Source organism: Momordica charantia, assembly GCF_013281855.1.
Source record: "Momordica charantia cultivar OHB3-1 chromosome 7 unlocalized genomic scaffold, Mcharantia_2.0 BLBB01000007.1, whole genome shotgun sequence".
Lineage (NCBI taxonomy): Eukaryota > Viridiplantae > Streptophyta > Magnoliopsida > Cucurbitales > Cucurbitaceae > Momordica > Momordica charantia.
In genome coordinates this window covers 16726890-16795926 of record NW_028275165.1, presented here as the reverse complement: position 1 = coordinate 16795926, position 69037 = coordinate 16726890, and the positions used below count along the sequence as shown (strand labels likewise).

The window sequence follows — 69037 nt, the reverse complement described above, 5'->3', positions numbered from 1 at the left end:
GGTAACCGTTGATCCCGAGATTACCGGGTATAACCGTCAGGAGATTAGCGGGACTACCACCCATAAGTAGAGGACTTCACTCCACGATCAGGTACGATGATTTCTGACCTCGAACTAAATTGGGAATCCGACCTATACTGACTTGATCGTGGGAGTGCACACCTTTTTGTGCAGGTCCGCCCAAGTATTCAGATCGGTCCGGAGGCCGAGTTCGAGCTGCAATCTGAAATACACTGTTGTGCATATCCTTGCATAAACACTGTTTTTGAAAAACTAAAAACAACACACGAAATGGTTATCGAGCCCTTAAATTTTAAAATAAACTACAATTTTAAAAATAATTAGATCCGATGGAACCTTGGTACTAAAAACAAATGTCTCCCTTTTCCATGTTTGTAGCATTCTCTGTAACTTAATAGTGTTGAGTCATTGATCTCCAACTTGTCAATCACTCACAATTTATTTTTTTCTTTGCCAACCTCTCATTCCTTGGTCACTTTTGATAGGCAGAATGACAATTTGGATGAAAATTCACTTTTTTGCTTATGACATTTAGACTTAGTTCTAAGTCTCCACATAACAATTTCTCATCAAGTCATTGTTCTCTAATTTTGTATTAAATTTATGGGGAAGGTATCATTATATTTAAATTTTTTGACGATAAATTTAATATAAATTTTTAATGCTTAATTAGTTAAATTAATTTATTTTAAAAACAGATTTTTGTTTTGTTTTGTTTTAAGATTTTGTTAGATTTTTTAGTTGAATTTTGTTTATAATAAAATATTAAGTTGCAGATGGCGAGGCCAAGAAGTAGCCAGCTGACTGTCTTCTTCTATTCGGCCTTTCTTTGTTGTGTGAATAAGGTATTAGGTATGACCATTATGGGCGGGTCGTAATATGTCGTTGGTCAAAAATTTGGACCAATTGCAAATCATCACCATCTTGCCCCCTTCCATCTGATGATGGGCTATTAAATAAGTGTTACCTAGGTTCCGGGCGTAGGTCGCGACCACATATTTTTTCCTAGCAAAAAAAATCAAAAGGGTCCTGATCGTCGACATGTAGCTAACATCTCGTTTAAAAGATATCTTGAAAATACAAATACTAAAATGAATAAAAGCTGCGAACATATAAACTAAAATAAACGACCAAAATAATTGGAAGCTAATATTTAAATTAGAGTATAAAAAAACCTCTTTTTCTTTCTTGTTTGTATTTGTAAAAAATATAAAAGGACTCGAAAGGATCTAGATTGATAATAAAATCATTTTAATAGTGATCGTTTACATGAAGGATATTACAAAATATAAAAAATATCACTTGTCATATATATATATAGAAGATATTAATATTAATTATTTTTTACGATATTAATATTAATTATTTTTAATTTATTTAAAAAATGCGAAAAACTTGATTGTTAATTTAAATACTTTTTTACGAATTTTTTTTTTATTTTTATAACACATCTATTCGACATTTTTGTAAAACTGAGAGAGCGTTTTTTTTTTTCATGAGAACAAAAATGAAAAGTAATTAAAGGAAAGATTTCGAAAGAAACAAAGAAAAAGAGTCTCTCTCTCTCTCTTCGAATCCACTCCTCAGGTCGTTGCTCCCGACATCCATCGCCACGCACCGTTGCCCTCTCTCCCACCCTTCACTCGCACCTCCCATTCCTCAGATCCACACTCTCCAATCGTCTCCACTCGCAGGTTTTCGTCTCCTCTCTCCCAACGCATCACTCGCGCCATGCTTGATTCCCTATTCAGAGAGATTCACAACGCTGTTTCTCGCTCAATTTCTCGTTCTTATTCGGCTTTTTTTGTTTGTTCTGTCATCTGAGCCGAATTTCTGCCGCTGATTCTCTCCTCTGTTTGTTTGATGCCTCTATTTCACTTTTCAGGTGCCAATTTGCTGATTTCGGAACCGTTTTGTTTCGATCTCTGTCGGGTGCCCTTCGTTTAATCCCCCAGGACTCTTTCTCGAGGTTCGTGTTGTGATTTTTTTTTGGCTTGATTTTGATCTGTCTGGATGATTTCTGCTGGATTGCGTCGTTGGGGTTTTTCTTCCGATTTTTTTCTCGAGATTTTTTTTTTGTTTTTTTCTTGTCCAGATAATTTGTGCTGAATTTGGGAATTTTTGGTGTTTGGAGTGTGTTAAAATAGCAGAAAGCTACGTGTGCTGGATTTGGGAATTTGTAATGTTATGCTTATTTGCTTCTATAGTTCTATCCGTTTCGATGACCTAGTCTGAAATTTGAAGGGTAATTGACTATATCTTTTTTGTGTTTGTGGCAAGTGGAGTTATGGGAAGTAGCGGAAGTGGGTGCAATGATTTTTATTTGTTTGTTTTTTGGATAGGAAATCTGAAAATATACGGTTACTCAACTAAACGAGTGACTACAATAGATTACGAAACAGTCTTTCCTTATGGCCGCAGAGAATAGACTACATGCTTCGCCCTGATTATCAAAGGTACGGAAGAAGTATGAAAATATTTAGAGAGAGAACACCAAAGAGAAGCTAAGAAACTAACCTGCCCAAAAAAGTTCTTATATTCCTTTCTATCTATAATATCCACAATAAAGCTATAATTGTTTTTATCCAAAGAATTCTGGCTTTTCTTTTTGAAGTTGGAATTCGAGATTCCACCCTTGAAAGGGATTCTTTATGGCATGCGGTGGTCTATAGTAAATATGGTTTGGATGAGTTTTGGTGGTTTACCTTAACTCGTAACATAAATAGAAGGATTGCCCTTGGAATTTTGTGGTCAAATGAAAGAGAACATATCCGGATTCCCTAACCATAAAATTGGGTATGGGAGAAATATTGGTTTCTAGTTAACCATTGCGCAGCTTATAAACCTCTGAAAATTGTCTTCCCTTGACTATACTCAATTTCATACTCTAAAACATGGCTATGAGTAATCTATAGGATGAAGGAGAAGGGAAGTGGAAGCTTTTCTTTTGGAGGCCTTTGAAAGAAAGGAAAATCGAGGAGTTTACCAACCTCGGCATCCTTCTGGGGAAGCAGAAAATAAATAACCTCTCCTATCGCCTACTTTGGACACTACACAAATCTGGAATGTACACTTGCAGTTTGGCCTTCTATTTTCTTACTGATAGAACGCATTTATGGATTAGAATCTCTATAAATGCATCTGAATTTCTGGGGTTCCAAAGAAGATTAGGTTGTTCTGTTGGAATTTGTTTCTGGGAGGCCTCAACATGGCAGGAATCATAGGGGACATCCTTGCATCAGTTCATTGGTTTGTTTCTGCATATGTCAGAGAAGAAGGGAGAATCCCGATAATCTTTTCCTACATTTTATTTTTGCATAAGCCCTTGAGTTTTCTCTTTTACTAAATTTCAATTTGGTCGGGTCATCGGGTGCTTCCCTCAAAAGGCCTCCACGGCTTGGAGCAACTTCTTGGCCATCTGTTTTTTAAGAGAAAGAAGAGTTATGTGCTATCGAAGGGAGTTGCTTGGGAAGAAACTTTAGAACCTTTAAAGAGATTTTTTGAGAGATCAAATAAGTTTAGGATAACATACATTTTGAAGTTTCATCATGGAGATTTCTTCTTTTAATAAATGATGTTATTTTCCTTTCCTATAGAAGTTGTTAATTTTAGTGGTTTTGGAATATATGTTCATACTTCATACCATACCCTTAATTTGTACCAAGTTTAGAGTGTTTCTTAACTCCCTTGGATTGGGAGATGCCTGTGTCCTCTTTTGTATGTTTCATCATGATGTTAGTGGAATATCCCCGTTTCCTACCATGAAGAAAAAATGATAGTGATTCCATTCCATTTCTGTCTCATTTGCAAATAACTCGATGCTATTGTATTCTCATCACCTATGGAGGAGAGTTTCTTATTTCTTCATTGTTGATCTCACTTTCTAATTTTTAACCATTATTGTAGATTAGTCAAATGGATGGACCAACTGGCCGTGGCGGCGGCGGCGGCATGGATATGAATTTACCGAACTATAAGCTTGGGAAAACCCTCGGCATTGGTTCATTTGGGAAAGTAAAAATTGCAGAGCATGCTTTAACTGGTCATAAAGTTGCTATTAAGATCCTTAACCGCAAGAAGATTAAAAACTTGGACATGGAAGAAAAAGGTTTGACTCTTTCTTGAATTGTGGGAACTCTTCATCTTTAAACAATATCATCAAATTCAAGTCTTGTCATCATGATTTTTATCATTTAGATCCCAAAACAGGTGTTAATGGGATTTTTTGGATTTCCAAAATTAGTTTCCATTTACCCGTTTTACATGATGAATGCGTTATCTTTTTGATGAAGTTGGTTTTGGGTCTGGGAAGAGGCTTACACATTTTTTCTTGCAAAAATATTGGTGCAGTGAGAAGAGAGATTAAAATATTGAGATTGTTTATGCATCCCCACATCATACGGCTCTATGAGGTTATAGAAACTCCATTGGACATTTATGTCGTGATGGAGTATGTAAAATCTGGAGAACTATTCGACTATATTGTAGAAAAGGGAAGGTTGCAGGAAGATGAAGCTCGTAATTTTTTCCAACAGGTATGTTGCAATTGTAATTTTAAAACATTGTTTGCAACTTGCAATTCGTATTATCTTCCATCTGAGTTATGTCTGGGAACCCACTTTCATGAAACAGATAATCTCTGGTGTGGAGTACTGCCATAGGAATATGGTTGTTCACAGAGATCTTAAGCCTGAAAATTTGCTTTTAGACTCCAAATGTAATGTGAAGATTGCTGATTTTGGTTTAAGCAATATAATGCGCGACGGTCACTTTCTGAAGACAAGTTGTGGAAGTCCCAATTATGCTGCCCCGGAGGTATGTTTCTAGGGCAGTGAACTCCCTAGGAACAGTTGCCATTTTGTTGAGTTTCAATTTAACAATCATATGACTTGTATGTTTTAATATTTAGGTTATCTCCGGGAAATTATATGCTGGACCTGAAGTAGATGTGTGGAGTTGTGGTGTAATTTTGTATGCTCTTCTATGTGGCACTCTTCCTTTTGATGATGAAAACATTCCCAACCTTTTCAAGAAAATAAAGGTATTTCTAGTTTATTTCCATTAGCTTAATTTCTGTTATGGCTGGAATAGATTTTCCTGGAAACCGTTTGAGCTTAAGCTTTTTACCTTTTAATGGGAATATTTGCAGATATGGTCTGATTATTTTCTGCTTTTCAAGTATTACATCTTCCTTCCATAATTTATTAGGATTATTGTTAGTATCCTAGCTGAGGGTCCTCAAGGGGCATTGACTAAATATTGGTTTAGTTGGAGTTTTGCTTCTTCTGATCAAGTTGTCACTATTACACCTATTTAATTTAATGTATATACGTCGCATTTAAGTCGTACTGTCTGGAACTAGTTTTAACTCTTAACTTTTAAGTGATGATGAAGACTCTAAACCTTAACTAAATTTGCTGCTCATTAGGGTGGAATCTATACTCTTCCAAGTCATTTATCATCTGGTGCTAGAGAACTGATTCCTAGTATGCTGGTGGTTGACCCAATGAAGCGCATCACAATCCCTGAGATTCGACAGCACCCATGGTTTCAAGCTCATCTTCCACGCTATCTAGCTGTGCCTCCACCTGATACAATGCAACAAGCAAAAAAGGTTCAGTGATCCCCCAGTGCATGCCCATGTTGTGGCACCTCAAAATTTATTTTTAATAAAAAATTAAGAAATGTTATTAGAAACCCTCATATCTCCAATTAAGCTCTTACAAAGGCTCTCATTTCTTAAAATTTTCATTATCTTGTTCATAATGCTATATTTTGTCATATATATATAATATACATACATATATATATATATATATATATAATAATTTAGAATTGTGTGTCTAGCATATCTTTGTGTTTGACACTTAGGCTCTTCTGCTTTAGTGCACATGCTTTCAAAGACACTGGATTCTACTTCTCATTATACAACTGCCCTTTTTAATGATGTTAGACCATTTATTTGTTCATAGATTATTCTCGTGCCAATTCCTGGTTCATTAGTGTTTAGGTCTGAATGTCTTCCTTTATATAGGCGAAGTTTAAGAATTTGCTTTATTCTTCTTCATTGTTGTTCTCACTTAAAATTGAGTTTGGTTGATAAAATATTTCTCAACCTCAGACGCATTTGATAACTTCTCTTTTTTATGGTAAAATAAGTTTGTCTATTACTAGTTTCTTTTATATGTATTTATGGTTTAAAGACATCTTTGAAATAATAACCAAATTTATAAATTTTTTAAAATTATGGCTTGTTTGGAAGTAATGTTTAAAACTAGTTTACATTATTTAAAATTTAATACAATTTTTATGTAGAAATTGGTTGGATGGTTTTTTGAAACAGTGTCATTCTATTGCTTTCTCATGTTTTCTTTGATTTTTGTAATAATATACTGTTCATATATCATTTAGGATTCAAGCCAATGACCTATGAAAAAGGTTATTGATGTTTTAACAAATGGTTATTACTTGGAAATTATTAGCTGGCTGTTGGATGGTATCGTAAGAATATGACAAACAATAGAACCAAATAATTACCCAATTTACTCGAACCTATTCTACTTCACAGGATAAATGAGTACTTTTCTAGTCTTGCAATATAAATTATAAATTCTTAATTGTTAGTTTTTATTGTCCAAGCAATTAATCTTTTTCCTTGATTTTCTTCCGGCAGATTGACGAGGACATTCTTCAGGAGGTTGTGAAGATGGGATTTGACAGGAATCAACTGGTGGAGTCTCTCCGTAACCGAATTCAAAATGAGGTGCATTATTACTAAGACGTATTTTCTTCAAAAGTTTGAAATTCTTCTTTGCTATCCGCCACTGATGGTCCTTGTGATTGAAAATATATTTCAGGCCACTGTTGCCTATTATTTGTTGCTGGACAACCGGTTTCGTGTTTCTAGTGGTTACCTTGGAGCCGAGTTTCAGGAGACTATGGTATTCTTGTTTTTTGTTTTAGTTCTAGTCTGATAAAACTTCTCATGCGTTTCCTTTTCATACTATTAGAAAGTCTCTTTCACCCTCCAAAATGTATCTTGATTATTCTAATGATTTCCTCGTTGAGTGGTAAAAGAGAAAAAAGTTTGGGAAAATTTTGGGCTCATATCTTGTGATGTATTTTCTTTTTGGTGGTTTGATTGTTGTACAAAGTTGAAAATTTTCTTCCATTTTGTTTTATTAAGTATTATATTTGCTCTATTTTCATTTTGTTAATATTTGTGTAGTCCAACATATGTCGTTTTATTCATTGTTTGGCAGGAAACAGGTTTCAACCGTATGCACCCTAGTGATGCTACCAGTCCTGCTGTAGGACACCGTCTTCCTGGATATATGGATTATCAAGGAATGGGCTTAAGATCGCAGTTTCCTGTTGAGAGGAAGTGGGCTCTGGGGTTACAGGTTGGTTGCTTTGTTTCAAGCCGTACGGAGCATAAACTTCGAATGATGTATTCTTGCTTTTTCTGTATTGTTGGAAATGGATCTACATTTCATGCTTTTGTTTTCTTTTTATGGATGCTTATAAGTTTCCCATTTCTTTCATTGGCTCCATGCGCACTCTTTATTTATTTATTTCTTATGTTGTTAATTTGCCGAGTAACTTAGAAGTTTGTGCCGCTTAATAATTGGATTATGATTGTACTCTTTGCTCTTATTGGGCAGTCTCGAGCTCATCCCCGTGAAATTATGACCGAAGTCCTTAAAGCCCTACGAGAGCTCAATGTGGCTTGGAAGAAGATTGGGCACTACAATATGAAATGCAGGTGGTTACCTGGAATTCCCGGCCATCATGAAGGCATGATTAACAACACTGCTGTGCATAGTAATCATTACTTTGGGGACGAGTCTACGATCATCGAAAATGATGGTGTTGTAAAATCACCAAATGTTATTAAGTTCGAAGTTCAGGTATTTTTCTTTCTGTTGCGTCATTTGAATAATGTACCATTTTTTCATCCCTTTCCCCTCTACCCACAATGCCTGCAGCAGAGACTTGAACCATTTCTTCGAGTTGTTTCATTAAAGAGTCACTGATTGCTATCTTATGTTTAATATAGAACATAATGTTGGGGCTGAATAACGTCACTTTCTCGATAATAATCTCAAGCATCATGCTCATTTATTTTTGCATCGGTTTTGTTGTCAGCTCTACAAAACACGAGAAGAGAAGTATTTGCTTGATCTACAGAGGGTTCAAGGCCCCCAGTTTCTTTTCCTGGACCTTTGTGCCGCCTTCCTTGCCCAGCTCCGAGTCCTCTAAAAAGCACATAATTTTAACTCAATGGGACGACGAGCCTTGTGAATGAAGATTTCACATGCATTACTTATTTATAATGATCTCACAGAATCTTAGTTCTCCCTCCTCTCCCCCTCCCACTTTTAGATGGATAGTTCAGCCTTGTGTAAATCTGATTTTCGGTAGTAGAAGTTGTCGATCTCGGCGTCCAATATTGGTTGGTGATGCCCGTTGCCCTTCCCCTTCATTACCAAGAAAAATCTATTTAACTTCTTACCAAGTGTTGTAATTTAAAGACATTCTCTGTGTTTCACACCTCTCTCTCTTGCAGTTGCTCTCAGCTGTTGTGTTCTCTTCTTCACTATCCCGAAATCCTCTCTTTTTGGTAAGTCTCACTGAAACTCAAACTTGAAGTTCTTTTCATGTTTTCTGGTTGTTGAAATGATGGAATCCTCTGATGGGTTTTTTCTCGAGGAAAACTGGTAGTTGAAAAATGCTACTACGGGTTTACAACGATTGTCTTGGTAAGATACGACGACTTATTTTGATAGAATATTAGGCTCGTATTAATTGATTCTGATGAAGCTCAAAGGTTATTGCTCTCAAGTGGAAAATAGTGAAACATGAAGAAAGTAGAGAGCGTTTTAGAGATGAAAGAGAACTCGAAAAAGGGGTGATACAGAAAGGAGGATCTATAACTCCTTTTTGTAGTTATTTTATAAGGATAAATTGTATTCTTTAGTTTTTTACTTTAAATTTAATATGTATGATTTTAAAATTTTCATAGTTAATAACATAAATTTATGCAATGCCTTTGACACTCAAAAACATATTTACCATGACCTTTTTAAAGTCGATTTTGGGTGATTTAAGAAATTTGGATGATTGATTTAAATGTGATGTGAAACCTCCACAAAGAAAAAACTTCTTGGACTACGATATTGTTTTATGGAAGTGGTCGGGCAGGTAGAAGTTTGGCTCGGTTTTTTTTGGTGTCGTAGGTTTGATTCTTTCCATTTTCATCGAAACCGAAGTGGGATCTACTCCACGAGGAGCGGTATGGACGTAGATCATGTCGAGGCAGACGACTTATGTTTTTCAGCCGGATCATGAGTGAATAGAAAATTGAAAACGTACATAGCAGTTGTTAGAAGTTAAAAACTTTTAAACAAGAGTATAGTAGTTTCATGAACAATCATTTCAACTTTTTAGTCTGTATGGAAGCCCCCTTGACTCTATATAAAAAAAAGCTTTCTGCATCATCAACGCGAAATGGTCGCCTATTACACGGCTCACTAACTCTGCCTGGGGTGGGGTACCTATTATTCGTATCCAGCAGTGCCACGTCGGTTTAGAATTTGATTCTCGAGTTAATACGACTTGAACGCTTAAAATAAACACAAATTGGATCATTTCGAAGTTCAAAAATTGAATTAAAAAGTAAGTTAAAAGTACAATGACAAAAGCACTAACTTAACTTCTAAATAGTTTAGAAATGAAACTCAAAACAAAATAAGTAATATTCTCAATGGTTTAAGCAATTAATTTTTTTTTTAACATTATTGTTTGTCATGGTTCGTATACTTTTAGTTTTGGGTCATTTTGGTCTATATACTTTCAACACGTTTATTTTTATTTATATATTTTTAATTTTTATTCATTTTAGTTCCTATATTTTTAAAATATTTATTTTTGTTTTTATTTTATTTTTTAGAAGTGACTAATAACTTCTTCCCTATTCGTAAAATTTTAACACAAATTTTATGTCAAATGAAAACTCTCTAATATTATTTTGTGTATACATCTCAAGAAATTTAGTGTCATGTTAAAATTGTGATAAAAGAAATGAGATAAAAATGAAAATCGAGAAGGGAAAATGGAGCCTTTGAAAGTAGAGGGCCTATGATGATAAAAGTTGGAACCAAAGTTAAAATTACATGCAACAAAATAAATTCAAATTTTAGTTTTAACTTTTAAATTTTAGAATAGTGTTTAAAGGCAAATGAAAATTTGTTTTCGGCCATCAAAGTGATCGCCCCATGTGAGATAATATATGCTAGAAAATTCAAACAAGTGAGAATTTGAAATATACATTTATCGGTGAAAAACAAATAAATAAAAAGAGAGAAAATTGATAAAGAAAAAAATGTAGATATAGAAAAGTTAGGAAATATGTTTTATATAGAAAAATAGATTAGAAAGAGAAATAAAAGTTATAAAATAATAAAAATTTAAGACAATATTAAATTTTTAGATATAAAAATAAGCATGATATGTTATTTAGGGCTGGATAACCATTTCATTTTTAGTTTTAGTTCTTGTTAGTTTTTTAAGAATAGGATTGTTTGATAACCAATTTAATTTTCTCTTTTTTGTTTTTAAAAAACTATTTTGAAATTCTATATAAATTATTTAAAAAAGAATGGTTTTCAAAAATAGATTTTTATTTTTTAAAATCTGATTTTTTTCCTATCATATTTATCTCTAACATTTCTTCTTCACTCTAAATTTTTTTTCTTTCTAAAAATTTTTCCTACAAAATTTATTTTTCTCTCTCTATAATTTTTTATTTTCAATATTTAGTATTATTTATCTTTCTCTCCAAAATTTTCTTTTCTATATACTTTTCCTTTTTTTTAAATTTTTTTCTAACAGATCAATTTTATTTCTCTTTCTAAAAATTTAATATTTTTTTAACTTTTCCGTCTCTAAAATTTCGTTTTTTATAACGTTTCTTTCTTCTTCTAATATATTTTTTCATTTGAAAATTATATTTTTTTCAATTTTCTTTCGCTATAACTTTTATTTATCTTTATATTTATTTATTTTCTCTAAAAATTAATCTTTGTATTTATTTATTTTCTCTAAAAATTAAATTTTGAATTTTGTTTTTCACTCTAAAATTTTTTATACCAAAATTTTTCTCTTTCTTTCTAATTTTTTTTCTTTGACATATTTTTTTTCTGTCGATTTTACTTTTTTTTCTAAAATTTTTCTCTTTTTGTGTTATTTCACAAACTTTCTTTCTAAATCTTTTTATTTATTTACCTTTCAAAAGTTCATTGGCATATTTTTATGTCTCTACATTAGGTATGAAAAAGATTTCCGCAGGTCCTGACCCCGTCCCTAATTCCATTTTTGAAATTAATATATATTTATTATACTTTTTTATATTTTTTTTATTCTAAAAATAATTAAAAGAAGTTTTTTTAAGACACATGCGCTCTTAGTTATCTTTATTAAAGAAAAGAAAAAAAAGGCAAAACGACGTCGTCTTATTTGGATTCACCCCGTGCTTGCCATTTTACTGAATTGTCTTGCTCAGGAAGAAAATTGGAGAAACCCTCTCTTCTTCTTCTCCTCCTCCTCTCATCGCTTTTCACTGCAAGATCCTGTGCTTTATCTCTAATTGAGGTTAGATCCATTTGAACTATCGATTTCGTTTCTGTATTTTCGTTTCTCCACCAGGAATTTGTGGATTTACTTGCGTAGTTTGTGGGATATCTCATTCAGAAGTTGTAGCGAAGATGACCCAAGACGCTGAGATGAATGAGCTTCCTGCTCCATTGTCTTCTTCTTCTTCTTCAACTTCTCCCTCTACTCTACAGCGTAAGAAAAAATCCCCCCCTTTTCTCAATCTTGCTTTTGTGCCGTTGTTTATTTGAATGCGAATCTCTACTTGTGTTTTTTTTTGGGGTTGGGATGGAATATCTTTCGGTATATTGTTGAATAGTAAGTCTTTGCGGTTTTATTCAATCGTTAGAGAGCTTGATTTTGAAATTTGTTCATGGTTTCTTCCAATCAGATTTGAAAGAGATTGTGTCGCTTCTTGAGACTGGTGCTTATGCCCGAGAAGTTCGGCGCATTGTTCGTGCCATTCGTCTGACTATGGCGTTGAGGCGGAAGTTGAAGGCTTCAGTTCTTTCTCAATTTCTGAATCTTGTTCTCCCGCCAGGATCCGAGGTTCACTCAAGGTTATCGTCATTTCTTCCTAAGGTATCCCGAAATTTCACAGAAGGAATGATTTTCATCCGAAGAATGCAACTTTAAGGCTCTTTGTTTTGTTACTGAGTGGGTATTTTCAATATAAGTTTTGGTTCATGGTGCTAGTGTTCTGAGTTTTTAAATTTTTCTTAGGATGATGGCTACGAAATGGATGTTGACTCGGCAACACAGGCTCCTGCCAAACACCCCTTGCCCGAGATAGAGATATTCTGCTATTTGATTGTGCTAATATTTTTGATTGATCAGAAGAAATATGATGAGGTGAGGTATTATGCTAAGGGACCATTGTTTTTTCACATTTTGCCTTTAACTTTTGGCTTGCTGTCCTGAGTACTTGCTGGACAATTTCAGGCTAAGGCTTGTGCTTCCGCGAGCATTGCCCGGCTGAAGAATCTGAATAGGAGAACGGTTGATGTGCTAGCATCCAGGCTCTACTTCTATTACTCCCTCAGCTATGAACTCACTGGTGATCTTGCTGAAATAAGGGGGTGAGTATCATCTAAGATTGTAATATGGATATGGTAGTTATTTTATGTAGGTATGGTTCTAAAAATTTTATTCAGTATAGGAATGAGGATGAATGTAAAGTTGAATGGATTTGTTAATCGTATATTAGATACTCTTCTTATAACTGGAAAACTTTGGTTGACAGTAACCTCCTAGCCCTGCATCGCATTGCAACCTTGCGCCATGATGAATTGGGTCAGGTAGTTCTTCAGATCTTTTCCGAGCATACCACCATGAGTATATTATGGTACCTTATGCATGGATAACAATGTGATGTAGGAAACTCTTCTCAACCTTCTACTTCGTAATTACCTCCACTACAACCTTTATGATCAAGCAGAGAAGTTGAGATCCAAGGCACCCCGATTTGAAGCTCACTCAAATCAGCAGGCAAGTTTTTTAATTACTATAGCTTTGAGTTTGGTTTTCATTATTTTCTTTATTCTTAGGAAACAAGCATCTGTGGAAATGCTTGTAATAGGTGTCTTTGAGTTTGGTTTCATTATTTTCTTTATTCTTAGGAAACAAGCATCTGTGGAAATGCTTGTAATTGGTGTAACCTGGCTATCATTTAAATAGTTTAGGTAATTTGATGTTGGAATTTCTGATTTGACCTGATTGGCTGTATGCTTCTGAAGTTCTAGAGTATAGCAGTTTTGTAGAACGTTGATGCATAAGAATCCAAGCATCATATGCTGGAATTTTAGTGATGTTTTGCTGATGTAAATTTCCTCATTTTGTTAGAATTGGGAATTAGAATTTTAGTTGTAAGCTATGTATCTTACCGTGATTGGTTAATACAGTTCTGTAGGTACCTGTTTTACCTTGGCAAGATTAGGACCATTCAGCTGGAGTATACAGATGCAAAGGAGTCTCTTCTACAAGCCGCTCGGAAAGCACCCATTGCAGCCCTTGGTTTCCGAGTGCAATGCAACAAATGGGCAATCATTGTTCGCTTGTTGCTGGGAGAAATTCCTGAGAGGACGGTTTTCATGCAGAAAGGCATGGAGACAGCTCTGAGGCCATACTTTGAACTTACTAATGTAAGTTTTATTGGTCAAATTTGAAACGTTCAGGTTATTTCTTCCATTAAGTTTAAACTTTAAGCAGTATCATTTCTCTCTTTAACAAAAATGAATTCGGTAAGTTTTATTTTTCTTACAAAGGTGAGGTTATATTGTAGGAAGAGGACGAGGGTAGTGGGAAATCTTGTGTTAGTGATGTAGGGGATTTCTGTTAGTGGGACCCACATGTTAGTTACTTCTAGTATGGGTAATTATGTGAATGGGTGTATACGAATGGAGGGAGAGCATATCTTTGGAAGGACAGGATCTCGTGTTCTCCCTCGGGCTGTCTCTTTCATATTAGCATAGAAAACAATCATTTTTAAATGCAGAGGTTCTTGCGTTTTTCAAAGAATTATACCAAAGTTTGTCACTGTGCAAATATGAATGGAGGAAGAGGATATCTTTTAGCTCAAATATGGTGTACGTCTTTGGAAGGACAGGATCTCGTGTTCTCCCTCAGCTTGTTTCTTTCGTATTAGCATAAAGAACAATAATTTTTAAATGCAGAGGTCTGGCATTTTTCAAAGAATTATACTGAAGTTTGTCACTGAGTCAAGATGATGTCCGTGCGATTGCAGTTTATTCTACTCTTTAGTAATAATGTTTGCCTTTTCAGGCTGTGAGAATTGGTGACTTGGAGCTTTTCAGAACCGTTGCTGAGAAATTCTCTAGTACTTTCAGCACAGATCGAACCAACAATTTGATTGTGAGGCTGCGACATAACGTTATTAGGACAGGGCTTCGCAACATTAGCATTTCTTATTCACGTATCTCTCTGGCTGATGTTGCTAAAAAGCTGAGACTGGACTGTGCAAATCCTGTTGCTGATGCGGAGAGTATCGTCTCCAAGGCAATCCGAGATGGAGCAATCGATGCCACAGTTGACCATGCGAATGGATGGATGGTATCCAAGGAGACTGGCGACATCTACTTGACCAACGAACCTCAAATAGCCTTCAACTCGAGGATTGCATTTTGCCTGAATATGCATAACGAGGCTGTTCGCGCTCTCCGGTTCCCACCAAATTCACATAAAGAAAAAGAAAGTGCCGAGAAAAGGAGAGAAAGACAACAGCAGGAGCAAGAACTCGCGAAGCATATAGCTGAAGAGGATGACGACGACTTTTAGGTGACTGAATCTGTGGGAGACAGGTACGAGTTTTTGATGCATCAATCAAATAATACAGTTGTATTGAAAATTGCTTAGCAGAAAATTTTTGATGCATTGATTCAGATGGCTCTAGCCCTGATTTTCTTTTATCATGGAATCATTTGTGTTTGTAATTGCCGGCTGAAACTATTTCATGGAATGTTCTTGAGGTGCCCATTTTATATACCCTTCTGAATTGTAGCTTGAGTTGTGGGATTGCATCTCGTCGTTGATTTAGCTTTTATTAGTTTTACTTCTATACTTGCAATGAGGGTGGATGGCCACACTAATTTCTGGCTATGATAATCATTTTGTTTTTTGTTTTTTAAAATTATTCCTGCATTCTCACTCTTTATTTGGTTTTTTTTTTTTAAATCTTTCTTAGCAACCTGTTTAATTTCAGCCAAATTTCAAAAATAAAAACATGCTACAACCATTTTTTAAGTTTTAAAACTTTGGCTTAGATTTTGGAAACCTTTGTAAAAAGTAGACTGGAAGTAGCCTTTTTTTTTTCTTTTTATTCTTTTTTATGAAGATTAGTCTTCAAAAAATTAAAACCAAAATGGTAATTGAAATTGCATTTGGTAAATTCTGCTATATTTAGGATGTAAAACCAATTTGAAAGCAGAAGTCTCTAAAAAGAGTAAAATGATTATTTGTTAATTTAGATAGTATTTAAAATTTTTAAAAAAATGTCTATAAGCAATTAAGAGTGAACTCTATTTTAATATATTTGGAAACAAGGGAAAATAGTGCCATCCATTTTAATATATTTTTAAACTAGGATAATTACAAACTAAATTTTAATTCAATTTAAAATAATATTGATTAATTTAATAACATATATATTATACGTTTTTAAAAATTATTATTTAATTATATTATATAATTTATAACATATTATATTATACATGTTTTAATTTTAATAAAAGTGAAATTAATTTATAATATTAAGTAACTTTTTATATTTAATACCATTCTATCTTCTAAAATTTCAGATTCAAAATGAGATAGAATTTCAAATTCAAAATCTGAAAATATTGAGATCACAGACATTTTCAAAATTTTCATTATTTACATGACAATTAAAAAATAGTTTTAAGAGATAAATCTACCAGATAAGTATTCATCAAATCAAATCCATCAAATCCGAATTGACAAGCATTTAGAAACTCCATGACAAAAAAGATTAATTTAAAAAAATTCGAATAATATTGTTAGATTAACATTATATCGTTATTTATTATTATTATTTTTTTTTTTACAAAAATCATCTCAACTGGAATGTATCTTGATGAATTTTAATAGGTTGAAATCACTTTCCAAGCAAAATAGTAAAATTCAATACATTTCAAGGTCGATCTTTCATTTTCCCTAAATCAAGATGTCAGTTCAATATTATTTTTAAATAAAAAGAAAAGAAAAAGAACCCTACCAATCAAAAGCATAGCAGAAATTAAATTTGCATTAAGAGTTACAAAACTCGAATGACCTCTTAAGTATAAGCACAAGACATATTAACTAACTGCTGATGAGTACTGATGGAAAGTTTAATCGCCAAAATAACTCCATGCTTCTCTCAGTAATCACCAAAAACTTGCTTCTCCTAAGCCACGAGGGTGCTGGCCGTGGTGGATTCACTGTAAAAAAAAGAATGGTTCTCTCCATCAATTTGAGAATTCAGCATTGGAAAGAATACAAAAAACTTGGTGCAATTTCGCAATCAAATATAAAAGCATGCCAAAATCAAATTTTATAAGTCTAAAATCCTCGAAAGTCTCCTAGTTGTAAGGATCAGGGATGTTTGGAGATACACTCGAAGGTAAGGACTTAAGAAATTTGTAGTTGTAAGGATCGGCGACACTCTAAGGTAAGGGATTGACAAGTTTGGAGATACGATCTAAGGTAAGGGATCGACAAGTTTGGAGATGCGCTGTAAGTTAAGGACTTGGATGTTTGGGGATATACTCTAAGTAACAGATGATTCAAAACCCAGACTAAATGTGGGGCTTTCCATGAGCATAATTGCAAGGAGTGTGATCTCCAATGCCCATGCTATATACATGTATATAAATTCTCAAGTCTTGTTAAGGATGAATAATAAATTTTTTTTATAACAAACCAAACTTTTAATTGAGAAAAATGAGAATTCATTTATATGGATGGGTTGGGTAAATTTAATTCATTTATATGGATTCTCAACAAGTCTAATGCAACTCTATAAAGACGAGTCTCGGAATCCACCATGCAACAAAAGTTCACACTAACTATATTTTTTCCTAAGCACAAAAATGAGGGATTCAAACTCATGACTTATTGGTCAGAGACAGATGTCAATTACCACTGAGTTACACACATGTTAGCAGTTCACACTAACAATATTAAAGCATGGCAAAGCAACATTTTAGTTGATGCATTGTAAATTAAATCTAGTTGCTACTTTTAGTACCAATTATGTAGCAGAACAAAGATTTGCTTGTTATCATCCTTTATATTCTTTCCAGGATTAAACTGAATTTAAAGGCTAAAGATCAGAAAGCAGTTGAAAAACTGAATTTAATCTACCCTATGCAATATTTTCATGTAAAAGTTCAGATACTATAATTCATATTCTTATGAGCCTCAAAAGTACTTACTACTTCCAAACAGGGGGAAGCTTCTTTGTCTTCTTGTAATACCGGGCCAGGCGATGGATCCTGCTCTCCACCAGAATCAACCTGAACTTGGAATCTTTGTCCTTCCTGTTCCTCTCCAAATGCTTTCTGATTGAAACAGCTTTCTTGATGAGATGGTAAAGATCCTCCGGAATTTCAGGAGCTAGCCCTGAGCCAACAAACAAAACATGGTAAAAAGATCACATAGTCATCTTGAACTATGTATGAAGCAGAAGAAATTTGTTGGAAGGGAGTAGAAAGGGCTCACCATGAGCCTTCAATATTCGCAAAATCTTGCTCCCAGTTACACTTTTCACCTGAGCAATCCCGTGAGAATCACGAAGAATAACACCAATTTGAGATGGTGTCAAACCCTTCTTGGCAAATTTGCAAATGTTCTCGGCAACCTGAATGGTCAAAGGAAAGCCATCAATTTCTACATATATTACAGAGACTCGACTCCCTTCCTTTAGACTAACAAACAGTTAAATCGACATCGACAATGGAAGAACTTGTTCGGTTATCTTAGATATTCACAAGAACAATCATCAGACCAAGCACTCAGATGACACTAATAAACATATCACCGTATTCCATTAAAATCAACTGCGACGATTTTCATTTTCAATCTGTTAAAACTTAAAACGCAATCTTTCCCAAGAAGAACTAACTTTCTAACCACAGATAAAAGAATCTAAGGAATTCTGATGTTCAAAAAATGCATGGCCACAAGATGAAATCATCATAAAAATATTGAACTGCAAACTGCTTAAATTATCTCAAATGTTCTCGCATCCACGTTTAATCAGCAAGCCTACAGTATTCCCTCATTATTCAGTGGCTCTATAAAAACTCCATGATATTCATATGAATCCACTATCCCAACACATACATTATCCACTCCATAGATTTCTAAACAAATATCTACAAAAGTTTGAGGGATTCCTACATCCTGAGAGGAGATCTTCAGCCAACTCGGCGGCGTCCTCTTGTACGGCAGTGCCGAAGCTGAAATACCCTTACTGCAAATGCAAATAAGCAGAGTAAAAAAAAAAATGATTCGCAATTTCTAAACAGGTTTTTCGATGAATCTTAAACGCGAGGTTTCTTCAGTGAAAGAATAGACGAACCCTCGACTGTGCATACGACCCATGGCGACGGCGCGTGGAGAAGAAGACGGCCTCCGATCCTCTGAAGCTGAACTACACCTTTGCTAGCTCCTCTGCTGCAACACTGCAAAACAATGGCGGCTTTAGGGTTTTTGATTGTGGTTTGGGAAATTGCAGTGCTCTTCGGGCTCGGGCACGGGCACTGGGCCGGCCCAGTCCATAATTATATTTTTCTAAATATTAATTTTAAGTTTAAATAATATTTTTGGTCAATGTACCTTTAGTGTCTAGTTTTAGCTTCCTTAATTTTTTTTCCATATAGTATATACTCTTAAAATGTCCATTTAGACTCCTGTAGAATTCTACGGAATAAACTTTTTTTTTTTTCCAGTACAGCAAGGGTAGGGGATCTGAACTCATGATTTCTTGCTGAGAAACATGTGTCAATTACCGTTGAGCTAAGTTCATGTTGGCATAAATTTATACTTAAAAAAAGGGTTTTCGTTGTTCGTAGAATTTATGTTAAATTTTTGCAAATATTAACTAAAATAGTCATTTTTTAAGAAGTATAAGTTTCAAAATACAGAGATCTTAATGAACAAAAGTTGAAAGTATGATGATCAAAATTAATCAAAGTTGAAAGTATAGAGACTAAAATAATAATTAAACCTTAATTTATGGGAAAAACATCCAAAACCTAACTAGACATCGGTGAAAATTGTTACAATTTTACCCTCAAACATTTACCACTACATTTTACTTTAAGAAAATAATATTTTTTCAATTCATTTTTTCAAATAATATGAGGTAATATTTTTCCAAACATTTGAGTAGTGGCATATATTTGGAATAAGTTGAGTAGCAATAATTTTGTAATTTAACCCAACCACTATGAATGTTATGACAATAAAGTTTAGTAGCAATAATTTTATAATTTATGAGGTCATCGATTAAATTGAAAGTTTTTAGATTACGATTGTATCAATGCTTATAGTTTATAGGTGACTTTCCCAAAATATATTTGTTCGGGGGAAAGAATACCCAGGATACGTGGAGGACAGCCATTGGTGCCCCAAGGTGACCCATGAGTCATGCCCCAGCTCGGACCGCCGAGATCACCACCACTAGCGTTAACAGATGCTAAGTATGAGGGCCGAGGTGAACCTGGCTAAGGTCCGACCTACCGGGAAGCTCGGTGGGGGCCGATGTGAGCTACTGTCAGCGGCGTGATTATCGGGTGTAACCGTCGGTCCCGAGATTATCGGGTGTAACCGACGGTCCCGATATTACCGGGTGTAACCGTCGCGAAATTAGCGGGACTACCACCCATAAGTAGAGGACCTCACTCCGCGATCAGGTACGATGATTTTCTGACCTCGAACTAAACTGGGAATCCAACCTATACTGACTTGATCGTCGGAGTGCTCACCTTTTTGTGCAGGTCCGCCCAAGTATTCAGATCGGTCCGGAGGCCGAGTTCGAGCTGCAATCTGAAATACACTGTTGTGCATATCCTTGCATAAAAATTTGGCGCCGTCTGTGGGGAGGACAATCTAAGTCATCCCAATTCTTTTGAACCAACACGCAAGCGAACATGGTTCAACCAGCAAACTCGACCAATACGGCAGATCGAATGACTCTAGCTGCCAGCGATGCCCACCAGAGGGAGGTCAGAGCAGCAGTGGTAGAGGGGCAAGGTCACGGCGGCCTAGCAACAGAACCCCTCCGCAGGTCGGCACGAATCACCGCGCCTGTCTTACCACCCGCGCACCCAAGGACATCCAAGGCCACCCGTGGCCGAGGTGGGACCTCTAAGAAGGGCGCCCGGGGTCCAGCCCCGGCTCCAACAAGTGGGAACTTTGACGCACTCCAGAGAGAAATGGAGGCAATGCGCACACAAATGCAGTCCATGGAGGAAATGTATAACGAGATGATACTAGCTGCAGGCACAGGGTCCCGATCTGAAAATCGAATGACGCGCATTGACATACGCGAGCAAAGGGGTTCCCACCTCGGCCCAGTCGAGGAGGAACATCCCGAAGAAAACGAAAGCGAGGGACACACTCGCCGAAGGGGAGACCTCCGTGAGCATCTCAACAGAAAGAGAGGCTCATCTCTTCGAAAAGGACAGTTACCATCCCGCTCACACCGGAGCTCCAACCAGCAGGCTGAATCCTCTCACAACCCAGCAACTCCCGCAGGGGTGATCACAAGGGCGGAGTTCGACCAGCTGAGGGGCAAGCTCGACGCTCAGGTGGAGGCCTTAAAGGCCAAATGTGAGCAGAAAGAAGGTCCACTGAACGATGGCGACTTGGGGGAATCGCCCTTCACCTCGGACGTTTTGGAAGCACCGATCCCTCCGAAGTTCAAAGCTCCTACCGTGAAACCTTATGATGGGTCGAAGGACCCCAAGGATTATGTTGAGGTCTTTAAAGGCCTCATGGATTTTCAAGCGGCATCAAACGCAATCAATGTCGCGCCTTTCAGATCGCGCTTACCGGCAGCGCGCGTTTGTGGTATCGGAGACTGCCAGCCAGGTCGATCTCGATTTACGCTCAGCTGAGAAGGGAGTTCCTCGCCCAGTTCTCTTCTCGGCACTATGACAAAAAGACAGCGACCCATCTCGCCACCATCAGGCAAAAGGAAGGTGAGACGCTGCGGGAATATGTCACCAGATTCCAGGAGGAACAATTGAAGGTCGCACACTGCTCTGATGACTCGGCCATGTGCTACTTTCTCAGCGGCCTAGCCGACGAAGCCCTCATGGTGAAGCTTGGAGAGGAGGCCCCGGCCACCTTCGCCGAAGTGCTGCAGAAGGCGAAGAAAGTCATCGATGGGCAGGAGCTCCTCCGAACAAAAACCAGCCGACCAGAGCGAAGGATCGGCCGGGATAGAAGCGGAAAAGATGAAAAGGCGGATCCCAAGTCCAAGGACAAGGGATCTTTCTCCAGTGGCCGAGCTGAGTTTCGAAGGGCGGTGAACGGACCCACCAAGAGCCGACCTTACGAACGCTTCACCCCGACCATGATTCCAATTTATGAGCTCCTAACGAACATCGAGGAGTCTGGAATGGAAAAACTACTCAAGCGTCCTGAGAAGCTTCGAGGAGCCCCGGAGAGGCGCAACAAGTACAAGTATTGCCGCTTCCATCGGGAGCACGGCCATAACACGTCGGACTGCTGGGAGTTGAAGCGCCAAATTGAGGATCTAATTCAAGATGGCTACTTCAAGAAATTTGTGGGAAAGCCCAGGACTAGCTCGGCAGAGAAAAAGGAAGAGCGGAAGTGTTCGAGGACGCCGCCCCGGCGCACTGACCGACCTGCGGTCATCAATTCCATTTTCGGAGGGCCAAGCGGGGGTCAGTCCGGACATAAAAGAAAGGAGTTAGCTCGTGCAGCCAGGCGCGAGGTGTGCATCATCAGTGAGCAGAGGCCAACCTGCCCAATCACCTTCGACAGTACAGACTTAGAGGTGGTGCACCTGCCCCACAATGATGCACTTGTGATCGCTCCTTTGATTGATCATGTGGTGGTCAGGAGGGTGCTGGTAGACGGAGGAGTATCTGCTAACATCCTGTCCTTACCGACCTACCTCGCCCTGGGATGGACGAGGTCGCAATTGAAGAAAAGCCCGACACCGCTGGTTGGGATCTCTGGAGAATCGGTCATCCCGGAGGGTTGCATCGACTTGCCGGTCACGCTTGGGCAGGACCAAACTCAGGTCACCCAAATGGCCGAGTTCGTGGTAATTGACGGTAGATCGGCCTATAACGCCATCTTTGGGAGACCCATCATCCACTCATTTCGGGCCCTTCCCTCGACACTTCATCAAGTTTTGAAGTATTCCACCCCCAATGGCGTGGGCACGGTCCGAGGAGAACAGACCGCTTCGAGGGAGTGCTATGCCTCCGCACTCAAAGGCTCATCGGTCTGCGCCCTTGAAACTCTCTCCAGTAGGGATGGAACGCTCGAGTTCGAGGCCGACCTGCCGAGGAGGGAGTTTGCCGCACCCACTGAGGGGCTCGAGCTTGTTCCTCTGCTTAGTCCCGAGAAGCAAGTAAGCATAGGAACCAAGCTGGGGGCCACCGACAGAGAGGAGCTAATCCATTTCCTCAGATCCAGCTCGGATGTCTTTGCGTGGTCCCATGAGGACATGTCTGGCATTGACCCAAAAATTATGACGCATCGCCTCAGCATAGATCCGTCATTCCGACCTGTAAAGCAAAAAAGAAGACCTATAAACAAGGAGCGGAGTGATGTAATTGTTGAGGAAGTTAGCAAACTTTTGAAAGCTAAATACATAAGAAAAATTTCGTATCCCGAGTGGCTCTCCAATGTTGTATTAGTTAAAAAATCTAACGGAAAGTGGAGAATGTGCGTAGATTTTACGAACTTAAATAAGTCATGCCCGAAGCATTGCTTCCCACTGCCGAGGATTGATCAGCTCGTGGACGCCACAGCCGGGCACGAACTGCTCACCTTCATGGACGCCTACTCTGGGTAGAACCAAATCAAGATGCATGTCCCAGATCATGACCATACCGCATTCATAACAGACCAAGGTCTGTACTGTTACAAGGTCATGCCTTTCGGTTTAAAGAATGCAAGAGCGACCTACCAGAGAATGGTGAACAAAATGTTCGCCAAGCAGATTGGCCGGAATATGGAAGTGTATGTGGACGACATGCTCGTTAAGAGCAAGCAGTCGAAGTCGCATCTCTCCGATCTGACCGAAGCCTTCGAGGTTCTGAGGACATATCAAATGAAGCTCAACCCAGCTAAATGTGCCTTTGGAGTCTCTTCGGGAAAATTGCTTGGCTTCATGGTGAACAACCGGGGAATCGAGGCCAACCCCGAAAAGATTAAAGTCGTGCTCGAGATGGAGGCACCTAAGACGCTGAAGCAGCTTCAGTGCCTCAATGGCAGGATTACGGCCCTGAACCGGTTTGTTTCAAGATCGACAGATAAGTGTCTTCCTTTCTTCAAAGTCCTACGAAAGAAAGGGCCGTTTGAATGGACAGCGGAGTGCGAACAAGCATTTCAGCAATTGAAGAGCTACCTCTGTTCGGCACCTTTGCTCGCCAAGCCCATGCCGGGGGACAAGCTCCAATTGTACTTAGCAGTGTCTGACAGTGCCGTCAGCTCGGCCCTAATCAGGCAAGAGGAAGCTCGGCACAACCCGGTCTACTATACAAGCAAGGCTATGACCGAAGCCGAGACTAGATACCCTTAGATGGAAAAGTTGGCTCTCGCTTTAGTCACCTCGGCCCGACAGCTTAGACCATACTTCCAAGCCCATACTGTGGTGGTGCTCACTAACTTGCCCCTAAAAAAATCTTCCATAAGCCAGAAGCTTCTGGACGCCTGATGAAGTGGGCAATGGAGCTAAGTGAGTACGACATCCAGTTCGAACCTAGAGCTGCGTTGAAAGGGCAAGCAGTGGCAGATTTCATAGCCGAGCTCACACCACCTTCCGAGCTGAGCGAGTCCGACCTACCGTGGACAATCTATGTCGACGGATCCTCCAATGAGAAGGGGTGCGGTTGCGGGGTCCTCTTGCTCGGACCAGGAGGCGAGCAATTTGAGTATGCCTTGCGGTTCGGCTTCCGGACTTCCAATAACGAGGCTGAGTATGAAGCATTTATTGCCGGTCTACGAATCGCCAGAGCATTGGGGACCTCTTGTGTTAAGGTCTTCAGCGACTCCCAGCTTGTTGTGAGCCAGATCAAGGAAGAGTACCAAGCCAAAGACTCCCGAATGGAGAAGTATTTAGGCAAGGTCAGATCGTACCTCGCCCAGTTTCGAACTTACGAAGTAAGCCGGGTTCCCCGAGCAGAAAATTCTAATTTCGACGCCTTGGCCAAGTTAGCATCAGCGTACGAGACCGACCTGGCAAGGTCGGTCCCCGTCGAGATCTTAGATAATCCCTCGATCTCAGAGCCAGATCTGATGGAGATCGACGCTCCAGAGTCCTCATGGATGGACCCGATTGCGGACTTCATTAGGGGCAATTCACCACAAGACCCCAAGGAGCGCAGAAAGTTGGCAAGGCGAGCAGCTCGGTTCGTGGTCCGAGGTGGAGCATTATACCGACGCGGCTTTTCCCTGCCTCTATTGAGATGCCTAACCCCTGAAGAGGGCCTGTACGTCCTCAGAGAAATCCACGAAGAAGTGTGCGGCAATCACTCAGGCGCCCGGTCGCTGTCAGCCAAAGTGATCCGACAAGGATACTATTGGCCGACCCTCAGCCAGGACGCCAAGAAGTTCGTTAGAACTTGCGACAATTGCCAACGCTACGGAAACATAATCCACCAACCTCCCGAGCTGCTCACCCCCATCTCGGCCCCGTGGTCATTCGCGTAGTGGGGGTAGATATCATTGGTCCTTTCCCTTTGGGCAAAGGCCAGACCAAGTTCGCTGTGGTTGCTGTGGATTACTTCACAAAGTGGGCCGAGGCCGAGGCGCTCTCCCACATAACGGAATCCAGAGTCACGTCCTTCGTATGGACAAATATCATATGTCGCTTTGGTATACCGCAGGCCATTGTGACAGACAATGGGAAGCAGTTTGACAACGCCAAGTTCAAAGACTTTTGCAGTAAGCTTCGCATAAGTCACCTTAGCTCGTCCCCCGCACATCCGCAAGCAAATGGGCAGGTGGAGGCAGTGAACAAGATCATCAAGCGAGACATCAAACTTAGACTGGACTCCAAGAAAGGCAGGTGGGCCGAGGAGCTACCAGAGGTTCTATGGTCGTACCGGACCACCCAAAGAGAATCGACGGGTGAGACCCCGTTCTCCCTGGCCTTCGGCTCCGAAGCTGTAGTCCCGGTTGAGATCGACATGTCATCTGACAGAGTAGAACATTACGAGCCTACAGCAAATGAGGAAGAGCTGCTCCTCAACCTCGACTTGTTGGAAGAAAGAAGAGCAATGGCGCAGCTACGCCTGGCGGAATATCAGGGCAGAATGGCCAAACACTACAACGCCCGCGTTCGACCTCAAACCTTCCAAGTCGGACATCTGGTCTTAAGGAAGGTCCAAACCCATGTGGGTGCCTTTGACCCGACCTGGGAGGGGCCGTTTGAAGTCAAGGGAATAGTCCGACCTGGGACGTACGTGCTGCCCGATCTGAAAGGAGACGTCCTCGCGCACCCATGGAACGCGGAGCACCTGAAGCGTTATTATCCTTGAAATGTCGAAATGATTTTCAATGGATCTGTAAAAACTATTTCAAAAGAATTATGATCGGAATAAACGTGATGATTTAATTTCATGATTCCGAGTTCGACCAGAAATTAAATGGGGGCCACGGACTTCCACACGATCACATTCCAGCAGTCGGTTAAAATCCAATCCTCCAAACGAGGTGCGATGCCAAAACCACCGACGAACTTAAAATTCAAACCTTCAAGGTAAAGGGGCGATGTGAAAAGTTCAAAATGATCAAGCCTCCGAACTTGAAGGTACGAGGTGCGATATGAAGAATAGCTACGGACTTAGCATTTTAGCCTTTTTAACGTTTTTAAGTTAAGGGTGCGATGTTAAAAAATCCAGAGTTGGTGCAATGCATTGAACACTAGACAGAGATTCGAATTCAAAATTTCAAGTATTTTTGAAGGCGCGACCTCAAAAGTACGAGGTGCGAGGTGACATTAGCTTTAGCTTAAAGAAAAAGCAAAGAAAGGAAGACAACAAAGTAAAAACAAATGAGAGCCTCTTTATTGAATGGAGAGCAGAGCCAAGGCTTATAGACGTTGTAGCTCTGCCCTGACACTTACAAACAAAGGAGAAGAGAAGAAAGACAGAGAAAGGCCTCATGAAGGATGATCGCCTAAGAGCCTGCCTGAGGAGCGCCCTCTTGAGTGGTGCCGACCTGGTGCTCTTCGAGATCGGAGTAGTCAGAGTCCAGATCTCTGACATACTTATCCACGAACGCTTGGGGGCCAGGGGTGCCGCCAGGCCCAGATGCCTACTGCTCGGCATACCTCTTTTTCAGACCACTGAGATCGATCTGAAGGTCAGGCATGTCAGAAGCAATGCCCTTCATGAGGAACTTGAAGCCCGCGTCAGAGAAGTCTTTGGCAAATCCATCGAAGTCAGGATGTTGCCTAAACGATTCCTCCAATAGGACTCCATTGCTGAGACGCTCCTTCGCCGTCTCCAGCTCGGCAGTCGCATGCTTCAGCTCCTCATCCTTCGCTTCAAGCGCCTGGAGCATGTCGTCCTTCTCCTTCAGGAGTTGGAACTTCTCCTTCTCCAAGCCCCTGGTGATAGCATGGGCAGCTCGGAGCTGGGCCTTGCGTCTGTCCTCTTCCTTCTTCAGCAGCTCGGCCTTGGTCTCCACCTCGGCCTTCAAAATTTCCACCTCAGAGTGAGCCTTCAGCAGCTCATCCTTCATGGTGGAGGAAGCAGCCTCCAAGGCAGCAGAGAACTTCTCTTTCTCCCTCGCTGCCAGAACTTCCCTCCCATCCAACTCGGCCTTTACAGCCAGAGCCGATTGAATGGAAGCAACAAACGCCTGAGAAAAGGTACAAAGAAGAAAATTAGACCGAGCTACCTGTTAGGTAAATTAAGCAAAAATGGAGACACTAGTCTTACCTCAGTGGCGTAGTCGATGGTCCTCTACAGAACGGACCCTGGGTCACTTACAAATTTGGACGCCCTCCTTAGGCAGCGGTCCAAACTTGCGGCCGAGATGCGGGACACCTGGTCCCTCACCCCAGAACTTGACGGCTCAACTCTGAACCGTGTCGTCACATCGGACGTCCCGCCCATCCTGGCCTCAGCATCGTCCACCCGATCTGTGAAGCTCGCAGGCAAGACCCCACGAGCTCCGACCTCCAAGGGGGAGGTCGTCTTCTTCTTCTTCCGCCTTCGCTTCAGAGGGACTTCCTCCCTCACCTCCTCGCCCAAGGGCCAGACGTCCACCGCCTCGGTCTGATCCCTGGGGCGCTTCTCCCTCGAGGGACCCCCAGAAGACTCCAGCTCGATCACTGGGGCTGGATCTTCCGAGGCTGGCCCTACCACAGCAGGAGTGGCAGGTTTCGAACTCTGGGCGGCCTCAAGAGCATGGGCTCGGCCCTTTGACTTGCGTTTCACGTTACTCGCAAACCCGCAAACCATGGCTGAAAAACAAAGAAAAGAAATCAGCACAAAGTTAGAGGAAAAGGAAGGGGTAGCAAGCTCGGCATACCTAATTCGGAGTTCGGCCTTGAGGATTCAATGGGACGAACTGCAGGGTTGTAATCTAGCAGCCCGGACTCAAGCAGCAGCTTGTCGGTCACCAAGGTTCCGACCTTCCTACCCCTCGAAAATGCTCCTTGTAATATTTCAACGTGTCGAAGGAGGCTTGCGTAAGCTCGGGGACTGGTCGGATTGAAACTGCACGAAGACAAAATCCGAGTTAGACCTGGATGACAGGAAAGAAAATCACAAAAAGTAAGAACTACTACGTACCTAGGTTCCCAAACCTAGTGGGAACGTCAAAGAAGGAACGACCTGACTCGTCCTTTGCAAGCCATTCCCCAGAAGCGTAGAACCACTTCCTCACCCATCCCTTGATGGAGGTCGGCCCCTTAACTATACCGCCTGCGCCTTTCCTTGCGCACATATAGAACCGACCAGGCTTCTTAGCTATCCTTTTCGCTTCGAAGCACGCGAGGAGCTGGTCTACGTCCAACAGCTAGGCCTCTTCACTATCCCGAGCTCGTAGCCAAAAAAGGATGGCCAAAGCGAAAATGACACCCCACCCATTGGGGGCCACTTGTGCCGGAGCCAGCCCAGTTCGGAAAAGAAACTCTTGGACGAAAGGGTGAAGGGGAAGTCTGAGGCCGTACTCAAACATTTTGAAGTAGAGAGTGACCCATCCCTCTGGAGGATTGTCAGCTCTCTCCCCCTCCTCCGGAATCCTAAGGAGGATGTTCTCAGGGATAGCGAACCTCCTACGAAGGGATCCGAGGTAGTGCTCCGGTATCCTAGAAGGGTATTCCAAACCCTGACCTGAGGTGGAGGCATCACTATCCTCCCCGTCATCGGAGAACCTAAAGTTTTCTATCTCCTCGAGCTCGGACTCTAACCTACGAACTAAATCCTCATCGGATCCTAAGTTGCTGCTAAAAGAGGACGACATGGCAACTACGTTCGAAAGAGAAAGTGAGGGAAGAGACCGACCTACCAAGGGTTCGAGCTGCCTTCAGATCGAACTCCAAGAATTCAGGGAACGTAAGGTATGACCTGAAGGATTGGGGACATTTATAGCCCGTCGGAAAAATTTCCCCACTGTACATGTGTAATCAACGAGCGGCTAGGATCCTCCTGGAGATCCGAAGCGTCGGAATATTTGAATATTCCGATGATAAATCCACCGCAACGGTTATGTTTTCCCACGAATAGGGAGTCGCCACGTGTCCAAAGCAAATCAAATGAACTTCTCTGCCAGGTCGAGATCGGACCAGACAGAGAGGGGGCCAATGTTTGGGGGAAAGAATACCCAGGACACGTGGAGGACAGCCATTAGTGCCCCAAGGTGACCCATGAGTCATGCCCCAGCTCGGACCGCTGAGATCACCACCACTAGCGTTAACAGATGCTAAGTATGAGGGCCGAGGTGAACCTGGCCGAGGTCCGACCTACCGGGAAGCTCGGTGGGGGCCAAAGTGAGCTACTGTCAGCGGCGTGATTATCGGGTGTAACCGTCGGTCCCGAGATTACCGGGTGTAACCGTCGCGAGATTAGCGGGACTACCACCCATAAGTAGAGGACCTCACTCCGCGATCAGGTACGATGATTTTCTGACCTCGAACTAAACTGGGAATCCGACCTATACTGACTTGATCGTCGGAGTGCTCACCTTTTTGTGCAGGTCCGCCCAAGTATTCAGATCGGTCCGGAGACCGAGTTCGAGCTGCAATCTGAAATACACTGTTGTGCATATCCTTGCATAAACAATATTGAACGATTTTTGCAAGCTTTTTTTTTAATGTATGATACTAATAACATTGATAAATGTTTGGTTGGTTTTTAATGTATTGCAGCTAATAGAAAAGTAACAAAAAAAAAATTAAACACAACTTATTCAAACAATTCAAATATTAAATCTTTGAAGTTAATTTAAGCATAAAAGAGTGGATGAGACATTTATTATCCGATCTTGACTCCGTAATTATTTAACTAAAAAAACATATCTTTTAAAAATTCAAATAACCAAATAGATAGGTAGATTTTTTAAAAATTATAGCATACCCTAAAATTTTAACGGCTCCCAGTTAATATATGACATTTGATTTTCTTGGAGGAACCAGATAATCCAATATTCTAACATAAATACAATCTTAATTTCCACCGTACATATTGTTGTATTAAATAAAAGGTTTTTTGTTATGGTATTCTCTTAAGTCAAAGTGGATTAGAAAATGCAATTACAAACTTGATGGAATCAATTAACAGAGTTCTTTGTGATATTTAAATTTAATATGATGTGATATTAAAAATTAATAATAAGTTGACCATATTAATTTATTTTATAAACAATAACAAGATTAATATCAACATTATTTTAAGTGGGTTTATTATTGACAAGCATATTTAATTAGATTATTGATCCCCAAGTCTTTTTGTTAGGCCTTGTATTGAAGATTAGATCAATTAATTCTGTTTTGATGTGTTTAACTATTTTAAAACAGTGTGTAATGCAAACTAATTATGTTAGTTCACTTTTTTTTTTGTTGTTTTTAATGTTAAAACTATATATTTTTTTAGAAGTATACTTATTAATTTAAAAATATAACACATTTGAATAAGTTATTCTTAATAATAAAAAGAAAACAATCAACAAAATTATAAAGAAGCTGTTAATTTAGAAAACATCAGAAAAACAAATAAAAAGGGAACAATAATGATTGTTTTTTAACTTTTCCTAATTTTAAATTTATCTTCAAAGAAAGTTCACTACACAAATATATAATTGTTTTTAAACATGACTATGAAATTACCACTTTTGAATTGTGTCGTTGAGTGTTGATTTTTCTTTTTCTTTTTTCTTTTCAAATGTTGGCTATGACATATTATTATCCGTTGATGCAAGATTTTAGACGAGAGAACAAAGTCGACGTCAGATTCGAAATTAATACTTAGACAAACCTACAAACAGAACATTTCATCGGTATACTACTCGGTCACGTACACTCTAAAGTTTAAGTTAGTACTTAGTCCAAACTAGTGGCGAGTTGACTTTGATAAAGATCGCATACCATTATAAAGAATGGATCTAACCTTTTACAGAGGATTTTGAAAAGCATTGCCTTGTCATTTCCGAAATTTCGTACTTCATAGTTAGCGAATTTTATACTAATAACTTTCATACATTGTAAATGCATAGTCGTGCTTTCATTTGGTCAATCAACAGTTAACTTTATCTGGTCTCTTTATATTGACCTATTCAAGACGGAGTTTGGACACGTGTTTTTAGATGATCGGATCACATGGCCAACTATACTTTTACTCCTAGCATTATTGTTGGGTGGTTAATTACCATCAATGTTAATTTATGATAAGTTTAGTTTAAAATAATTTATCAAGAAAAAAACAACTAAAATAAAATGAATGATAAGATAAAGTATTAAATATATAACAATAACACTTAGCTTTAGTTAAGCTCGGTACTCAAAAATCAAAATCTAATCCAACTTATTTAAAGAGTTTCATTTATTATTATTGTTTCTTTTTGGTCATACAAGTCTTTGATCTTATCTATTAAATCTTTTAGATGGATTTATGAACGCCCAAATAATAAATATTATAGTTTTTTTTTCCCCGTGGTAGACTGGATATTAATAATAATAATAATAATAATAATAATAATAATAAAAAACTAGTATATTATTTAAATTCGTTTTGAGACCTGACACAGGATTATATATATTTTTCAAACCCTCATCTAGTACATTTATTCATCATTAAATAAATGAATAAAAAGATGCATCTATTTAAAAATTTTGTTAAAACCTACAAAATTATCATTGATCCATAAAACAATTCTATACACAAAGTTTGAGGACTAAATTATAAAATATTTAAACGTTTAGGATCAAAATGAAATAAATATGAAAGTTCAGGACCTATAAAAAATAATATAACCACACGAGATGTTTCACGGAGGGAGAATACATATGTCTGTTTATGAAGAACTCAAACCTACAGTTTTTAATAGACACGTATAAATACTATTTTGGTTCATGTATCATTTTTATTCTCGTACTCTCGGCTTTTGTTTATTTTGATCTTCATATTTTCAGAAACAATAAATTTTGTTCCTACATTTTTTAAAAAGGATCATTTTGGTCGCTTTATTTTCTTTTTTAATCTCATATTTTTAATCATAGTTTCAAGTTTTCAACACAACACTAAACGGAATAAAATAAATTTCTTAAAATGTAATCATAGCTTTATATATATAAGGGTTTTATTGTGTATAGAATTTATTGTACTAATTTTTTTTAAATAGAGACTAAAAATGGTTATTTCTCATATGTACAAGGATTAAAATAGATGTTTTAAAATACATGAACTAAAATGAGCAAAAATTGAAAATATAGAGATGAAAATAGATTTAAATACATAAACCTATTCACGAGAGAACCAGCTAGTTGCTGAAGGTATAAGAACCAAAATAATATTTAAACTTAACCAATTAGCAACAAGTTTTATATTTTTTTATCTTTACACTTCAGCAAAACAATTTTTATTTGGCTGTGGACCCAATAATTTTGATTAATTCTGATTAGTTTTGAAGATTGAAAAAGACTATTTAGGATGTTTAATTTACTGTTGATTCAAAAAAAATAAATAAATAGAAAATATAAAATTTGTCCAACCATGCTTAGGAGATAATTTTAATTTTTTAAAAAAGAGTTTTTATTTATTTATTTTATTCTCAGAGTGCGAGTTGTTTCTTTTTTAATAAATAGTGGAAGTTATAATTTTTTTAATATCACAATATATCACCCATTATCGTTTTAAAAGACGATAGTTGAAATTTTCACTCCTCAAAAGAAACCATTTTATCATAATTCTTCATACAGCAGTTTATAGAAACCATTATAAATTTTCAAGCTAATTCATTTAATTTTAATTATTAATTTTTATCAAATTGAATCTTAAACTGGAATAAGTCCCACGGATTTAATATTTTTCTTAAAGCCAGATTAGAAAAATGTGATTTAACAATAAATACTTCAAACTAAATCAATAAAACACTTTGCATATGAAGCCATAAAAGTATACCCGCCGCCAAGGCGAACATAGCTCAGCGGTAATTGACATATATCTCCAACCAAGAGGTTGTGAATTCGATTCCCACGTATAGGAATCGGCAAAGACCTTCTTGTACACGTCCTCGAAGGCTGCATTCGGATGGTTGGTGGCCTCTTCCTCTTCAAGAATTGCGGTCTTTGCCGCTGCATGAGTGGTAGTTCATGCTCAAAAAACTTGTGTGTTGTACATAAAAAAAATGGAAATATACTCGCAAAAATAATGAGACATACCTATAAAAACAAACAGGTAAAAAACTTCAAAACTCAATACCAAAAAAAACTTGTGTCCAAAACTAGCTAATCAATTAAATAAAATTTTTAAGAGAATTAAAAAAAAGTGTGGCAGAGTTGGAGACCATCCCATTTAGGTAACAAAAAAAACCGTCCTCCATTCCTACCCATAGAAAATCTAAATGAGGATGGATTTCTCGTCCCGGACGAGTCTCCACGAGAAAAATGAACCTTCCTAATTAAGGTAGTTTATTTATTCTTTAGAGCTCGGAGGTTTAATTCATTCACCTTCACATTTACCATACTAAAAGATACTGCATGTTCCGTCGATTGTTTTTTTTTATAATAATTTTTACAACTAAAATATAGTAAATATATGTAAATATTTATTCAAACAAAACATTAAATCCACTCGGTCGTCATTTCCTTTGAAAAAACAATTCAGATTGACTTGCAAAATTTTATCTTGATGTATACTATAATAATTAATTAATTAATAAAATAAGAAAAAAAAAATCTTAAAGTACCGTACCGTACCGGTTTGAACGATTCAACGTACGGATGATGGTGAGGTCATTAAATATATTTAATGACGTAAGGTTGTAATAATTAACAAAATTATAAAACAGCCAACATCTCTCCAAATAGCCATACCTAGGAATATTTATATTTTGTACTAAAAAAAGAACATTAATATTTTAAGATAAAAAAATAATATTTATATTTAGCTATATACCAACTTTAATTTATTAATTATATTTATAAAAAACCTTTAAATTTATTAATATTTCTAGTTTTATTTATATTTATTTTAGTAAAACAAATGTGGGGACAATAGTTTTTTTTTTCTTTTTTTATAACTGTGAGTATCCGTTCTAACCTATGCATACCTCGATTGGTTACTACATTTCGTTGCCAAGAAAACTTTTAAGATATTAAATACTGAGTAAGTGATTATTATAGTTTGAACTTATTCTTCTAAATTCTTTAGAATTTATCTTGGCCCCTTTAGACCAATGGATCAACCCATGATGGTTGTGAGGATGAGAGGTTGAATTTCTAATCTCTCGTAAAAAAACAAGATGTCTTAATCATTGAGCTAATCTTATGTTGGGTAATCTACTTTGTTGGAGGGCAAAATCTAACCAGTCACGTCGACCAACACCAAAATACGTCATATCGTGTAGATAGACTTATTTTCACATTAAATGCATAGGCCGACCTATGTAGTTCAGAAGATCTAAGATGGCTAGACAGATCTCTGAGTTTTTCCTGTGTCTCTAACCTACCGAGAACTAACTCAGGTTGAACTCTTTATTGACTTAAGTGTTGGAGTATTTGTTCATTCTATGCAGGCATCTCCTCGTATAGCTCGCGCCCTCTAGCTCGTCCAGGTGAGAAGAATCCAATTTTCTCAAGTTGACAAAATTCAACACCAACATACTTTTAGTTATACATTAAACCATTATCTTATCATTTTTAATATAATAATTATATACTTTTATTCAACTGTAGAAAAAAGATTACTCAATAACTTCATCCATAGACTATACTCAATTTGACATATAATTATAATTGATTATCTATTAACATAAGTATATAGAATTATACGAAGTAGGAAATTAGTAAATCGAAGCTTTTGTACTACGTTTGAATTACAAAAAATACTGAATATACAAATTTACAAACTCAATTTTGTATAATCTTTGATATAAATATTAGAAGTCTATGATTTATAAATGTGAGTATGTGAGGCCAATGAATCTAGACATTTGAAATAAAACAAACTCAAGTAGAAAACAAATGTTCAGTTACACACACTTTAAATCAAGGACAATTTAATAGAAGCTAAAATATTTTTATTTAGCTTTATTTCAAAAAAAAAAATTATATTTTTTTATTTAGCTTATAATTTTAACAAAATAAAATTGGCTATTATTCCATCTAATATTTTTATGCGCCTTAAAGAATAGCTCGCTACTTAGCATAGCTGAGCGGTAATTGTACAAAAGAAAAAAAAAAGGAATAGCTTCCAAAGTCAACATAACTCAACGATAATTGATCTATAACTCTAACCTCTCCGCTCCCACGTGTTGTACTAAAAAAGATTAACAAAATTTTAATTTTAAAATTGAAATATTCAAAACAAACCATTAATTTGACAATGTTGGATTGTACCAACTTACACTTCTTTTCTTTTTTTTTTCTTCTTTCTTTTTGATAAACTACCAGCATACAATTTTTTTTCCTTTTGAATTCAATAATATATACAGCATTAAGATTCAAATTTTTACTTAATTAAATTGAACTATGTTCGAGTTATCTATATAAACGTACCTCCCTTAAAAGTTAAGGGCTTGTTCGATAAAGAAAAATGAATTGCATAGCTCTAACATATTCATGAATTCAAGTATGATAAATCAATCTTTTTATTTATGTTTTGGAACAAATTAGAAATGAGAACAATAAATAAAAAACTTGTTTTGATTGTTTTTAAAATTTCTGTATAATTTTGAGAATGTTTCCAAGAAACAAAAAACGTAGTTAGTTGAAAAAATGCTTAGATTTCTTTAGAAAACAATAAATGAGGAACAAAAAATTGGAACGTTACCCGACAAGCCCTAAACTCCCCGTAATAAAATGTAATAAAATATTTAGGCGATGTCACATAGATTTATGATGCACCAAACTATATACAATATTTCAAAGCTTATCAAAAACTAACACAAATGGATATAAAAGTTGATTTAAATCATCTCTTTTCTTTTCTTTTTTCCCTTTACATGGCACATAATCAATTTGTAGTCATTTTCATTAAAGTAGCTACTTTTTTTTTCTCTCTCTCTCTCTCTAATTTTAAGTTTAGATTCAATGATCAGTGTGAGATTTTGGTAAAATAACCATAAATTTATTCCTCCAATGAGTTAAATGAGGAGAGAAAATTCAAATTAACTTTCATATTCCCCACATTTCCCAAACACCCCAAAAAGGGAAAAATCTTCAACAAGATTTTGTGGGTTAAATTCACAAGTTCCATCTTTACTACAATGAGAGCTTTTTGTAATAAAACATGCTTAAACAATAGTTGACATGATGAAATTTGAGAAATAAACAAATATGTAATATTTAAAATTTTTAGTCAATTTCATCAACAAAAAAGATCTGTTCGATGGTTTAAATCTCACGCCCTACATTTACATTTCGCAGTCATTTACGTTGAATTGAACCTTCATCTTGAGAAAACAATTAGGTATTTTATTTTTCTCGAAGTCATGACCAAATTGACTTAAACAATGAGATTTATGATGATTCAAACATTGCAATCTAAGTGAGATTATTAATGATTTTAATTAATTAGTTGAGTTATACTCTTACATATTCAACATTTTTGCATAATTCCTAATACACGATATATCATACAACCACATACGACTTAAAATATAAATGAATGTGATGTCATATGAAGTATATTAAATACATATTTTATATTTCAAAACAATGCAACAAAAAGTTAAAACCCCATATATTAGATGATAAAATAATAATAATTAAAAGAGAAAGGGCAAAAATGATTTTCTAGAAAAAGTTTAATGGCTAGAGTATATACTTTAAAAATTCCAAATTCAAAAGTATTACTTTTTAGAACTTCAACCATTAAAATAAACGTGGACGAAATTTAAATAAAATGAAAGTTAAATTATATATAAAAAAGAAGTCCCTTAATTTTATCTTTTATTTCAAGCACACCAATATCATTTCAAAAGTTTTAACATTACCTGAATACCCGTCCCGTGCACAAATAGAAGCACTTGGATTTTTAACTCAATTTTATCGAAAAAATCTTCTTCCTCCCCTATCAATTGAGTTTGCTTTTCTGTTGCCTACTCAATTTTGTTTTTTTCCCCCTCTAAAAATATAACTTCCTCTACACTTCTTCTATTATAGACTTAACTTCGACAAGCTTCCTCATTTTAAATTTTGCAATATCAATTTATCATATAAATATAAATAGATGCTTAAAAGATATCTAAAAGACACTTAAAAAAAGGTCCAATTAATATTGAAACTTTTGAAATAGAATGTGAAATCAAAGTGTATTTTTTGGAATTCGGCTTAAAATGAAATATAAAGAAAACTTTTTTTTTTAATGGCAAAGGAAAAATTTTCAGTTCACTGCATTGGACTGGGCAACACAAAAAATTCAATTTCCCTAACAATTTCCAAAAAAAAAATAAAAATAAAAAACTTTTCAATTTCTTCTTCCTTTCGTACGGCAGTTGTCAAGTCCCTCTCTCCCTCTCCATATAAAACCAAATCTCTCAGGCGAAAAAGAAAAAGCAGAGAAACAGAGAAAATTGAAGAATGAAGCTCGTTTGGTCTCCAGAAACTGCTTCTAAAGCTTACATCGACACCATTAAATCCGTAAGTTTTATCAAATTCTTCTCGTTTTCTTCTGATCGAACTGTAATTTGATTTTGCCTCTTTTCTAATTTCGAATTCTGTAACGGTTACCTGTTCATCTGACGATCAGTGCGGCGATTTCGAACAATTCGGCGTCGCCGAACTTCTCTCCGCCATGGCCGCCGGCTGGAACGCCAAACTCATCGTACACGCTTGCTCCGCCGGCGTCGCCTCCTCCGTCACCACCGTCGGCCTCGCCGTGGCCGCGCGGCACACCGGCGGGCGGTACGTTTGTGCGGTGGCGGACGAGCGGTCGAAATCGGAGTACGTGGAGTGCTTGCAAGATGCCGGCGTTTTGCCGCCGGCGGAGGTTGTGGTCGGAGAGGCGGCGATGGCGGCGGTGGTCGGAGTGGATTTTCTGGTGGTGGATTGTAAGCGGAGGGATTTCGCTAGGGTTTTGAGGTTCACCAAGGTGAGCAACAAAGGGGCAATTTTGGTATGTAAAAATACGTGGTCTAGAAGCTTCTCGAAGCTCGGTTACTGTGGGCTCCTCCCGAGGGGGACACGTGTCGTCAAATCAGTGAGTTTACCGGTGGGCCAGGGGTTGAGTATAATTCATGTGGGGTCGTCGGATGGTGGCGGCTCGATCTCGACGAGCAAGCCTAGCCGTTGGATGAGGCACGTCGATGAACGATCCGGTGAAGAACACGTGTACCGGGAGCGAATCTGAACCGGTTCAAACGGAATTACGGAAAGCCCGGTCGGACTAACCCGAATAAATTGAATGGCTTTGATTACGTCATTAATATTTTGATACAAAAAGTATTACATGTTAATATTAATATCATCCACGTATATGAATAAATCTAAGTACAAGAGTAAGGTTTTTTCTGTACATTCTGTTTTCTAAATAACGTAATTAATTATATCATGTATATTTTACAAATCATGTAATTTAGTTTTTAAAAACTTAATTAGACCGTTTTAGTAAAAAATTTAACTAAACTAAAAAGTTCAAAAAGGAATTGAGATTATGATTTCCTAGGGTTATTTATAGGTATGAAGTAATTGAATGTACGATAATTGAAGGAAATTGTTCAGATGCTTATTTTGATTTTTTTTTCCCTTAAAAAAGAAAAATATTGAAGAGAAATATATAGAAACTTATTAATCTTAAGCTTTTTTTTTTCTTATCAGTTCAGCCACAGGATCAAGATTCGAATTTTTGACAGTTTTGATTATTACTGCATAACTTTGATAAATAATAAATTTAACATTTTTATAAAATAAAAAATCGATAGTGTGGAAAAAGGAGAAGAATAACCATAACTCATTCAATAACCATCTCATTTTAATTTTTTAACATAAAATTTGATTATACAAATTTTCTTACATAACTCGTAAATAGTCAATCTAATGATGGTTTTACAATTTTCCCTTTTTAAATATTAAAGGTATAATTTTTTTTTTATTTGGTTTCTCTCCTTGTGGAACAGTTCTTAATCTTAGCCTAATATTAGAAAAACAAAAATTTATTAAATTAAACTCAGCTTTCAAGTAGATATTTGAAAACGAATTTAGAATTAGAAAGAACACAATTTTTAAAAACAGAAAAAAAAAAAATTTCCAAAAGGCGCTAAATATTATAAAGAGCATAGCCCTGTAGAATATAGAGGCAGCAGAACAAAGTGGCCAGTGTCCTTTGTAATTCCTCACAGTCCAAAAAGATATGCTCGTAAAAACTATCATTCCTTTAAGTTGAAACCAAATGTATTTGGTTTACATGAAGTAGATGACCCATTTAGATGCATGCTGGTCGGGACACACGAATATAAAAAAAAAACTATAATTCCTTTAGACGGTGGTATGTACTTGCCTTCATACACAACATATCTTGCAATTGCATCGCGTTTTAATCTATGTTGATCCTCACTACTTTTTTGGTTGTACCAGCACCAGAGATATGTCTTGAACCATCATGTTCATGTCTACTTCCACCAAAAGATGGAAAATCCCAACTGCTCATCTCTCTGTTTCTACTGCCATTAGATTCTGCATTGTTGATATTGTCACAGTTAGATGGCTGAGACCAAAGTGCAGATGAAGTTCCATGAAAATATTTTGTATACAAAGTGTGGAAAAAGATACACAGCAAAATGTATATGCTTTTCAAAGATGTAATGGCTAATGGGATGCACTAGTTTTGGTTCGGGGCTTTGATCCCTCTTCTGTAATTTCGTATCATCCATGAAATAATTTTTCATTTCAATAACTTATTCAAAAGGCAACCTAAACATAGTTCAAATGAAATATATATCATTGACCAAAAATCCAAGGTTCGATCCTAAAGGGAAAAAACCCCTATTTCTATAGTAGGAACAAACATAAAATAACTGTAGAAAGAAAAATAACAACGTTAAAGAAATACAAGAATTTACATGAAAAAACTCCAGTCGTTTTAACTTAACAAAAAGAAAATTCACTATGTTAAAGTTATTACAATGACATAAAATTATTTCCTCGACCCCAATTACAAAAAAAAGAAAAAAAAAAAACTCTCAAAGCTTTATACCACTCACACAACTAAATCAGTAGACTAAGTTTGAAGTGTTTCTAATTGAGATGAATTAAGACTCAAAGTCATCAGCCTCTTTATAGCACTTGGAACACCTTTCACAAGTGGGATATTTGTTGCCTAAAAACCCTATACACCCGCATGTTGTTGAACCAGAAAAAAAACACACACATACTCAAAAGTCAAACCGAACGACGCCATAAGATATCATGGGAAAACTTATTAAGAAAATGGTGTTTCTTTTATAAGGCAATGGAAACGATGATGTTCACCAGGGGGTTAGAGTGAATGAAACAAAAAATGACATTTAAAAAGCAAAGAACCAAATTACCTGCATTGCCATCAGTATGAAATCCACCTCTTGGAACATGTTTATGCCCTTGAAAATTACCTTTCCATGCTCGGTCAAAACCAGCAAGCACTTCTGTAGAAAAATATTGCGACACCATGTTATTGCTTGTACATAAAGAAAACGAAGTACCGATATGGAAATCATGATTAAAACAGACAGAGAAGACAGAGAAGACCTTCATTCAGATTGTGCAGAGTCTGCAGCGTGTCCACTTTACCATCTGAGTTCAGTTTCCTAGTAACTGAATGACCCTGCACAAGCAATTCAATTGTTTTAGATTCCACTTTTCTATTTCCCAGAATTATCTCCAGCAAGAAAGGTTATAAACTTTATTCCAAAAAAAAAAAAGAGGTTACAAAACGAATATCGGAAAATTACACCAACAATGAAGCTTGCAACACAACGTTCTCATTAAAAGATTACAAACATAGTAAGAAATTGTTCTCACACGCTGAATATAAGTTTAAATGACATATTTACAAAACTCCACCAATGGGATCTCTTCAGTGCTGAGAATAATATCACACTCTCAGAAAAGAAACAAGTCTTCCATTTCCAACAGTTGATCATATAAGCTACATGATTTAACAATACCAACAAGCACCCAAAACGATTTTAAGAGCACATTTTCAGAATTTTCCAGATTTCCATGGATTCAATGCCAACTCAAATATGATTAAGGTCAAGACACATAAGGTTCGTTTGGTAACATTCTCGTTTCTTATTTCTCGATCCCAATTTTGTTAAGAAACTAAGTATTTTTCAACTAACTTTGATTCTTGTTTCTCATTTTTTTGGGAACATTCTCACAATTGTATTGAAATTTTGGAAACAACCAAAACTAGTTTCTCCTTTCTTAGTTTCCATTTCCAATTTATTCCAAAACATAAATAAAAAGATTGTTTTATCATACTTGAATTCTTAGAGGTTGGAACCATGCAATACATTTTTCTTCATTAAAAATAAAGAAACATAAACAAGAAACGTTACCAAACGAGCTCTAGAGATACAGTGATGTCAAACAATTATATGGTCCTTAATGTGTCAGAGTTTCATCTTCAATCTATACCTTATCATGAATTCCTCTAGAGATCCTATGAATGGCCTGGCCCGTCGTCTTATCCGCTTCTTTCGTCTCTTCAAGCAACACCTGATTCACAAGAACCTGTTATCAAACCCAATAATTTATTGAGAAAGTAAACAGCCATTCCACAAGACTCTGACTTACTCCCTCATTATCTGTCGTTCTAGTTCTAGTAGACGTGTAATATGCTCCATCTACACCACCAAAAGTGACCTTGCAAGTATGCATACTGGATTTACTAGCCTTTGGCTGAACTCCAAAACTGCTATCTTCACTACTTCTATGAGTCACGATCTGGCGCTCTAGAACATCAACCAACGAGATAAACGAAGTGAAGAGAAATTAGAATAACAAGGTCACATAGAAACCAAGAGAAATAAAGAACATCAAAATCATAGCTCAATTACCATCACTGGTATCATCCGGATGCTCAACGGATGGCGCCTTGCCTGACCCAGAATTCATCTGATTCTTGTCCTGTCTCTGACCCATAAGGCCATCATCTTCCTCCCTCTCCTCATCAGAGGAAATTTCTTGAATCACAAGTCCCTTTCCCCCATCTTTCTTTTGATTATCATACGCAGTGGAACGGGAACCAGATAAGCCCGAATTCAACATGCTAACAAATGGGCGAGTGAAAAAGGGATCATCAAATGGATCCCTCTCCCCAAAAAGGTTAGACATCATACTTCTATTGGATCCAAATAAACCAAATCCAGGGAAACCACCCATGTAGTTTGTTTGGGGGAAAGAATACCCTGGACACGTGGAGGATAGCCATTGGTGCCCCAAGATGACCATGAGTCATGCCTCAGCTCGGACCGCCGAGATCACCACCACTAGCGTTGACAGATGCTAAGTATGAGGGCCGAGGTGAACCTGGCCGAGGTCCGACCTACCAGGAAGCTCGGTGGGGGCCGATGTGAGCTACTGTCAACGACGTGATTATCGGGTATAACCTTCGGTCCCGAGATTACCGGGTGTAACCGTCGCGAGATTAGCGGGACTACCACCCATAAGTAGAGGGCTTCACTCCACGATCAGGTACGATGATTTCTGACCTCGAACTAAACTGGGAATCCGACCTATACTGACTTGATCGTAGGAGTGCTCACCTTTTTGTGCAGGTCCGCCCAAGTATTCAGATCGGTCCGGAGGCCGAGTTCGAGCTGTAATCTGAAATACACTGTTGTGCATATCCTTGCATAAACATTTGGCGCCGTCTGTGGGAAACGACAATCTAAGTCATCCCAATCCTTTTAAACCAATACGCGAGCGAAAATGGTTCAACCAGCAAACTCGACCAATACGGCAGATCGAAGGACTCTAGCTGCTAGCAATGCCCACCAGAGGGAGGTCGGAGCAGCAGTGGTAGAGGGGCAAGGTCACGACGGCCTAGCAACAGAACCCCTCCGCAGGTCGGCACGAATCACCGCGCCTGTCCTACCACCTGCGCACCCAAGGACATCCAAGGCAACCCGTGGCCGAGGTGGGACCTCTAAGAAGGGCGCCCGGGGGCCAGCCCCGGCTCCACCAAGTGAGAACTTTGACGCACTCCAGAGAGAAATGGAGGCAATGCGCACACAAATGCGGTCCATGGAGGAAATGTATAACGAGATGATACTAGCTGCAGGCGCAGGGTCCCGATCTGAAAATCGAATGACGCGCATTGACATACGCGAGCAAAGGGGTTCCCACCTCGGCCCAGTCGAGGAGGAACATCCCGAAGACAACGAGAGCGAGGGACACACTCGCCGGAGGGGAGACCTCCGTGAGCATCTCAACAGAAAGAGAGGCTCATCTCTCCGAAAAGGACAGTCACCATCCCGCTCACATCGGGCGCTCGACGCTCAGTTGGAGGCCTTAAAGGCCAAATGTGAGCAGAAAGAAGGTTCACTGAACGATGACGACTTGGGAGAATCGCCCTTCACCTCGGACGTTTTGGAAGCACCGATCCCTCCGAAGTTCAAAGCTCCTACCGTGAAGCCTTATGATGGGTCGAAGGACCCCAAGGATTATGTTGAGGTCTTTGAAGGCCTCATGGATTTCCAAGCGGCATCAGACGCAATCAAATGTCGCGCCTTTCAGATCGCGCTTACTGGCAGCGCGCGATTGTGGTATCGGAGACTGCCAGCCAGGTCGATCTCGACCTACTCTCAGCTGAGAAGGGAGTTCCTCGCCCAGTTCTCTTCTCGGCATTATGACAAAAAGACAGCGACCCATCTCGCCACCATCAGACAGAAGGAGGGTGAGACGCTGCGAGAATATGTCACCAGATTCCAGGAGGAACAATTGAAGGTCGCACACTGCTCCGATGACTCGGCCATGTGCTATTTTCTCACCGGTCTAGCCGATGAACCCCTCACGGTGAAACTTGGAGAGGAAGCCCCGACCATCTTTGCCGAGGTGCTTCAGAAGGCGAAGAAAGTCATCGATGGACAGGAGCTCCTCCGAACCAAAACCGGCCGACCAGAACGAAAGATCGGCCGGGGCAGAAGTGGAAAAGATATAGAAAAGGTAGATCCCAAGTCCAAGGACAAGGGATCCTTTTCCAGCAGCCGAGCTGAGTATCGAAGGGCGGAGAACGGACCTACCACGAGCCGACCTTACGAACGCTTCACCCCGACTACGATTCCAATTTCCGATATCCTAACGAACATCGACGAGTCTGGAATGGAAAAACTACTCAAGCGTCCTGAGAAGCTTCGGGGAGCCCCGGAAAGGCGCAGCAAGGACAAGTATTGCCGCTTCCATCGGGAGCACGTCCATAACACGTCGGACTGCTGGGAGTTGAAGCGCCAAATTGAGGATCTAATTCAAGATGGCTACTTCAAGAAATTTGTAGGAAAGCCCAGGACCAGCTCGGCAGAGTAAAAGGAAGAGCGGAAGCGTTCGAGGACGCCGCCCCGGCGCACTGACCGACCTACGGTCATCAATACCATTTTCGGAGGGCCAAGCGGGGGTCAGTCCGGACATAAAAGAAAGGAGCTAGCTCGTGCAGCCAGGCGCGAGGTGTGCATCATCAGGGAGCAGAGGCCGACCTGCCCAATCACCTTCGACAGTACAAACTTAGAGGAGGTCCACCTGCCTCACAATGATGCACTTGTGATCGCTCCCTTGATTGATCATGTGGTGGTCAGGAGGGTGCTGATAGACGGAGGCGCATCTGCTAACATCCTGTCCTTACCGACCTACCTCGCCCTGGGTTGGACGAGGTCGCAATTGACGAAAAGCCCGACACCGCTGGTTGGGTTTTCTGGAGAATCGGTCATCCCAGAGGGTTGCATCGACTTGCCGGTCACACTTGGGCAGGACCAAACTCAGGTCACCCAAATGGCCGAGTTCGTGGTAATTGACGGTAGATCGGCCTATAACGCCATCTTTGGGAGACCCATCATCCACTCATTTCGGGCCATTCCCTCGACACTTCATGAAATTTTGAAGTATTCCACCCCCAATGGCGTGGGCACGGTCCGAGGAGAACAGACCGCTTCGAGGGAGTGTTATGCCTCCGCACTCAAAGGCTCATCGGTCTGCGCCCTCGAAACTCTCGCCGGTAGGGATGGGACGCTCGAGTTCGAGGCCGACCTGCCGAGGAGGGAGTTTGCCGCACCCACTGAGGAGCTCGAGCTTGTTCCTCTGCTTAGTCCCGAGAAGCAAGTAGGCATAGGAACCAAGCTGGGGGCCACCGACAGAGAGGAGCTAATCCACTTCCTCAGATCCAACTCGGACGTCTTTGCGTGGTCCCATGAGGACATGCCTGGCATTGACCCGAAAATTATGACGCATCGCCTCAGCATAGATCCGTCATTCCGACCTGTAAAGCAAAAAAGAAGACCTATAAACAAGGAGCGGAGTGATGTAATTGTTGAGGAAGTTAGCAAACTTTTGAAAGCTGAATACATAAGAGAAATTTTGTATCCCGAGTGGCTCTCCAATATTGTATTAGTTAAAAAATCTAACGGAAAGTGGAGAATGTGCGTAGATTTTACGAACTTAAATAAGGCATGCCCGAAAGATTGCTTCCCACTGCCGAGGATTGATCAGCTCGTGGACGCCACAGCCGGGCACGAACTGCTCACCTTCATGGACGCCTACTCTGGGTACAACCAAATCAAGATGCATGTCCCAGATCAAGGTCATACCGCATTCATAACAGACCAAGGTCTGTACTGTTACAAGGTTATGCCCTTCGGGTTAAAGAACGCAGGAGCGACCTACCAGAGAATGGTGAACAAAATGTTCGCCAAGCAGATCGGCCGGAATATGGAAGTGTATGTGGACGACATGCTTGTCAAGAGCAAGCAGTCTAAGTCGCATCTCTCCGATCTGACCGAAGCCTTCGGGGTTCTGAGGACATATCAAATGAAGCTCAACCCAGCTAAATGTGCCTTTGGAATCTCTTCGGGAAAATTCCTTGGCTTCATGGTGAACAACCGGGGAATCGAGGCCAACCCCGAAAAGATTAAAGCCGTGCTCGAGATGGAGGCACCTAAGACGCTGAAGCAGCTTCAGTGCCTCAATGGCAGGATTGCGGCCCTGAACCGGTTTGTTTCAAGGTCGACAGATAAGTGTCTTCCTTTCTTCAAAGTTCTACGGAGGAAAGGGTCGTTTGAATGGACAGCGGAGTGCGAGCAAACATTTCAGCAGTTGAAAAGCTACCTCTGTTCGGCACCTTTGCTCGCCAAGCCCATGCCGGGGGACAAGCTCCAATTGTACTTAGCAGTGTCTGACAGCGCCGTCAGCTCGACCCTAATCAGGCAAGAGGAAGCGCGGCAAAACCCAGTCTACTACACAAGCAAGGCTATGACCGAAGCCGAGACCAGATACCCTCAAATGGAAAAGTTGGCTCTTGCTTTAGTCACCTCGGCCCGACGGCTTAGACCATACTTCCAAGCCCATACTGTGGTGGTGCTAACTAACTTGCCCCTAAAAAACATCTTCCATAAGCCAGAAGCTTCTGGACGCCTGATGAAGTGGGCAATGGAGCTAAGTGAGTACGACATCCAGTTCGAACCCAGAACTGCGTTGAAAGGACAAGCAGCGGCAGATTTCATAGTCGAGCTCACACCACCTTCCGAGCTGAGTGAGTCCGACCTACCGTGGACAATCTATGTCGACGGATCCTCCAATGAGAAAGGGTGCGGGGCCGGGGTCCTCTTGCTCGGACCAGGAGGCGAGCGATTTGAGTATGCCTTGCGGTTCGGCTTCCGGACTTCTAACAACGAGGCTGAGTATGAAGCATTTATTGCCGGCCTGCGAATCGCTAGAGCATTGGGGGCCTCTTGTGTTAAGGTCTTCAGCGACTCCCAGCTGGTTGTGAGCCAGATCAAGGAAGAGTACCAAGCCAAAGACTCCCGAATGGAGAAGTATTTGGGCAAGGTTAGATCGTACCTCGCCCAGTTTCGAACTTACGAAGTAAGCCGGGTTCCCCGAGCAGAAAATTCTAATGCTGACGCCTTGGCCAAGTTAGCATCGGCGTACGAGACCGACCTGGCAAGGTCGGTCCCCGTCGAGATCTTAGATAATCCATCGATCTCAGAGCCAGATCTGATGGAGATCGGCGCTCCAGAGTCCTCATGGGTGGACCCGATTGCGGACTTCATTAGGGGCAACTCACCACAAGACCCCAAGGAGCGCAGAAAGTTGGCAATGCGAGCAGCTCAGTTCGTGGTCCGAGGTGGAGCATTGTACCGACGCGGCTTTTCCCTGCCTCTATTGAGATGCCTAACCCCTGAAGAGGGCCTGTACGTCCTCAGAGAAATCCACGAAGGAGTGTGCGGCAATCACTCAGGCGTCCGGTCGCTGTCAGCCAAAGTGATCCAACAAGGATACTATTGGCCGACCCTCAGCCAGGACGCCAAGAAGTTCGTTAGAACTTGCGACAATTGCCAACGCTACGGAACCATAATCCACCAACCTCCCGAGCTGCTCACCCCCATCTCGGCCCCGTGGCCATTCGCGCAGTGGGGGGTAGATATCATTAGTCCTTTCCCTTTGGGCAAGGGCCAGACCAATTTCGCTGTGGTTGCTGTGGATTACTTCAGAATGTGGGCCGAGGCCGAGGCGCTCTCCCACATAACGGAATCCAGAGTCACGTCCTTCGTATGGACAAATATCATATGTCGTTTTGGTATACCGCATGCCATTGTGACAGACAATGGGAAGCAGTTTGACAACGCCAAGTTCAAAGACTTTTGCAGCAAGCTTGACATAAGTCACCTTAGCTCGTCCCCCGCACGTCCGCAAGCAAATGGGCAGGTGGAGGCAGTCAACAAGATCATCAAGCGAGGCATCAAACTTAGACTGGACTCCAAGAAAGGCAGGTGGGCCTAGGAGCTACCAGAGGTTCTATGGTCGTACCGGACCACCCAAAGAGGATCGACGGGTGAGACCCCGTTCTCCCTGGCCTTCGGCTCCGAAGCTGTAGTCCCGGTTGAGATCGGCATGCCATCTGACAGAGTAGAGCATTACGAGCCTACTGCAAATGAGGAAGAGCTGCTCCTCAACCTCGACTTGTTGGAAGAAAGAAGAGCAATGGCGCAGCTACGCCTGGCGGAATATCAGGGCAGAATGGCCAGACATTACAACGCCCGCGTTCGACCTCGGACCTTTCAGGTCGGACATCTAGTCTTAAGGAGGGTCCAAACCCATGTGGGTGCCCTTGATCCGACCTGGGAGGGCCCGTTTGAGGTCAAGGGCATAGTCCGACCTGAGACGTACATATTGGCCGATCTGAAAGGAGACGTCCTCGCGCACCCGTGGAACGCGGAGCACCTGAAGCGTTATTATCCTTGAAATGCCAAAAGGGTTTTCAATGGATCTGTAAAAACTGTTTCAAAAGAAATATGATCGGAATAAATGTGATGATTTAATTTCATGATTCCGAGTTCGACCAGAAATTAAATGGGGGCCACGGACTCCCACGTGATCACATTCCAGTAGTCGGTTAAAATTCAATCCTCCAAAACCTAAGGGTACGAGGTGCGATTCCAAAACCACTGATGAACTTAAAATTCAAACCTTCAAGGTAAAGGGACGATGTGAAAAGTTCAAAATGATCAAGCCTCTGAACCTGAGGGTACGATGTACGATATGAAGAACAGCTACAGACTTAGGATTTTAGCCTTTTAACGTTTTTAAGTTAAGGGTGCGATGTTAAAAAATCCAGAGTTGGTGCAATGCATTGAATGCTAGACAGAGATTCAAATTCAAACTTTCAAATTATTTTAATTGAAGGCGCGACCTCAAAAGTAAGAGGTGCGAGGTGACATTGGCTGCAGTTCAAAGAAAAAGCAAAGAAAGGAAAGATGTTGCCAACAACAAAGTAAAAACAAATGGGAGCTTCTTTATTGAATGGAGAGCAGAGCCAAGGCTTATAGACCGTTCAGCTCTGCCCTGACACTTACAAACAAAAAACAAAAGAGAAGAGAAGAAAGACAGCGAAAAACCTCTTGAAGGGTGGTCGCCTAAGAGCCTGCTTGAGGAGCGCCCTCTTGAGTGGTGCCGACCTGATCCTCTTCGAGGTCGGAGTAGTCAGAGTCCAGATCTCTGACGTACTTATCCACCAACGCTTGGGGGCCAGGGGTGCCGCTAGGCTCAGACGCCCACTGCTCAGCATACCTCTTCTTCAGACCATCGAGATCGATCTGAAGGTCAGACATGTCGGAAGCAATGCCCTTCATGAGAAACTTGAAGCTCGCGTCAGATAAGTCTTTGGCAAATCCATCGAAGTCAGGATGTTGCCTAAACGATTCCTCCAATAGGGCTCCATTGCTGAGGCGCTCCTTCACCGTCTCCAGCTCGGAAATCGCATGCTTCAGCTCCTCCTCCTTCGCTTCAAGCGCCTGGAGCATGTCGTCCTTCTCCTTGAGGAGTTGGAACTTCTCCTTCTCCAAGCCCTTGGTGATAGCATGGGCAGCTCGGAGCTGGGCTTGCGTCTGTCTTCTTCCTTCTTCAGCAGCTCGGCCTTGGTCTCCACCTCGGCCTTCAAAATTTCCACCTCAGAGTGAGCCTTCAGCAGCTCATCCTTCATGGTGGAGGAAGCAGCCTCCAAGGCAGCAGAGAACTCCTCTTTCTCCCTCGCTGCCAGAATTTCCCTCCCATCCAGCTCGGCCTTCACGGCCAGAGCTGATTGAATGGAAGCAACAAACGCCTGAGAAAAGGTACAAATAAGAAGTTAGACCGAGCTACCTGTTAGGTAAATTGAGCAAAAACACCAATCTTACCTCAGCGGCGTAGTCGATGGTCCTCTGCAGAACGGACCCTAGGTCACTTACAAATTTGGACGCCCTCCTTAGGCAGCGGTCCAAACTTGCGGCCGAGATGCGGGACACCTGGTCCCTCACCCCAGAACTTGACGGCTCAACTTTGAACCGTGCCGTCACATCGGACGTCCCGCCCATCCTGGCCTCAGGATCGTCCACCCGATCTGCGAAGCTCGCAGGCAAGACCCTACGAGCTCCGACCTCCGAGGGGGAGGTGGTCTTCTTCTTCTTCCTCCTTCGCTTCAGAGGGACTTCCTCCCTCACCTCCTCGCCCAAGGGCGAGACGTCCACCGCCTCGGTCTGATCCCTGGGGCGCTTCTCCCTCGAAGGACCCCCAGAAGACTCCAGCTCGATCACTGGGGCTGGATCTTCCGAGGCTGGCCCTACCACAGCAGGGGTGGTAGGTTTCGAACTCTGGACGGCCTCAAGAGCATGGGCTCGGCCCTTGGACTTGCGCTTCACGTTGCTTGCAAATCCGCAAACCATGGCTGCAAAATAAAAACAGGGGTCAACACAAGGTTAGAGGAGAAAGGGGGGAAGCAAGCTCGGCATACCAAGTTCGGAGTTCGGCCTTGAGGATTCAATGGGACGAACTGCAGGGTTGTAATCTAGCAGCCCGGACTCAAGCAGCAGCTTGTCGGTCACCAAGGTTCCGACCTTCCTACCCCTCGGAAAACGCTCCTTGTAATATTTCAGCGTGTCGAAGGAGGCTTGCGTAAGCTCGGGGACTAGTCGGATTGAAACTGCACAAAGACAAAATTTGAGTCAGACCTGAATAATAAGAAAGAAAGTTATCACAAAAAGTAAGAACTACTCCGTATCTAGCTTTCGAAACCTAGTGGGAACGTCAAAGAAGGAACGACCTGACTCGTCCTTTGCAAGCCATTCCCCAGAAGCGTAGAACCACTTCCTCACCCATCCCTTGATGAACGTCAGCCCCTTAACTATACCGCCTGCGCCTTTCCTTGCGCACATATAGAACCGACCAGGCTTCTTAGCTATCCTTTTCGCTTCGAAGCACGCGAGGAGCTGGTCTACGTCCAACAGCTCGGCCTCTTCACTATCCCGAGCTCGTAGCCAAAAAAGGATGGCCAAAGCGAAAATGACACCCCACCCATTGGGGGCCACTTGAGCCGGAGCCAGCTCAGTTCGGAAAAGAAACTCTTGGACGAAATGGTGAAGGGGAAGTCTGAGGCCGTACTCAAACATTTTGAAGTAGAGAGTGACCCATCCCTCTGGAGGATTGTCAGCTCTCTCCCCCTCCTCTGGAATCCTAAGGAGGATGTTCTCAGGGATAGCGAACCCCCTACGAAGGGATCCGAGGTAGTGCTCAGGTATCCTAGAAGGGTATTCCAAACCCTGACCCGAGGTGGAGGCATCACTATCCTCCCCGTCATCGGAGAACCTAAAGTTTTCTATCTCCTCGAGCTCGGACTCTAACCTACGAGCCAAATCCTCATCGGATCCTAAGTTGCTGCTAAAAGAGGACGACATGGCAACTACGTTCGAAAGAGAAAGTGAGGGAAGAGACCGACCTACCAAGGGTTCGAGCTGCCTTCAGATCGAACTCCAAGAATTCAGGAAACGTAAGGTATGACCTAAAGGGTTGGGGGTATTTATAGCTTGTCGGAAAATTTCCCCACCGTACACGTGTAATCAACGAGCGGTTAGGATCCTCCCGGAGATCCGAAGCGTCGGAATATTTGAATATTCCAATGATAAATCCACCGCAACGGTTATGTTTTCCCACGAATAGGGAGTCGCCATGTGTTCGAAGCAAATCAAATGAACTTCTCTGCCAGGTCAGGATCGAACCAGACAGAGAGAGGGCCAATGTTTGGGGGAAAGAATACCCTGGACACGTGGAGGACAGCCATTGGTGCCCCAAGGTGACCATGAGTCATGCCTCAGGTCGGACCGCCGAGATCACCACCACTAGTGTTGATAGATGCTAAGTATGAGGGCCGAGGTTCGACCTACCGGGAAGCTCGGTGGGGGCCGATGTGAGCTACTGTCAGCGGCGTGATTATCGGGTATAACCGTCGGTCCCGAGATTACCGGGTGTAACCGACGGTCCCAAGATTACCGGGTGTAACCGTCGCGAGATTAGCGGGACTACCACCCATAAGTAGAGGACTTCACTCCACGATCAGGTACGATGATTTCTGACCTCGAACTAAACTGGGAATCCGACCTATACTGACTTGATCGTCGGAGTGCTCACCTTTTTGTGCAGGTCCGCCCAAGTATTCAGATCGGTCCGGAGGCCGAGTTCGAGCTGCAATCTGAAATACACTGTTGTGCATATCCTTGCATAAACATAGTCGCTTGGGAGAAACGAGTCCTTTCCTTCTGCTCCTCCCCTTCGCTTGATACTGTAACTAGTAATCTCTATGGAAAACACTAATCCAGAGGAACTACAATTAAAGAACACAGTCCACAGAGGGAGAATTATAAGGCAATCTATACAGGATTAGACATTTTTCCAAGCATTACGAACTAGCATGCGAAGTAGAACACACTGGATTAAGATGAAACTAGACACGATCGAAGTCCATGAATCTCTCTGATAAAATTAAAAACAACAGCAAACAACAAGCAAGAAACCGATAACTTAGAGTAATCATCTCAAAACCTTACACTCTCGACGCTTACAGCAATAAATAGCAATTTCCAGACTCGGATTCCAAAACATAACAATAATTTTAACATTGACCATCAGGAATAAACCAAAAGAAGTAAAGAATCAAGCCATTTCTAGGGTTACCAAGAACGAGAAAATAGGAAATACCTGGAAAATTTACAGGAATTGAAAAAGCCGAGAACAGAGAGAAATGCGAAGAACAAACCAGAAAACCCGACGTTCTTCGCCAATGGCCGTTGAGGATCTAGCGGGCTTTTATATGCCGCGGTGTGTGAACCTTGCGAGGGCTCCACGTGTACATCTTGAAACTTCGAAAATGTTTTTTCTTTTTTAGTCTAGTTATTTGACGCAATATCTTACCTTAGAGCTCGACACCAACTCAAGCCAAATTATAACTTAAGTTTTAGAGTGTACATAACCACATATCAATAGAAGATTCTATTTCCAGCCGAGATCTCATAGGAGTCTATCTCAAACAACTTGTTGACGTGTCATCTCGATCAGAATTACTAACCTCGAAGATCATTAGCTTATACTTATTAAAAATTATTACATTATTAACCTTGGAGATCATTAGCTTATACTTATTATTATAAAATTGTTACATGAAATAGTTAATTTTCCGTTTGGCTTTCAAATTTTAGCTTAGATTAGGTTTCTCTCTCATTAGTTTGCTTTTTTTTTTAATCAAATTCAAACTATATATAAGTATATATACATTTTATATCATCATCTTTCAAGTATTTATTTAATAAAATATTTTTGAATCAATTTGATTTTCTAAAAATAGTTTCTATATAGTTTTTTTCCATTTTTTTTAATTACTTCTAATCATCAAAAGATCATTTGGAAAGGTATACTAAATGAACTTTAAATTAATAATATTTTTTAGGTGATTATTGAAAATCTTTTTTCTTCTAAAGATTAAATCATACAACCCTAAAATATTAGGGTGAAATAAGAAACTTGTCTTAACCTAAATTTGAATGAATGTAATTCACTCCCTAATAAAAAGATAAAAAGGGTAAAATCTTTGACTTTGGTTGGTGATAATGAAAAAACCTAAATTTGAAAACAATGATTCATTCCATGTTTTCAATATTTTCGAATATGTATTGATACTAGATTTATAAATTAAATTTTGATTAAAAAATTGTTCAAGATATTTTGTAATATATTTATAAACTATTGGTAGTTACCAACTAACATTTAGTTCAATCTAAAATATTATTAATTAATTTATTAAAATATACATAAAACTTTGTCATTTTACAATATTATATAATTTATAATATATTATATTTTACCTATGTGAGTTTTAACAAAAAAAAAATTGAAATGAGTTAATAACATAAAAGAGTATATTTATTAAAAAAAATTATATTAATGCAATTATGCATTTTAAAATTTCAAATTCAAAATTTATATAAAAATATTCTTTTCAGAATTTCACTGAATTAAAAAATCTAAAAATAATTTTTTAATATGGTATATATGTATGTACACACCAGAGGCATTCTTCAACAACAGAGAGACTAATAGATTACTCAAACAGCAATACATATATTTAACAGATTACTTAAGTACTACTTATCACATATCAATGTTTATCTTAACAAATTACACGATATTGTCTACTTTGGTACCAAGTCTCTTAGTTTGTTACATATTGTTTTTTAATTCAAATTAATGAGTTATTTAGCCGAAATTAAATAGAAGGTAAAATTTGCAATATTTTTTTAAGTTTGAATCTTGAGGTCGGTCGATGAAATTAAATGTTTAGAGTGAAAATTGATATAACTTACCTAGTTTAGTAATCAAAATGACTTTTTTTTTCTTTCTAAATATAATCTTAGATGCATAATTTATTATAAATATTAAGATTATGTAATATAGAAAATTAAACTATAACAAATAATTAGGTATAATATTAGTTTATAAATACAAATTTTGTTTGTAAAACAAATATTAAAAATTATGGTTAATGTATACATAATTGTTATTAAGGATAATGGTACTGATATTATCCGCTTTGGACAACTCTACTTTTGGTTTCACCCAAAGGCTCTCATACCAATGGAGATAATCTATATATTATGGATCATGCTATTCCTTAGTCAACGTAGAACTTTGTTTTTATTCACGTTACAAACCCAACAATAATTAAATATTTAATTTGACTTAAATAAAATAAGATCGAATTATTTATATAAATATAAAATAAAAATAATAAAATAGAAATATTTATTAATTTTTTAATAAAATTAAATTTTTTAATAAAATTAAATTTTTTTTGATATAAATAGTTTAAGGAAGAAACTAAAGGAAAAATCATAATACTGTATATATGTCATTATTTCTATTTTTATTTAAAGAATGAGTTTGAATATTTCAATTTAACAAATGAAAAATATATTTTTATAAATATAATAAATATTAAAAAAATTAGGAGCTAACATATGTCTAACGCTCTAGGTCCAGGATTCGGAATCCGAATTCGGCACCTCTTTGTCCCGACATTCCCCTGCAATCTGGCTGTGTCGCCGTCAAGTTCTGAGCTACTCTAGAAGAGCAATTCTTACGATTGAGCCACCGAAAATGAAGATGCACCTTGTTGGTATAGATGGTGACTATCAATTCTTTTTAAGCTTTTATGGATCATTCTTTCATGATCTCAGGATCTATCTCATTCAGATGTGGTATCGGTTCATTCACGTACCCCTCATCTCTAGTCGAACGTTACAATATGTCAATTTAGAAGTTTGGAAGAAAAAAAACTGACAAAAATATAAAGAGGCTTCGTAATCTAAGTTTGGTGCCATGCATTCCCAAAGTTTCAATTTAAATCTCAACTCTAAGCACGTTAGAGATGTTTTATTCCAATTACACTCAATATTTCATAAATGGTTATTATATCAAGTATTTTGTTCCCAAGTTGTCATTAATTAATACCAATTAATTTAATGTCATGTATTTTGTATTTGAATAATTATATTGAAGGTAGATTCGAATCTCACTATATTTTGTGGACACCCATGGTAAATATCAATATATTTTCAAACTTTTCCAAAGCTTCAATCAAAAATTTAAATTTCGTGCAACATTAAATTTTCGTGAGTCTTCCTTTTTTTATTTTTAAATTGAAATTTCCACCCAATCAAAGATTTATCTAGAATTGCTCTACATTCAAAATTTCTCGACATTCCAAATTTTCTTTAATGTAAGTTTATTCACCGGAAGCTTCCTCGACACCGATCAAGAAGTTATATAATATAGTATACACTCACTATTAGATTATATAATATATCTTAAAGACCATTATATAATATATTTTTCATTTTAATTTTATAATATACAGTATATAGTCTTTGTTATATAATATATATTTATATACTAAACTGGAAAGTTATATAATATATATTTTTTTATTTAACATATAGCAGGATAATAACATATCTCCCCTATTATACCATGTTTAGCAGTAATTGGTGTTGGTTTTTTGACTCGTAATCTTAAATTAATTAATGTTTCGATGATAATAAAACAATATATTATATATATCCCCAATATATTATATTATATAAACATATATATATATATATATATATATATATATATATTTTTTCCCATGAGATATGAAGAGATTTGAAATTTGGATGAAATTTGTTTGGGATTTGAAAGGAAACTCCCAAAACTAATAATTTTTCAATTTTCAAAATTTTATTTAATTGTGTATTAATCATATATTCCAATTTGTAACATCGTTAAAGTCTTGTGTATGTTTCCCTAGACGGGCCATTTTTAGATAAAAGTGAAAGAGATATTTAAGTGGATGACTAAATTTTGACACCCACTTTAAAAAATAGCCATAGGAGTTTTACAAGATATGATGATTTTCCAACGATACGATTTTTCGTGGTTTTTTTGAGTTTTTCTTATATTCAACTGCCTAGCAATTTTGCTTTGAATTCAAATTGTTTTTACTAAATTAAAGAGATTTTAAATTAATTATTTTAATTATTTGTTTTGAATTTCAATTAATTTAAATGATTTGTCATTGTTCTACTGTCTCACATTACTGTTCTACTGTATCCTCTTCTAAGCTTCCCTTATTTCTTTGCAACAATAGATTGTGTGGATTTATTTAAGCGCATATCATTATCAAATTAAGTTTCTTAATATTCTTTCGACGTTGATTTATTTCTTTTTTCTTCATTTGTTGATTGATTTATTTCTTTTTTCTTCATTTGTCGATTCATCATTCACCCTTTCAATCTCATCAAACTTTCTGTCATCCTTTTAAACATTTGATGAATTATTAAAAATCGAATGTCAATAAATGTATATACCAATTGAATAATTACATGTATATATCATTATGCAACTCAATTTGCAAAATTAGAAGGTCCATAAATGTATATACCAATGAAATAATTATTAAATTTAGAAATACATATATATATCACTATGCAACTTAATTACTAAAATTAGAAGGTCAATACATGTACCAATTCAAGAATTATCAAAACTAGCTAGGATGTTAATACATGTATATATCATAATGCAACTCAGTTATCAAAATTAGAATGCAACTCAATTATCAAAATTAAGAGGTCAATATACGTATATATCAAAATTAGGATGACAATACATGTATATATCACAATGCAACTCATTATCAAAATTAAGAGGTAAATACATGTATATACTAATTGAAGAAATATCAAAATTAGGAGGTCAATACATGTATATACTAATTGAATAAATATTAAAATTAGAAGGTCACCAATAACATGTATATATACTATATAAAGTAGTTGAACTTACGTAGATATACTTCTCAAGTTTGATTTTAAACGACACATTCATGTAGTCGGTTCCATGTCTATTTTTTATTTTAAAATATTTCCTAAATTACAGGAAGGTAAAAAACAAGTTTTATTATTAAAACACTAAAATTATCCAATAACAAAATATGTATTATAATAAATCATATAATATGATTGAAGCTTATAATAAATTTATGCTTTATAACAATAATTATTACACACCAAAAACAATTAATACTAAGTGTGTTTGTTGTCATCAAAACATTAATTAATTTAATTAATTAACCGAGATTAAGAAGCAAAAAGCCAACAACAATATCTTATATGTTTGACCATTTTTTAAAAAGCCTTATTTATTTTAGTCATTCCTATCGTTGTCCAAAGTGAAAATTCTAAAAGTAAATCCATTTTTGCAATTAGAATTCTAAAAGGCCTAGTTGAGTGCTTAACCTTTTTACCATTTTTTTTTAATATGGTATTATTTATTTAATTCTTACTATAATTATAAAAATAAATTTAAAATTTTAAAATAAATAGTAAATTAAAATTTTCAATATGTTCACATTTTGGAAGGCTTGGTCACCCATGCAAAGGGCCTTGAATACTTTAGTAAGTGTAATCTACTAGGAAGGAAAGATTAGAATTTTAATTTATGTGAAGCTTGTAAGTGTGGTAAATCTCATACACTTCTGTTTCTAAATTTTACTTCACATGTCACTGTTCTTTTTTATTAGTTCACACCGATCTTTGGTGACCTACACCCATCACCTCATATAAAATATTTATACTAGTTCACCCCAATAGTTTATAGGTTACGTCCCGTCTTTCGCTCAAATGTAGGTTCCACTAACAAGGAGATTGGATACAAGCACTAAATACCTCACCCCGATATTCACCATCGAGAAGTCTCAACAAAAGCCCTCTAGCTTCTAAGTATTAGGTATAGGAATGAGAACTCACAATAGAATCAAGATATAATTATCTTGAATACCCCAAAAGCTTATGCCAGTACCTCGAGCCTCTGACCTCAAAACTGCCACAAAACTACTAAAAAATCGGCTCCAAACGATTCAAAAAACCTAAAACTGAAGCGGTCGTATTTATAAAATGTCGTTACTGCGCAATGGCACTACGGATGGAAAAATTTGTCCATGCTCCCATTGTGACAGCGTCACGGCGCTGCCTCCACAGCTCCATGGCTTGTAGTTCGCTTTCTCACTTGTTTTTCATTTCTAACTCGTTCCGGTGTTGATTTGGCTCCACCAATCCCAACAAAAGGAAGAGACGAAAGGAGGAAAAAAAAAGCGAGTTTTGAGATTATTTTTCTTTTATATGAATACTTGCTTTTGAAACAAGCACTAGTTATTCATGTTACTAAACACCACCAAAACTTTCAAATATTGTTTTAATAAGCAAAGATCACTTTTAAAAATCTATCATATCCATGATTCATGTGAGTGGAGGTTCTTTTTTCCTCTCTTTTTTTTTTTCCTTTATTTTTAATATTCTCCCTTTTCAATTTTCACTTTCCCTCCCCCTCTCTCTCTACTTTTTTTTTTTTCTCTTTTTTTCCATTCCACTTATTTCTTCTCATTTTTCTTATTTCTTTCTCTATCTATCATTTCCTTTTATATCTCCTATTTTCTCCACCTCCGGACCCCTCTTTTCAGCACCTGTCGATGGTCCATTTGTACAAAGATTAGAAAAGCATAAGTTTTTGACTAATGGGCACTCCCTAACAAAAGGCGCCAAAATACACACTAAAAAACTTTGGAAAATTGTCAGAAATAATCTGAAAAGGTTTTCACCATGTTAAAAACAGTTAACAAAAAATATATATTAATGATTTCGATTCGACTCGGGTTGAACTGATTTTTTAAAGAGTGAATCAGCGAATTGAATCGAACCACTCGATTCGTAAAATCTGCAACCTTATCCAAACCAAGCCTTTATCTAACCCAACCCGATTTAGGTTGGAGGTTGGAATTAATTAAATTAATTCATTAACTGGGTAACAATTTATGATAAATTAAATGTATAGAGCTCATAAACTTCCTATCTGTAGTGACCAACCCGTTGATCCTAGTGTATTATGAAAAACCCTATAATCAATTATAAATACAGGGTTATGGTTCTTCCAAACCAGGTAGATATTTTTAATTTGGAATCTCAACTCATTCCAACTCATAGATCGAGGTAATTCGAAATAACTGAAATAACTTATAATTTTTTGGCCTATTCTAGATATATTGAAGGTTTGATTTTTTAACATTGGGTTCACCGGGTCGGGTTGTTTTTAACCCAAAGAAGAGAAGATAAATTTGAGAATAAGGAAAGTGGAGAGAAGAGAGAGGGGGCATGATTATAATTAATTTGGCATTTCCTATGATTAAATAAAATATTGATTTATATTACAAAAAGAAGTGGTTAGAAAGGTTAAATTATTCGAGTAAATGGAAGACTTTTTAGGACAATTTTGTCATTTCTCCGAATTCTTGTCGTGTCGATCACACCAGGACCAGAATTAGCATCGTCTCCAGAAACTACACGGCATAAACCCCAAACCCAATCTCGAATGTTTCAGCGATTCAATTATTTCAATGGCCCCTTATTTCCAATATATAAAATCGCCATTCAGAGTTGAAATCTGCCGAAGGGAGAAAGAGAAATGGAAGCTGGTGGGGCGAAGGGGAAAGTTTGTGTAACTGGAGGCACTGGATTCATCGGCTCATGGCTGGTGAAGAAGCTTCTGGAGAGTGGCTACTCTGTCAACACCACTGTAAGATCCCACCCAGGTAAACTCCCTTTGGCTTTGGGCGATAGTTATAATTTTTCTATACAATTTTGGAAACGATAAACAAGGAATAAAAAATGGAATGTTACGGATTTGTTTGGTAACGTTCTGGTTTCTATTTCTTTAGTAAAGAAAGTAGAATCCTAAAAATTAGAAAGAAAAAATAAGAAATGAGAACGTTAACAAACGAGTCCTAGCCAATTTGATTTTCTTGGTCTAAACTAGTTTACATTTTAATATTGAGTAGAGAAGAAATAATACAATGAACTAGAAAGAAGACACTGTTTGTTTTGATTGTTTCGAGAATTTCTATACAATTATGATAATGTTTCTGGATAAAGAAAAGTAAGAAACAAAGTTAATTGCAAAATGGTTAGATTTGTTTAGAAAATTAGAAACAATAAACAATAAATTTGCAGGAAGGTTACCAAACGGATTCTACCTAATTTGGTTTTCGTCATTTAACTAATTTGTTTACATTTTAACATTTGAGCAGAGAAGAAAAGAGACTATAGCTTTCTCACAAATCTACCGGAAGCATCAGAAAGACTCCAGATATACGATGCCGATCTCGACGACCCGAACAGTTTTGGCCCTGCCATTGAAGGTTGCATTGGAGTGTTTCATGTCGCTAACCCAAACCCTGGGGGCCAAGAACCTGACGAATCTGTGGTAAGAAAAACAACTGATGGAACATTGGGGATCTTGAAAATTTGTCTGAATTCCAAGACAGTGAAACGAGTTGTATACACTTCTAGTGCATCCTGTATGGAGTTTACTCCCAACAAAGTTGATTTTCTGGATGAAAGTTGTTGGAGTGACATTGATGTCATCAATGAACAAGTACCATTTTTAAGATCTTATGCAATTTCCAAGACATTGGCTGAAAGAGCAGCTCTCGAGTTCTCCCAACAACATGGATTGGAAGTTGTCACTGTTCTTCCAACTTACGTTGTTGGTCCCTTCATTTGTCCTAACCTTCCCGGCTCTGTCCGCTTGACATTGGCTCTGGCTTTTGGTAATGTTTATGTTGCTTTTTAAATGTTGAAAGTATCTCTGTGTTCTTTGAAATTTGTTAAATCTACTCGCTGGAACAGCTGCATGCATCGGATTGTCATTTGACCATGCAGGCAGTTTTTTCCATGCATGGGAGGAGGTAGGGTTTTTGAGTTGTTTGGGTCAAAACTGACTCGAACCGACAAATCTTGGAATTGACCCGAACCGAAAAAACTCGGTTCGATTCGATTTTTTGGTTGATTCGGTTCTTTACACCCCTACTCTTTACTCCCCAAACTTTGAAATATTTTAGGTTGAGTTACAAATATAGTCCATGAATTTTATGTCTAATAGGTACTTCAACTTTAAAAATTTTAAAAATACCTAAAACTCATCTAACATGCTAGGTAACTATTACCTATTGAAAATTTTCTAATATGTTTGTAGCATCCGATAGACACAAAATTGAAAATTTTTTGATGACGCACTTGACACTTTTTAAAGGTGACTTGTTAGACACAATATTTAAAGTTGGCTTATTACACATTTTTGAAGTTAGAGACCGATTGAAACTCTGAAGGTTTAGGTACTAAATTCATACTTTAATTAACTTAAGTTTTAATTACATCTTCAAACTTTGAAACATATTGACGTGACATATTGTACTCATTAGATTAATTTTGGCTTAATTAGCATAACATTACATACATATATCTAAATTATTGACTAACAAGGATGTCACAACGGTATTTTATTGATTGTGTACATTAATGATGAAGATTGAGTAAAATCATGGATTCAAAATTCATATGTGCAGGTACTGAGGCATTATATGGATTCCTTTTAAATGCAAACATGGTGCATGTGGATGATGTGGCGAGAGCACACATTTTTCTTTTTGAACATCCAAATGCCAAAGGGAGATACGTTTGCTCTTCCCACAAGATGACATTGGAAGAATTGGTTAAATTCTTTTCTGTTAGATACCCAGAATTTCAGATACCATCTCTTGAGTGAGTTCAACTACCTACTAGTTTCCATGGTCCTTACAAGTCTTTTTTTCTCCACTATGAAATGGTTAAAAAAGGTTAAATAACAAATTTATTTTATGAACTTTGACAGTCATGTCTATTTAGTCTTAAAAATTTTCAATAGAATGAAAATATAGGCTTTATTTGTCGTACTTGGTTGTAGGTCTTTGAAAGATGTCAAAAGCTACATCAAAGACAAGAATCACATGTTCTCGTCAAAGAAGCTTTTGGATACTGGTTTCGAATACAAGCACGGAATCTATGAGGTATTTGATGAAGCAATTCAAAGCTGCAAAGAAAAGGGTTATCTCTAGCTTATGCTCGATATATATTTAGGAAATAAAGGGGAAGTGAATATGGGAATATTGCAAAAAAAGAGACTAAAAAGTGTTGATGTGTGGCTTGTTTTCCTATCTACTAGACTTCACTCTTACTCTTATATATGCTTGATAGAACTTCTATTTTAGACTTGTGTATCCTTTGCATGTTTCTTGGAATTCTAAATAATTTTTCTATTGATTGCTAGGAAGTTCTAGCCATAATGTTAAATTATAAATTTAGTGATTGGATTTAATAGTTTTTTTAACTTAAAAAGTGTTGGAGAGATCTAATTTGACTTTGATTATAGATTGTGAATTTATTAGCTACAAGATTGATCTTGAACTTTCAATTTTACAATTAATAAGTTTGTGATTTAAAAAAATGTCTAATAGGTTAAAGAATATATTAAATACAAGGTTGAAAGTTTGTTGACCTATTTGATAAAATTCATAGACTTTTTTTTTAGTACAATGGGCAGGAGTGAGAATTCACACTATTTTTTTTATATCGGTGAGTGTTCGAACCTGCTTACGCATACTTCAACTAATCTCACGGGACAACTACCTAACTCTACAACATTTGGTGTTGGGAAATACATAGAAATTACTAATTCCTAAGATAGGTGTGTATCGTGAATGTTTAAATACTATTTTGGTACCTATACTTTCAGTTTTGATTTATTTTGTTCCCATACTTTCGAAAAGTCCTTTTTGGTTTCTATACTTTCATTTTTCCCATTTTTAGATTTTGTACTTTCAAGTGTTTGATTTGGTCCATGTACGTTTGAAAGTGACTGTTTTGATTCATTTATTTTTTATCTCATTTTTCTCAATCACATTTCAAACGACAACATATTCAATTAATTTCTTGAATTGTAGTCAAAACTTTACATTAAAGAGTCTGTTTAGATTGTATATCAAATTTTGACAAACTGTATTAAAATGACTAGTTTTTAAATATATAAGAACCAAAATAAGTATTTTCAACGTACAAAAACCAAAATAGACATAACATAAAAGTGTGTATAGATCAAAATAAATCAGAGCTAAAAATGTGAGTTGTGTTGTCACCTATCTCTGACACTGACATAACTTTTGCAAAATAAAGAAAAAAATACACTATGTCTTTAAATTATGCTTCTCTCTTTTCTTTTAATTGGAGGGCATTTGGAGAAATTTGCCAATATATAACCCTCCAAAAACCAATGGGTTTGTTTGTAAGATTCTACTTTTATGAGATATGTCTATAAAGTTTCAAGGTTTAGCTCCTGGTAACATGTTCTTCGATCACAGAGATCCATTAGTATATGTCACATAATATAGATTCTAAAAGAGAGAGAAAAAAAAACTTCTTCGAAAAATTCAAAGAGGAATAACTTATGATTTTAAGTCACGAACTCCTTTTATAGTATTGGATCACACTCCTTGTATAGTTTCGATAGGAGACAAACTACAATTCTAATATTTTGTCAAAACTCAATAATTTCAGCATATCTCTATACGATTAAAACCAATTATCAGGTAATGAAATTCCTTTGCAACTATCCTGCATTGACTTAATGGTCGACAAAAAATAAAAAGTAAACCGTTAGACCAAATTCAATGGGCCAAAATTCTTAATGAGGCCTTTTGGGGGAAAAGGAAAGAGAGGGATATATGGTATATAGATAAGGACAATTATCTCAATTGATATAAAGTATTTAGGTGAAACCAAAAGTTGATGTGAGATTTTTTTTTTCTTTTAACCTTTTGAGGCTTAGAATAAGTTAGAAATGATAAATGTTTATTCTACCTCTATATATATATTCGAAATGTCAATAGTTTTTTAGATAATCATCTCCCAATAATTTATTTAATAAAGTACTTCTAAACTAATTTAATGTTTCCTCTTCAAATGTCGATATCGACAGAAATGTCGATAATTGATCGATGTTGCGTGGCTAAAAAGAGGGGAGGACATAGAAGAAAAGAGAAGAGAGATGAAAGAAGAAATGAGAGAATGATAGAAGGAAAAGAAAAAAGAGGAAATTGCACTTAGTGACTTTAGTTAGAGGCTGTCAATGACATATAACTGCAGCAAAGTACACGATATAATTTTCATTTTTTTTACTTTTCCTCTTTATTATTTACTTTTCGTCTTCTACCTTCACTATTCTCTCTATTTTTTTTAATAAAAAATTTCAATGAATATTTTTTATAACGGGATCATATCTCATTACGTTTCTAAATTTAGAGAGAATTAATGGAAAGAGAGAGGAAAAAAGAACTACATTCACATTAATTAATTGAATCTCCATCACGTGAATTTTGGATACCATAGATATTAAAAAGTGATCTTTAGCTTATTAAAAAAAGATTTGAAAGTTTTGGTGATGTTTGGTAACCCGTTTTTTATTATAAAAATACCGACCTATCAAGATCCAAATTCAAATTGGTTCCACCCCACGGTCGGGTTAGGGATGCGAAGGCTTTTCTCCTTCTAAAGGAGACCAACTTTTAAATCATGTAATTGCTATTTACACACCTTTAAAAACAATTCAAATGCTTTTAGAGAAAACTATTTAGGCACGTTTAGATCACATCATTTACCAAAAGTATATATTTCCAATTAAAAAAAATCATCTATTCGAATTCTCATCGTGAATGTTACACTACAAAATATTCACACATTTAAGTAGTTTTCCATTTTTACATGTCTCAACATGTCGAATTCTCCAAAGTGAGATCTACCATAAGCTTACTAGGAAGACTGAATGCAACGGATAAACTCAAGTCAGTCAAAAGTCTCAATCTCTAGGTCGGTTTCAAATAGAATTGCATACTTGATTGAGGAGAGTGACACAGCGTACTCATAGACATTAGGTAGGAATCTTTTTGTTACCACAATCGTTATTAAAGTCGTACGAGGAAGCTGCAGTTGGATTCTTAGTTCAAGCAAGATTAAGGAACCATTACTTTTGAAGTTTTAAGTAGGAAGAACCGACGCTCTTGACTTGCTATTCTTGGTCCGATCCACATGGCATTTTGTGCTTCTTCCTCCCTACACAACAAAATTGAGGTAAGTTTTGCTAAAATTTGAAAAATATTCAAGTTGACATCGTTAAATTTTGGACAGATGAAAAATATAATTAAGTAATGAAATGTCAAATTTTCAACCGTTACATTGTTATCAACTAAATAACTTTCCTAATTTTGCTTGGTATCGTCTCGAAAACTACGCGTCATAAACCTTAAACCCTAATCTCGATCTCCAATTACAGTAATTAAATTACTTGTCGTTGTCCCAATCAAGTCAACGGAGTAGATTTGGAGCATTCACCATCTCCCCCAAATCGAAAATGGGCGTATTTTTCAATATAAACAATCGCCTGGGATTGCACCATTTTCAATCGAATCCGCCGTGGGGAAACAGAAATGGAAGGTGGGGCGAAGGGGAAAGTTTGCGTAACTGGCGGCACTGGATTCATTGGCTCCTGCCTCCTCAAGAACCTTCTCAACAATGGCTACTCTGTCAATACCACTGTAAGATCCCACCCAGGTAAAGCCTCGTTTTCGTTTTTATACAATTTTGAGAATGTTTCTAAAAGTTAGATTCGAGAAACAAGAAACGGAGATGCTACTGATCTCTTCCTAACTAATTTGACATCGAGCAGAGAAGAAAAGAGACTATAGCTTTCTCACAAATCTACCAGGAGCATCGGAAAGACTCCAGATCTACGATGCCGATCTCGACGACCCGGACAGTTTTGGCCCTGCCATTGAAGGTTGCATCGGAGTCTTCCATCTTGCTAACTCAAATCATGAGGAACAAGAGCCTATTGAAACAGTGGTAAGAAGAACAATTGATGGAACATTGGGGATCTTGAAAGTTTGTCTGAATTCCAAGACAGTGAAACGAGTTGTGTACACTTCTAGTGCAGCCTGTATGGAATTTACTGACAACAAAGTTGATTTTTTGGATGAAAATTGTTGGAGTGACATTGATGTCATTAATGAACAAGTACCATTTTTGAGATCTTACCCACTTTCCAAGACATTGGCTGAAAGAGCAGCTCTCGAGTTCTCCCAACAACATGGATTGGAAGTTGTCACTGTTCTTCCAACTTACGTTGTTGGTCCATTCATTTGTCCTAACCTTCCCAGCTCTGTCCGCTTGACATTGGCTCTGCCTTTTGGTAATGTTTATGTTGCTTTTAGAATGTTGAAATTATCTCTATGTTCTTTGAAATTTATTAAATCTACTTGCTAGAGACATAGCTGCATGCATCTCTATTAAATAATGTGTCTATTTACTAAGGGTGTAATTATGTTAGGCCGGTCGATTATATGTTGGGTTCGGTCGGCTCAATTTGGATTTTTTTCTTTTCTCTCTCTCAAATAACTTAGATTTGGGGTACTCACGTTAAAAGATTTGAGCTTCTCTCTCTTACAATCAGTTTGGCAAAAGATTTGTGTTAGAGGCAGACGATACAAACCCAAAAATCGGTAGAGAGAAAAAAAAACAAAGTGACGATACAAATCCACGACCTAATTGACCTCTGCCACCTCCAATTGCGACGACAACTGGCTTTTGGTCATTGTCTCGTGTGCCGTGATTTTGTGTCGTGGGTAGCCGCTTGTCGAGAGAGGAAGCAAGAGATAAAAGATGGAACTGAGTAGGGTTTCTGTTTTATCAAAAGCCTTGGTTGTTTGGGTCAAAACCGACTCGAACCGAACAACACGGTTCGATTCGGTTTTTTTGGTTGGTTCGATTCTTTACACCCCTGTTATTTACTCCCCAAACATTGTAATATTTTAGGTTGAGTTACAAATATAGTCCAAGAACTTTCTAATAGGTCCTTCAACTTCAAAAGTTTAAAAAACATGTAAAACTTATCTAACATGTTAGGTAACTATTGAAAATTTTCTAATAACTTTTGGACTTAATAGATACAAAATTGAAAATTTTTTTGTGACCCCACTTGATACTTTTTAAAGGCGACTTGTTAGACACAACATTTAAAGTTGACTTATTATACATTTTGGAAGCTAGAGATCTATTGAAACTCTTAAGGTTTAGGTACTAAATTTATACCTTAACTTAAATTTTAACTGCATCTTCAAACTTTGAAACATATTGACTTGACATATTGTACTCATTAGATTAATTTTTGGCTGAATTAGCATGGCATAACATATATCTAAATTGACTAACCAGGATGTCACAACGGTATTTTATTGATGGTGTTAATGATGAAGATTGAATAGAATCATGATTCAAAATTCATATGTGCAGGTATTGAGGTATTATATGGGTTCCTTTTAAATTTAAACATGGTGCATGTAGATGATGTGGCCAGAGCACACATTTTTCTTTTTGAACATCCAAATGTCAATGGGAGATACGCTTGCTCTTCCCATAAGATAACATTGGAAGAATTGGCTAAATTCTTTTCTGCCAGATACCCAGAATTTCAGATACCATCTCTTGAGTGAGTTCAACTGCCTATTAGTTTCCATGGTCATTACAAACCTTTTTTCTCCACTATAAAATGATTAAAAAAAAGGTTAAATAACAAAGCATGTTTATTTAGTCTTAAAAATTTTCAATAGAATGAAAATATAGGTTTTATTTATCATACTTGGTTGTAGGTCTTTGAAAGATGTCAAAAGCTACATCAAAGGCAAGAATCACGTGTTCTCGTCAAAGAAGCTTTTGGATACTGGTTTCAAATACAAGCACGGAATCGATGAGATATTTGATGAAGCAATTCAAAGTTGCAAAGAAAAGGGTTATCTCTAGCTTATGCTCAATATATATTTATGAAATAAAGGGGAAGTGAATATGGGAATATTGCAAAAAGAGACTAAAAAAAGTGTTGATGTGTGGCTTGTTTTCATATCTACTAGACTTCTATCAATAATTTTCGTATTATTATTGTCAGTAAGTTTAACCGTTAAATTATAAATTTAGTCATTGGATTTAATAGTTTTTTAATTTAAAAAAGATTTAATAGATCTTTGATTTATTTGATATTTGTTTATAAATTATGAATGTATTAGTGGAAAGATTAATCTTGACCTTTCAATTTTTTGATTAATAAGTTTGTGATTTAAAAAAAATGTCTAATAAATTTGAAAATTTGTTGGATCTATTACATAAAATTCATAGACTTTTTTTTAGTACAATAGATAGGGTGATAATTCAAACCTACGACCTTTTAAAGTTTCACATTTATCACATTAATGTTAGAGAAATGTTTAAATACTATTTTGGTATCTATACTTTCAACTTTGATTAATTTTGTCCCTATATTTTTAAAATATTCATTTTAGTTTTTATACTTTCATTTTTCGTATTTGAGTACTTGTACTTTCAAAGTGTTCGATTCAGTCAATGTAGTTTCAAAAGAGAATGTTTTGATTACTTCATTTTTTTTTTCATCTCATTTTTCTCAAATCACAATTTCAAC

General features: G+C 37.9%; 8 protein-coding genes across 11 annotated transcripts; 5 read left to right on the top strand and 3 right to left on the bottom strand.

The window, feature by feature from the left end:
* The first annotated feature begins 1556 nt into the window (after positions 1–1556).
* Positions 1557–8574, top strand: LOC111018766 (SNF1-related protein kinase catalytic subunit alpha KIN10). Of its 2 annotated transcripts, none has more exons than XM_088126644.1 (12): positions 1557–1715; positions 1907–1990; positions 3933–4129; positions 4372–4556; positions 4654–4836; positions 4931–5062; positions 5450–5635; positions 6695–6784; positions 6879–6962; positions 7284–7424; positions 7686–7931; positions 8170–8574. In XM_088126644.1, exons 3-12 carry the CDS (start codon positions 3937–3939, stop codon positions 8281–8283), a joined length of 1554 nt encoding a protein of 517 aa, XP_087982770.1. In that variant the 5' UTR covers positions 1557–1715; positions 1907–1990; positions 3933–3936; the 3' UTR covers positions 8284–8574. The 2 variants fall into 2 exon arrangements, with proteins under 2 accessions (XP_087982770.1, XP_087982769.1); XM_088126643.1 differs by having other exon boundaries at positions 1642–1715; positions 3928–4129.
* A 2957-nt stretch (positions 8575–11531) lies between these two features.
* LOC111019235 (putative 26S proteasome non-ATPase regulatory subunit 3) lies at positions 11532–15195 on the top strand. 2 transcript variants are annotated; one of them, XM_022295585.2, is made up of 9 exons: positions 11532–11673; positions 11773–11868; positions 12065–12255; positions 12397–12525; positions 12616–12752; positions 12917–12971; positions 13051–13161; positions 13575–13814; positions 14455–15195. In XM_022295585.2, exons 2-9 carry the CDS (start codon positions 11787–11789, stop codon positions 14965–14967), a joined length of 1458 nt encoding a protein of 485 aa, XP_022151277.2. In that variant the 5' UTR covers positions 11532–11673; positions 11773–11786; the 3' UTR covers positions 14968–15195. The 2 variants fall into 2 exon arrangements, with proteins under 2 accessions (XP_022151277.2, XP_022151283.2); XM_022295591.2 differs by lacking the exon at positions 11532–11673 and having other exon boundaries at positions 11754–11868.
* A 1128-nt stretch (positions 15196–16323) lies between these two features.
* On the bottom strand, positions 16324–18932 carry LOC111013762 (small ribosomal subunit protein uS15). The gene is made up of 5 exons (XM_022288288.2): positions 18773–18932; positions 18592–18664; positions 17911–18049; positions 17625–17811; positions 16324–16628 (listed from the first exon to the last, which is right to left on the bottom strand). Exons 1-5 carry the CDS (start codon positions 18793–18795, stop codon positions 16595–16597), a joined length of 456 nt encoding a protein of 151 aa, XP_022143980.1. The 5' UTR covers positions 18796–18932; the 3' UTR covers positions 16324–16594.
* Positions 18933–37432: 18500 nt separating this feature from the next.
* On the top strand, positions 37433–38588 carry LOC111019154 (uncharacterized). The gene is made up of 2 exons (XM_022295471.2): positions 37433–37714; positions 37824–38588. The coding sequence occupies exons 1-2, from the start codon at positions 37655–37657 to the stop codon at positions 38421–38423; spliced, it is 660 nt and encodes a 219-aa protein (XP_022151163.1). The 5' UTR covers positions 37433–37654; the 3' UTR covers positions 38424–38588.
* Positions 38589–39316: 728 nt separating this feature from the next.
* Positions 39317–42654, bottom strand: LOC111019539 (myeloid leukemia factor). The gene is made up of 6 exons (XM_022295936.2): positions 42112–42654; positions 41849–42006; positions 41690–41770; positions 40796–40871; positions 40600–40692; positions 39317–39745 (listed from the first exon to the last, which is right to left on the bottom strand). Exons 1-6 carry the CDS (start codon positions 42503–42505, stop codon positions 39606–39608), a joined length of 942 nt encoding a protein of 313 aa, XP_022151628.2. The 5' UTR covers positions 42506–42654; the 3' UTR covers positions 39317–39605.
* Positions 42655–49523: 6869 nt separating this feature from the next.
* LOC148210461 (uncharacterized) lies at positions 49524–52908 on the bottom strand. Of its 2 annotated transcripts, none has more exons than XM_088126693.1 (5): positions 52763–52908; positions 52196–52388; positions 50526–50714; positions 49933–50459; positions 49524–49859 (listed from the first exon to the last, which is right to left on the bottom strand). In XM_088126693.1, exons 2-5 carry the CDS (start codon positions 52275–52277, stop codon positions 49524–49526), a joined length of 1134 nt encoding a protein of 377 aa, XP_087982819.1. In that variant the 5' UTR covers positions 52278–52388; positions 52763–52908. The 2 variants fall into 2 exon arrangements, with proteins under 2 accessions (XP_087982819.1, XP_087982820.1); XM_088126694.1 differs by having other exon boundaries at positions 52196–52374.
* Positions 52909–59944: 7036 nt separating this feature from the next.
* Positions 59945–62731, top strand: LOC111015173 (vestitone reductase). The gene is made up of 4 exons (XM_022290117.2): positions 59945–60239; positions 60735–61256; positions 62052–62247; positions 62429–62731. Exons 1-4 carry the CDS (start codon positions 60113–60115, stop codon positions 62577–62579), a joined length of 996 nt encoding a protein of 331 aa, XP_022145809.1. The 5' UTR covers positions 59945–60112; the 3' UTR covers positions 62580–62731.
* A 3186-nt stretch (positions 62732–65917) lies between these two features.
* On the top strand, positions 65918–68508 carry LOC111018903 (vestitone reductase). The gene is made up of 4 exons (XM_022295168.2): positions 65918–66123; positions 66239–66760; positions 67861–68056; positions 68217–68508. The coding sequence occupies exons 1-4, from the start codon at positions 66000–66002 to the stop codon at positions 68365–68367; spliced, it is 993 nt and encodes a 330-aa protein (XP_022150860.1). The 5' UTR covers positions 65918–65999; the 3' UTR covers positions 68368–68508.
* Positions 68509–69037: the final 529 nt, after the last annotated feature.

Coding starts and splice junctions, on each gene's coding strand:
- LOC111019154 (XM_022295471.2), top strand. CDS start 37,655: ATGAAGCTCGTTTGGTCTCCAGAAACTGCTTCTAAAGCTTACATCGAC. Junction 37,715..37,823: donor ACATCGACACCATTAAATCC/GTAAGTTTTATC, acceptor TCTGACGATCAG/TGCGGCGATTTCGAACAATT.
- LOC111013762 (XM_022288288.2), bottom strand. CDS start 18,795: ATGGGTCGTATGCACAGTCGAGG. Junction 17,812..17,910: donor GCGAATATTGAAGGCTCATG/GTGAGCCCTTTC, acceptor TTGTTGGCTCAG/GGCTAGCTCCTGAAATTCCG. Junction 16,629..17,624: donor CTTCCCCCTGTTTGGAAGTA/GTAAGTACTTTT, acceptor TTTTTTTTACAG/TGAATCCACCACGGCCAGCA.
- LOC111018766 (XM_088126644.1), top strand. CDS start 3,937: ATGGATGGACCAACTGGCCGTGGCGGCGGCGGCGGCATGGATATGAAT. Junction 4,130..4,371: donor CTTGGACATGGAAGAAAAAG/GTTTGACTCTTT, acceptor ATATTGGTGCAG/TGAGAAGAGAGATTAAAATA. Junction 6,785..6,878: donor GTAACCGAATTCAAAATGAG/GTGCATTATTAC, acceptor AATATATTTCAG/GCCACTGTTGCCTATTATTT.
- LOC111015173 (XM_022290117.2), top strand. CDS start 60,113: ATGGAAGCTGGTGGGGCGAAGGGGAAAGTTTGTGTAACTGGAGGCACT. Junction 60,240..60,734: donor CACTGTAAGATCCCACCCAG/GTAAACTCCCTT, acceptor ACATTTGAGCAG/AGAAGAAAAGAGACTATAGC. Junction 61,257..62,051: donor GACATTGGCTCTGGCTTTTG/GTAATGTTTATG, acceptor TCATATGTGCAG/GTACTGAGGCATTATATGGA.
- LOC111019235 (XM_022295585.2), top strand. CDS start 11,787: ATGACCCAAGACGCTGAGATGAATGAGCTTCCTGCTCCATTGTCTTCT. Junction 12,256..12,396: donor TATCGTCATTTCTTCCTAAG/GTATCCCGAAAT, acceptor AATTTTTCTTAG/GATGATGGCTACGAAATGGA. Junction 12,972..13,050: donor GCCATGATGAATTGGGTCAG/GTAGTTCTTCAG, acceptor AATGTGATGTAG/GAAACTCTTCTCAACCTTCT.
- LOC148210461 (XM_088126693.1), bottom strand. CDS start 52,277: ATGCACAACAGTGTATTTCAGATTGCAGCTCGAACTCGGCCTCCGGAC. Junction 50,715..52,195: donor GGGCGGACCTGCACAAAAAG/GTGAGCACTCCG, acceptor GTCTTTGTGCAG/TTTCAATCCGACTAGTCCCC. Junction 50,460..50,525: donor AAGGCCGAACTCCGAACTTG/GTATGCCGAGCT, acceptor TTTATTTTGCAG/CCATGGTTTGCGGATTTGCA.
- LOC111019539 (XM_022295936.2), bottom strand. CDS start 42,505: ATGGTCATCTTGGGGCACCAATGGCTATCCTCCACGTGTCCAGGGTAT. Junction 41,771..41,848: donor GAACGACAGATAATGAGGGA/GTAAGTCAGAGT, acceptor CTTGTGAATCAG/GTGTTGCTTGAAGAGACGAA. Junction 40,872..41,689: donor CTAGAGGAATTCATGATAAG/GTATAGATTGAA, acceptor TTGCTTGTGCAG/GGTCATTCAGTTACTAGGAA.
- LOC111018903 (XM_022295168.2), top strand. CDS start 66,000: ATGGAAGGTGGGGCGAAGGGGAAAGTTTGCGTAACTGGCGGCACTGGA. Junction 66,124..66,238: donor CACTGTAAGATCCCACCCAG/GTAAAGCCTCGT, acceptor GACATCGAGCAG/AGAAGAAAAGAGACTATAGC. Junction 66,761..67,860: donor GACATTGGCTCTGCCTTTTG/GTAATGTTTATG, acceptor TCATATGTGCAG/GTATTGAGGTATTATATGGG.